This window comes from Amblyomma americanum, chromosome 7, assembly GCF_052857255.1.
Source record: "Amblyomma americanum isolate KBUSLIRL-KWMA chromosome 7, ASM5285725v1, whole genome shotgun sequence".
In the NCBI taxonomy this organism is placed as follows: domain Eukaryota; kingdom Metazoa; phylum Arthropoda; class Arachnida; order Ixodida; family Ixodidae; genus Amblyomma; species Amblyomma americanum.
The window spans coordinates 158,064,654-158,136,742 of record NC_135503.1 but is presented as its reverse complement, the minus strand read 5'-3'; the positions used below and the strand labels follow the sequence as shown (position 1 = coordinate 158,136,742).

The following is a 72,089-nucleotide window of genomic DNA, read 5'->3' as shown; positions in this document are numbered from 1 at the left end:
GCAAATAGCAGAACGCACAATGTACTGGGAGCTCTCCGCAGCCTTCAAAACTAAAGAAAACACTCGCTGAGCCCTGTCGGTCCTACATGAACCAGGATCAGATGTAAGGGAGGCGCGCAAAGATGGTTTTGTAGCCTGCAAGATTAACTAATTTTCGGCCAGCACCATGATCACGGAGGGGGCTCACCAATATGGTGAAAGCAATTGGCAGGTGGTCACTAGATGTGCCACAGTCAATTGGGGACCATGACCCTACACCTACTCCTCTTGCTGCCAAGGACAAATCGAGAACTGAGCGCAAGTGTATGCGGATGAACGTTATGGCCCGAGAATTGCAACACCGCACATCATTTGCTGACATCCATGCCCATAACATATGACCATGTGAATCAGTATAGGAACCCCAGACGACGTGATCTGAGTTGAAGTCCCCAGCAATGATTACCGTGCTAGATTTTGCAAGTAAGCTGTCTACGTGGTCTCTTCTGCATACTCCATTTGGAAAATCGACGTTTGCGACTGTGACAGTAGAGCAGTGTGGGAAAGTGGGATCTATAGCTAGAAGCTCGCAATCAGAATCCATTACTTTTCTAGTTATTAATGCCCGCTGACACAATTTTGATGAAACCGGGGTCACCAACCCGCCGCCACTACCATTTTTGCGGTCCGCACGGAAAACATGAAACCTGTTTAAAAAAATTAACAGGGGAGAGCAGAGTTTCTTGCGAGAGCACAATATCTGGGTTATGAGAAGATAGAAGAATTTTTAAATCAGGAAGAGAAGGTGCAATATAGCGGCAATTCCATTGGATAACCTTTACACCCGCCATGATGCCTATTCGAGAATAGAGGCGGAAACAGCCTCTTGTACCATATCTGACTTGGAAGGCACTCTAGAAGGCCCTTTTTTGTCTTGAGCTGGGGAACGGAGGACTTAGAAGGAGAGGTTGAAGCACGACGCTTCTGCGTAGGACAAGCCATTGCTACATTATTACTGCAAACAGTGCTGCGAGAAAGTCTTTCAAGGACGCTGTCGAGTGGCGGCACGTGAGACGGCACCTTCAGTGATGACATGGCCACGAAACTTTGAGCACAGGCTTTTTTGTGATGTTGATGCTGGTGGGACTACAAGCTGAGGTTGGGAAATAACCTGATTTGCAACAATATCAGACAACGCCTGCGTAAAGCTGCTGAGCATGCGCTCGACCACAACTGAGAGTGCTTTACCGACGGTTGACATTATTGAGGCAGACAATGTGGCCTCGAGGTCTGGAGTAGAGGAGCGCATAAGGTTGGCATATGAATGCTTTTGCGGTTAAGGAGTGCGTAAGCGTCTGCTCATGAGCAGCGATTCTGCTCAATTATTACCAATAAACTTTGCTCCTGTGACCGTCTTTCACAAGCGGCATCATCGGTGATGTGACTGTTATTGCATAGTCAACAGCTTGGTTGCTCAGCGGTGCAGCTGTCAGAAGAGTGACCTTCGCCACGCACCCGGCATCTGGTCGCCGAATCACAGGTTCTACCACTATGCCCAAATCTCTAACAGTTGGTACATCGCAGGGATCGAGGATGCTGCGGGTCCACGCGGTAGACAATTGGCCAAATTTTCAACTCCGAGGGGTATGTGCGACCAGCAAAAGTTGTTACTGACTCCGTTGCCACACAGAGCAGCGGTATACAGAAATAATTCCCGCCCCGGCTTCCTGGACCTCCTTCAAAATTTCTTGAATTGAAGATGACGGGTCCACTCCGCGTACAATGCACTTAGTGCACGCAAGCTGCTCAGGAATGAAGGTTTTAACCGGCAGAGAAGTGAAGGTATCCGGAGAATATCCGACACACGCTCAATGTTTGCCGATTTCATGCCTTCCAAAAGGTCGCACTTTAGAGATGTCGAGATAATGACTGATTAGACTTTTTATTTGATGCTGTATTGTTTTCAGGTTCTTGATTTTGAGAATACTATCTCCAATCGGTACAAGCGCCACGGGTATTGAATAGACACCATTTTTTAGAAATGAATTCAAAGGCAAGCTTTCGACCGGTAGGCTGGCGAACCAGGCTGCCGAGCCTCCTCCCTGGGAGGTGAAAGAGATGCCTACACACAGCGCGCCGATAACCTTACATCACCCGAGTCAGCAGAGCTAACCTGAACCTTGGCAAAAAAAAACCCCACGAACGTGGAACGGCCTCACCAAAAGAAACTCCCGGCACCACCAGGAAACGAAGCAGGCAGTCGGTGACGAAGCAGCAGCAGCCACGAACGAACGGACGGACGCAGTTCCTGGGCACAGCTGGGCACCTTCCTGGGCACCCAAATACCAGTCTCTTGCGCTGTGTTTTGGATATCGTCGTCTTCATTAACTGCATCCGTGCGCAACGGAACCGAACACCGAAGCAGCTCTAAATACCGAAGTGCTAGCACTCCTAGTTGCATTTGCCGCAACCACGCTAAATTATCTGAAATTTGTTTTTTGTGCCGCTGTTTACCTGTGCCATGCGCTCTGTTTTTAACAAAACTGGTGGAATTCCTTAAGCTGGTGGAAGGCATTAAAGAATGTAACTCATCTTTTCAAGAAGCTCTGAGGTCACTTTTGGGAGATTTTTTTCCGCGTGCTGAGCGACCTTTTTTTTTATGACAGGCTGGAGACAAGAGTGCATCCATGTCCTTTCCGGGCCGTTTTCGCAGAGGCGCCGACTTCGTCGTGCTTCACCGTAGGGAGCAGAAACATAGCGCATCCCAGAAGCAACCACGGTCTTCGCTCCACGATTCGAGGAAAAGTAAAAGGAGAGAAAAAAGAAAGGCAGGCAAAGGCACAGCAGGAGACCCCCCCTCCCCCCACTGTCTTTTTCTGATCCTCCCCCTTACCGCCCTGCAACCGGCTGTCCGTGCAGCTCTTGAAAAAGAATTTCTCCCAACCTTTGCGCCTGCTCACATCATCCTTGGTTCTTCACATTACCGCCCCTAGCCCTTCTTCATCCGTTTGGTGCTGCGAACAGTACGTCTTGTTCTCGTAGCCTTTGTGGGAGGAACACTGCCAAAAATTGTGTCCGGAAGGTAGGGTGAAATTCAAGCAAATTTTGGTTAAGACGATTCCCAATTCTTGCTTATTTGTTTCAAAGTCAGCGACAAAAGCAATGGCATATCGCTTTAAGCATGCTGCTCGAGGACGGTGTGTGATTCCTTCGCCAGTGCCGCCGTGTACCGACTGGTTTCCAATGGGCACAAGTTTTACCGAAGCCTGGCGATTGGTTCCTTTGAGTTGAAGTGCCTGGGAAATGGTCTTTCACCTAACCTCTTGTTACTTGTGTTGAAGAAAACACTTCACCTCGTTTCTCTTGGTGCGAGGTTACCATTGCACTATTAAAACTCATCATCAGCAAGAGAAAACAATTCTAAGAAATGGACACCCAAGATTATTCACTCGACGTATCATCCAGAACCGAAAAGAATGCTGCAAATTAAACAGCTCTATGCTTATGCTAAAGACACGCCGGGGCAAAACACGTATGCAGATCGTACGTAAAATGTGTCAGAGAAACCTTGGCCAGTACTCTCAGAAGGGAGGGGTGCGAACTACGCTCAAGCCGGCAACCGTTATCGGACGCCTCCTCTAACCCTTCAAACACAGTCATCCTAAAGAAAAGACCTAAGGCGTGGTATGCAAATTACCCTGCCTCTAGTGCTTGCTGTCGTAGCCTGTGGAAACGAATAGTGGTACTAGCCCAGCAACAAGTTTTATTGAAGCACATTTAAAAGTCGAAGGCGAATGTTAATGGTTCCCTGGAAACGACTCCCTCTTCTTACACCCGCAATCTGCGCAATTCCCCCGGAGCCACACCTCGAAGAAGTAGCAGTTTGCCAATTGCTTCAGAGGCAACAACAACCAAAACTGACGAAAATACTAAAAGGAAACTAAAAATGTTGCTGGCCCGGCGATTGCCATCTAATTTCTCAAGCACCGGAACTGCAACCGGCGGAATTAAAGGCAAAGAGAGAGGATAGTGAGAAGTACCTAGGAGAGCGACAGAAAAAAAAATTTAAAGATGGGGGTGGGTTTGCACACAATATGCAAGAAGAAAATTAATATATCCGTGCCACTCGTACGAAAGTGACTATAGGTACTGTTGCACATATTTGCAACACGGTAAATTCAGTGCATATGCAGGGCCGCACGCACGAAGCGTCCTGTCGGTAATGAATCGCGTGAGCGGCACATTGCACAAGCGGGCTGGGTGGAGCGCCCAGCCGCTGCGCTGGAGAAAGCCAGTAAGCTTTGAAACGTCGTGTTATCCGACAATAACTTTAGTTCATTTCTCAGGAAATTTAAATCATAATCAATAACATTTAACTACGGTTTGCCTCTTGATTGCTGCTCTGGGTAATGGCGTAGTTATCTGCTTGCCGAACAAATGCCCCACTCTTCAGAATAGTTCCCAGCATGCCATTCTATGAAGTCTTCGTTAGCGATTCATAGTTTACGTACACTGTTGACATAATTGCCGAAACTAGCATCGATTACAGCAACGGTAAAGCCCTTATCGACGGCGAACGATCGAATCATGAGAGGCACTTTACCAAATGTACCTGTCAAGCAAAAGTCGCTCCTTATAATTTCTTCTATATAGAAGGCACGCACTTTCTCGTAGCGTTTTATGTAGCAGCTCATGGTGATAGCCTCACTCCGATAGGGACACTTTTGGTAAAGTGCGCATTCGTAGGGCACGGCTCAACCTCCCAAAGCAACCTAACAAAGCAGGAACACTGTAGCAGGGACGTGCGCTTTGCCAACACACCGAGAGAGGGCGCCACACGTTTCGTGCCGATAATGAGGATGCATGATGAATAGGAAAACAGCGCAGAAAAACCTATGCTCCATTCAAATGTAAAATACTTTTATTCCTTTAAAGGTAGGACATTACGCTACCTGAAGCTCCGACAGCTTGTCGATATATTTTAAATTAGGGTTGTGGTGGCGATAAAGTGAAGTCAAGTGGGGTATTTTTCAGGACTCGCCATAGGCTCCATGCTGTCATAGCTCATTGCGCATGGTAAACGCATTATGTAAACTGCATTGATGAAGGTCTACTAAAATAAACTTTAAGAAGCATTTAACATATAGGCTAGAGAGCTAATCTCTAACTTTTATGGGCGACGAGGTATTAATTTTTATTTTTCATCGCCATTAAGCTACGCGCCGCCGCGCCGCCGGCTATCACGAAATGTCGCGAACGGTTTTTCGGGGCGCATGCGCGAGAATTCTGGGGACGCAGCCTGCCTCTGAAGAAAGCGAGAGCACGGAAAAAGTAAAACGAAAACGAGCTCCTGTCCCATGCGTAACGGGAATTAGCGAAGCGCTTGCGCGTATTTTTCCGCAAATATGGCGTCAAAATCGCGCACGTCCTGGCTGGCAAGGTGCAAACAGGACTGGTGAACGTGAAGGACAAGCTCCCTCGTGAAAGGTTTCCAGGCGTTGTGTACGAAATTTACTGCTCATCAATATATACTGGTGAAACAAAGGACTTCAGGAGACGCCTCAGAGAGCACCAGAACGACGTCCGAAACCAAAAAGTAACAACTGACGCCATCTCCAAGCATGTGCAAGAAACCGGCCACGAGATTAACTGGGAGCAAGTAAAGATATTGACAACAGAAAAGAACACATCAGCATGGCAGAATCTTGAGTCTCTTATTATACAGACATCGTCTAACACGCTAAACAGGAACGACACAACTCTACATCATATATATCCTAAATCATTAAAAACGCTACTGGCTGCTCCAAAATAACGGATCCGTGCGCGAATTGTTTCATAGTGAACAAGGAAGCCGTAGAGCTCCCGAAACGTCTTTCCATCGTTATTGACTTTGGCCAGCGACGAGTACTCCTCATCACCATGATTCCTGAGCAGAGGGTATGCCGTCAAACCCTCGGCTAGAACTGGTTATGTGATTATTTAAGAGACATTGGTCTTGTAGACAAACTCTAATTCCTCCGTTCAGCTCTCTCAGTGCGCATTCTCTAAGCAATGGTATAGTTCATCCCATTTAATACACTTCCATCGTTTCATCTTTCCCTCCTCGAATCCCTTCCTAACGCAGAGTAGCAAATCAGAGGATTTAAACGCCGGCTAAATTCTCTGTTTTCAAATTAAACACCTCTCCCTCTATCAGTAGAAACTACATTTACTTTCGTGAGGGTGGGGCTCTTCTCTAGCCTCTTAAGGTAGTAACTTTCACTAGTTTTAGATTTACTACCTCCATTTACTAAGAAGGTAGCGATCTGTGTGACAGGTATCTGGTTAATAGTTCCTTAGTGAATTCTTCGACATTTTTTTTAAGAGTGTACTTGCGCCGCTGTGCACTGCCTCGAGGTATAAGCGCTGTAGGGCGGCTGCGAAACACGGCCACCTGGTTCGGACGCAGAACCTGCCGCGCATTCGAACAGGCGGCAGTGTGGCGCCTTTCACTTGATGCTTCCTAGAGGGGTGGACCACGCTGAAAGCGTTTCGAAGCAGGAGGCGCAGTTTAACGTCCGCACATCCCACCCGAGGAGTTGAACTCTTAAGGTCTGACTACAAGGAAAACTATCGGCCAATCAGGGAAAGGGAGACAGCAAACAATCCCTCAGATATTTGAGCCCTGTCGTGACTATTTTTTTAAATTATTACATTAATCAAAAAGGTATAGCTGAGGATGTTATTATGAAAGTGTAGCAAGCGTTTGATTTAACTTGCAAATCAGCACAGCAAATCCGCAAGAACACAGCCTGCTACGAATCAGTGCGCAGCAGTTCATAACATGGCGTCTCCAGCGTGCAGCAGCTGGCACTAGTGCGCTTTGTGCAGCTTCCTGCGACCTGACTGCCAGGCATCTCAAGTGAAGTCCTGTGAGGCTTGGACAGGCGTACCATCTGTATTTTGTTTTCGTTTATGCGCGATAGAGATTTTATTGTATTTCCTTCCCAGTGATGGGGCCACAAGTCGCGGAGTGAGGTGCCCGGAGGAATGAAGTGGACGCCAGTCGCATTCAGAGATGGGCATGCTCACGAGGGCGAACCCTCATGAGGGCGTCCTAACCCTTAGCTCATGAGGATTTCACTCGGTGAGGTGAGGGTTAGGGAGGAAGGATGCATAGAAATTCGTGAGGACGAGGGTGAGGGAGGAAATACATGGTGAGATGAGGGCGAGTGAGGGAAGAGATAATGAGGTGAGGGTTAGGGAGGGCGAAGTTCTCTATTTGAGGGCGAGCGTGGTGCCCCAAACCGTACTCCAAGCTAATGTTTTCGTCTGTGCCGCTGTTATGAATTCCCGTTTTAAAGCACTGCTTAGGTGGTAGTGGTTTCTTTATTAAAATAATAGTAAAAAGGAAGGAAAAGATTTTTGGTAGCCCCGGAATCTGCCATCGATACTGAAGCACCTGAGCTGGGGCAGCGGAAATAAAGGATAGCAGGGTGAAGATTCCCGGGGAAGACATAGTTTCTGCACTCTGGAGGTGCACGAGGAGAACACGAAACGCGGGTGCGCAGGACACCTTCTCCATCGCCGTGAATTACTACAATGACGAAAAAAGCATTCTTCTAACTCAAAAACCTTTTCTAAATAATTGTGTTAAATATTAGGTGAAATACCCTGTGTAGTGCTCTAAAAAGGGGCCACTGGTCAGGCCGTGCGGGTGGCCGCCAGTATAACGGGAACCACGGTACCGCAGCCAACATTTTCTTTATCAGCTCCGAGTCCGTCCAATGATCTGAGAGTAGAGTAAAACACGCAGAAATTACACCTAGTGAAACGGGGCTTGTGCACAAATAGAACAGAGGAAGGAGTTCACGACGGGCGACACAAAACGGCGAGCAGAACAGCGGGCAGTGCCGACGGCCAGTCCAAACGTTAGGCGATCTCGTGCAGCGCGTCGACGCTTCGTCTTTCATCGGCACTTCGTCTTCATCGGCGCTTTGTCAGTGATCTGCCTATGCGGCATCAGGCGCGGCCGTCACGGTTCGCTACAACTGCCCGGGAACGAAGAGGAGCCACCCTGGAGACCTATGGCGAGGACAAGAGGAGCGGGTCGTAGTAGGTCTCCAGTCGGCTTACGTGAACGGTTTCTCAGCCGGATGGCGCAAGTACGAAGAGGGGTTGAGTAAAGCCCCTTGATAATATCATGCGACATACGATAAGCAGAGCTTCAATTACGTGGGAATGGAAGACGCGGCCTCTGTCGCTTAGGAGCTCGCGCGGCGTGCCGTGGCAAAGAACAAAATGATGCAGCAGGAACATCGCAACTTTGCGGGCAGTAGCAGCAGGAAGGGCGGCTGTCTCGGCATACCGGGTGAGGTGGTCGACGCCGACGATAATCCAATGGTTCCCAGAGACCGTACAGGGAAGCGGGCAGTAAAGCTCAACGCCAACGCGATCGAAAGGACGTGCCGGGCAAGGAATTGAATTCAAGGGGCCGGTCACACGGGAAGCGGATGTCTTCCGCCGCTGGCAGGCGATGCAAGATAGGACGTCTTTCCGAACATAGGCGTACATGCCGCGCCAATAGCAACGCTGAGAAATTCTTTTTAATGCTTTCAGCGCACCAGTATGCGCACACTCGCTTCTTTCTCTCCCTCCTTTATTCCTTCCTTTACGGCATGGTTCGGGTGTCCACTGAGATGGGTGAGACGGTTACTGTGCCATTTCCTTTCCTCAAAAACCAAACAAAACAAGTGAGCCGACGGCGTTCATATAATTGATTTGCGTTGATAACTTTGCAAAGTTCATTTTCACTAAAGGAAAGGCACACAAACGGCTCTGTGGGTCAGCGGAGACCTCAATCTCGCTTTCATGTACATGGCGTTGGTGTCAAAAGCCTGCTTTGCGTTCCGCACACTGGATAGGCAGCGCGCCATCCCTACCACCCTGGGAGGTCGCAAGCAGTTAATAGTTGATCGTGAGAGATTGATATCAAATGAACGCTGCGGCCTTGGTATTGCTGCTGTGCCGCATGTCAACCAAAGCGCTGTCAGCGCTAATGCATTCAGGCCACATTTCTCTCCCAGAACCGCCACATGTATCAAAGCACGAATGAGGCGTCCGCATATCCAGGGAGCCAGTTATGCGCTCTTCCTTTCCTCATTGCCGTCTAGAACATTGTCAACGGCTATGTCGTTGTTGTTTCCCTCACAAAATGGCACATACCACAAGGGGGATTGGCCATAATCAGGCGGTGACTATTTAAATTGCAAATTGCATATGGCAAGCGTGGGATGATCTAACAAAAATTGTGTAACTGTTTCCGTAGCAGAGGAGGTTGCAGGAGGTTAGGGCGGCCTAACAAACTGAAAATTAGGTAAGGAAATCAGTTTAAAAAAGAGACTGAGAGAAAGAGAGTAGGAATTGAAAAAAGTAGTTACCCAAATACTAAAGCTTATGATGGTATGGGCAGTACGAAAGCCTATGATGGTAGACGTTTTGATTCTAGGAGATAATTTTGAACGGCAGAGCAAACATTCTCATTGGTATGGCCAAGCATAGAAGCGCCAGCGGACAGAACAACCGCAGAAGACAGACGCAAATTGAGATTCTGCATTGGGACCTCTAATAGTCACCTCCGGATCGATGAGTAGCGACGACAAAAGAGAAGAAAGTGCTCTATTGTTCCCGGCTCAACAGAATACGGACACAATGGGGAGATCGCCAGACCAGACCTGTAGAGGTAAAAATTTAGTTGGGGCACCCGGCAACGAAGACGCGTGAAGGAAACCAAGTTTGCACGATCGCCATGCTGTGCTTCTCCAAGAAAACAGGAGGTGTTGGAAGTCGTCCAATGAACTAAGCGCTGATGCGCCAAATTCGTTCATTACAGTGTGCATTCGAAATCGTGCCGCCGTGATGTAAGCAGTAGTTGGAAGGGGGTCAACAATCGGTAAAATCAGGGCTGCCTTCGCTAGAACATCAGCTGATTCATTTAATAGAAGACCCCTGTGCCCAGGAACTCAAATAAGTCGAATTGATTTGATATGTTGAGGGATCAGGAATTTTAGTATTCGAAAGAGCTGCGATTCAGTGCACGCAGACAGGGAAGTGCATAAGGATAACGAGTCCGTAACTATTATTACCGCTGATAAAGAGATGGGTACCTTGCGCAGAGCCGGAATCACTGCTAGAAACTCAGCCAGATAATTCGGTGTAAAATCTTGAAGACGGAGAGAAAAAGACCAGTCAAGGGATTGGGAGTAATTGCCTACACCTGCCTTTTCGTCACACACCGAGCCCTCAGTCGCAATGGCAACATGTGTGAAGAAGGTCGACAAGTAATCCTGCAACATACCATTTAACAAGGAGAAAGGCAGTAATTTGCCATTACGTGGGTAAATATTGTCGAAGATGATGGTCAAAGTTGAGGGGATGGACCGCGCCGGAACAATTTCAGGTATTCGCATATTTAGTGGGCCCAGCAAAAATTCACCGAAACAGATTTGGGGAGTTTGAAGCCGAGGCCAACCGGCACCCAAGAACTCCCCTCGCTGCACTAGGAAGATCAAATGGGATGCATGCTGCTCCGAGTCGCAAAATGTTCAAAACGTCTGCACTTTCAACAGGTGAAACCTTGCAGTAAGAGGCGGCACCCGCGCTTCCAGATACACAACATTGTTTGCCACGTATTTAGGGAGACCCAAAAAGAGGCGCAAAGCTTCACTCTCTAAGAGCAGAAGTGAGCGCAAGTGAGAGCAACAGAACGCAGCCAAGTTCCAAGATAGGCCGGATATACATTTTGTAAATCATCAGAAGAGCATTTCGGCGCATACCACAGCGTCAGCTACTCAGCCTTCGCAGAAGACCGACTGCCCGAACCCCATTCGCAGCAACCTGATCTATATGTGACTGCCAAGAGAGAGCGGTGTCATAAGTTACCCCGAGATACTTTAGAGAACATACCTGAGGAATCACGTGATGACGATAAACCAGTGAAATGTTTACCTGTTGAGAAATCGGAAAAAGTAACAAAGCGCACTTATTTGCATTGAGACATAAGTGGATTTCAGATAACCATCGGTCAAGTGAATTTAAATACGACTGTAACACCATATAAACAGAATGTAAATCACTCGCAGCAGCAAAGAAAACTATATCGTCTGCATACACGTATGTAGTCACGTCAGGAGAGGTCAGAATCGAACTGAGTAAGAGATTGAAAAGAACAGGGGAGAGAACTGCACCTTGAGGCACTCCTCTAGATTGACGAAATTGCCTTGTAGAAATCCCGCATTGACAACAATAAAATTCCCTATCAGCCAGGAAAGCTGACACCCATGCCACAAAATAACTTGGCAAGCTCAGAGCCCGTTGTCTATGCATGAGACCCGTGCTCTATACTTTCATATGCTTTCGAGATGTCAAGAGTTACAAGTGCAGCATATTGGCGACGGCGGTGAGCTAGTCTGACACGGCTTTCGAGGTCAGTATGCGCACACCATATGGAGCATCCAGGCTTGAAACCAATCTGATAGGGGTTAAGCAGACTCTTTTCAGTAATGATGGGCATGATTCGTCCATAGAGCACGCGTTCAACCAGCTTCACCGGATTCGATGTCAAAGAAATTGGTCGAATGTTGTCTAAGACCAACCCTCCGCCTTGATTTTTAAGCACCGGGATAACTTTTGAAACATGCCATACATCCGGGATCCATGGGGTCCTAATAGAGTAATTCACCAGCTCCAATAGATAATTGGGGATTCGTCAAACAGAATTTTGATCATCGCCGAGGTGACGCGGTCAGGACCAGGAGCTGCAGGAGGTAACCGATTTATAACTTGGGAGAGCTCATAAAGAGAGACATTAACAAAATCAGCATAGTGATTCCCCAGCTTATGTGGGCGGGAGAGCACAGCCGAAAAACGGTGTTCCAGGCCTCTGCCAATTCCTTCTAATGTCTTGGCAAGCTCTGCAGGTGTCAGCACATTAGAGGGAATGTTGTGAGCTGGTGGCAGCCTGTTTCTTGACCTCAGGAAGCGAAACAAGGCGTGTCATTTGATTTTGATGGATGTTCATAATTCTCCTCATCATATTTTTCCTTCGCCCGAGCGACTGTGCGCTTAATGGTAGCTGCGAGAAATTTATAATCGATCTAATTCCGGGGGCTTTGATTATGAATTAGTTTCTTCCAGGCTGCCTTGCGCCGCCTCTAATCCTTTGAACATTCTGCGTTCCATCAAGGGCTCGGCGAACTCCCCATACTATCGCGCACTATAAATTCTGATTGCCCCCGTACCTGATGTAATGCAGAGCATAATCCTAACAACCTGCTCTCCTGAGACAAATTCGGCAAAGATTGTAGTTTAGAACTTAGTGAACTTTTGAACTTGTTATAATCGACCAAGGTGCAACTGAATCCGCCGATAGAAGTCATCGGACACACAATTTCAAAAGTTACTGGAAAATGGTCACTGTTTGTTGCAGAGTCAACAGGAGTCCAGGAGGAAACGGTGACCCGTGCGGTTGAAAACGTTAAATCTAATGCTGATCTTGATTGCCCAAGGAGCAATGTCGGAAAGCCCGAGTTCTTACCGTGTAGGTTATTCACACAGGCCCGATCCCATAAACGCAAACCGCAGTGGTCTGTTCGAAAACCCCAAGTCAAGTGATGCGAATTGAAATCCCCGACCACGAACACATGTGATCTGCTGACAGAGAGTAAGGAATCCAATGGACGTGTGTCATGAACCCCAGATGGAAAATATGCATTTGCAACTGTAATAGGATGAAAACCAGGAATTGAAAGATCCACGGCCTGAACTTCGCAATGAGCGTCCACACGCTGAAACACCAGTCCTGCCCTGTGACAAAATCTGGATGAAACCAACAGAAGCAAACCGCCCCCGCCCCCCTTGATGGGCGGTCAATTCTAAAAACTCGAAAATTTTCCATATAAAATGAAAACTCTTTAGACAATCAGGTTTCTTGTAGTGCAATTACGTGTGGTGAAAATCGATGTGAAAAACTTACTAAATCAGTGTAGGCTGACTGAATTGAACGACAGTTCCACTGCACCACTCTCAGAGACCCTATTCTGCCGAGAGATCTGCAGCAGCAACTGCTTTTTCCAAAATGCTGTGGTTCCCAGATTTTCATGAATTACTCTTTTTTGTTTTGGAATGAGGGGGGGTTAGACGGTCCAGCAACGGCCAAAGGAGACCGGCTAAGTTTTTGAGCTCGAGCATCGAGCTGCATCAACTCAACACACCCATCAGTTGCTCCGGTCGAGAATTCAAGTGAAGGAGTTGGAGACGTGCGCTCTTTTTGCGGCTTCTTTAAAACAAGAGAAGGCTTCTCCGCACTCTGTGCAGGACCTACAGCAGGATCCACTAATGACATCATCTCAGCATTGGAGTTCAGAATTAGAGAGGACATTTGCGACACCATGACTTACGAGATGCACTCTGTTACTGAAACCACAAAATGATCCATGACCTTTGCCATAGCCTTTTCAACCGCAGTAGCAATTGCAACTGACAGGCTTGAATCCACCACCGCAGTCGTCTGCCGTGCTGCCACACTTGAGTAACCGTACGTCCTCTCCTTAACAATAGCCATGGCATCGCGCCTTGAGCACCGGCGCTTTTCTAGCACCTCCAACACCTTAACCTCCTCAGCCCTCGCAGGACAATTAGAATATGTTGCAGAGTGGCTACCGCTGCATAAGCAACACATCTTATCTTTTGAGCAACTTCCTTCGCGATCATGATTTCCTCCGCACACACTGCACCGTGAGCTGGATTTACAGGCGTTCTCGCTGTGGCCAAACATCCAGCAGTTGCGGCATTGAAGTTGCCTTGAGGTATACTGGTCCACCCTGAAAACCAGGGGCCACACTTTAAGCTCAGATGGACAAGAGGTACCAGCAAAAGTGGCAGTTACCGTTTCCGTTGGAATCTTCGTTCCCTCAACTACCCGGGTGCAACGATGTACAGCAATCACCCCTGTGGGGGAGAGTTTCTCCAGCGTCTCCATAGGACTAAGTCGCGAATCAACACCTCGCACCAGACCTTTAGAGCACGCCAAGTGCGGCGGGATAAATGCGCTTACCGACTGACTTCCAAAAGAGGTGCACTTTAGCAAATTTATGATGCAGGCCTGGTCTGCCGACCTGCACAACACGCCTCCTCTGCCGTACTGCCGGACGTCCCATATTTTTAAAAAGAGAGCCGAAATCGCCTGTAGCGCAGACTGGACCGCATCTGGGATGTTGAGCCTAATGGCGCCTCCATCCAAAGGTACCAGAGCTACGGGAATAGTGCTGACGCCACTCCGAAAGAAGGCGTCAAGGGGGAGTAGGTTAGGGGGGATTTCTGGCCGATCAGGGTGAGTTCCCCTGACCAGGAGAGGACGTCGACATTGGCGGCCCTATCGACCTGCAAGCGCCCTGCAAAAGCGAAAAACAATCAAACAGTCAGAATCTGGTAAGACAGTCACCGCCCAGTGAGACCCCGCCCGCCTAGCTCCACCCAACGCAACCAAGGTAAGACATCTTTCGCTTGGTATATCCTAGATTAGCTGAGCTAATCCACATTATGTTTGTCCGAATCGTAGTGACAGCTCTAAACGCATAAGCCTCATCATCAATGGCCCTTCTCATGCGGGTTCACTGCGACCAGCACCATTTATTCTCAATTAAACATTTAACAACGCGCTCAAATGCTAGCGCCATCTATCCAAAGAAGCGCGACATGCAGATAAACGCTTACACCAATATTCGGTAGAAAGCAATAGCATCGGAAATAAAATGTTTTGTCTTGAATAAGCAATTATTTAAACAGCTTGGAGGTTGGCTTATTATCAAGCTCTCTTCCTATTTAAGAGGCGGCTGTAAACATATATTTTTATCATGTTAGCGATAAAAAATTGAAAGCATGCTGAAAATTGGGCAAACTTTGTTGTACAGAATAAGCAACGTATGTGTTTCCTCTCTGGTGGCCTGAAGGACTGCCGTCTGTTGACGATCAGCACAGAGTATGTGCTCCACTGGCTCGCTTTTATGGGCGCTTCGCAGTCTAGAGACGGCAACCGTATGTGTTCATTTGCCGAAGAATAATGACCGCGAATCAACGCTGGTCTAAATTTTTGGTTGGCGTTCTACACACTGAACACGAATAACACGAGATGGGAGGTTTTTCGGCGTTCGTCCGCTTTAAAACTACGCATCGCCTGACGCGAACACCGGTAGAACGAAACACATGATACCATAAACACTAAAGTAACACCAGCTAGAACTGACGGCGTGCTGACGAGGTCCGCAATCGTTCATCCGCCGTCTCTGAGTGGTTATCATCATTCAGAACCTTCCGAGCGGTGTAGGAAAAAAAAAAACCGCACGGCAAATGAGACGGAGGTAGGTCGAATCGCAACCGCTCTTCAAAATAACGCGCCAGTGCAGCTGTGTACTCATATCTGTTTCGCTTAGTTCCTGAACGAAGCAGGAAGTTTTGGTTTCGGTGGAGATGCAATCGAGAGCAGGCGGCGCGAAGAATCAGCAGACGGCGAGAGAGTCGTGACTCGTGAGTGCGGACGCCGTGACCGAAGTAATAAAACACTTCGATCCCGCGTTCACTGGCAGGTGCAAACACCGTGGGGAGGTGGCTGACACCTACCACATGGCTTGGGCTTGCCAGCGCAACTCAGCTCTCTCCAACCACCCCAACCCTACCAGAGAGGAATGGGAGGCGGCCCTGCTTGGCTGTTCGGACCTTCAGTCCCAAAAGGCTTTGGTCAAGAGGGCTAAGCTGGCGGCTTCGACCAATGGGGTCCCGGAATAAGGACTCCACCCATTGCGGGGCTCTTTAAAGAGCCTCACCTCTTTCATTAAATAAAGGCTTTTCACCACCACCACCACCGAAGCGGCGTAGGCGCTAGGCCTAGCAGTGCCAGCGGGGCCATCTCGAGTTGCGTCGCAGAATGGAGCACGGCGGGCTATCTGGAGCCTCTTTTGGAACGGATATCCTGAGCGGCGACTGTGCGTTTGCCGCTGCTGCTTTTCGATGTGCGACAGAGAAGGGAAAGACGCCTACTTAATCGAGTTCACTGGAGTGGATATCGCAAACGACGGCTGAGCTTGTGCCGCTTGCGCTTCGCTTCGTCTGCTAATGGCGGTTTGGCGCCGTTGGGAGCGGATCCAGACAAGCGCTGGCTTTGCGGCACCCATGACCAGCGAGAGATAAGTTTCTACCTCAATACGGCTGCCCGGGAGGATGTCCTTGAAGCCCTGCGGTTTTACATCCGTTTAGTTGTCAAGTTAAAAGGTTTTTCGTCTTAAATAGCGTCGTACGATGAAGACGTGAGCAGGCTTGTCTAGAGCGCTGGAGAATTGTGCTGCGGAATAGGTGAAAATATTATTAAGGTCCTGCTGCTAGTATATGGGTCGTTTTATATGATTAGGCGCCAGCGCTTGAGCGCCGGCGCATAATTCTATAAAATGTTTAATCATTTTTGTCCGGATGCGCAAGGTGAGTGCCTGTTTTTCTCTGTGAGTAATTAAGTACTAAATTTTAAGCCTTTCGTAGCTTATTTTACTACAGCTGATGTGTACATCACTACTAGGCAAGTCACTAGAGTTGAGCTACCTGTTTGCATCTAAATTCAGTGTTTATACTGCATAAAAATTCTCAGCTTGCTTGAAAATATTGCTGTAAACCTTCATATGAGCAACAAGCAATGTGTATTTGAGGGACTGTTCAATTTTTATATTATATCTTTTTGGGCATCTGATGATTTCCTTTCACTCTACCTTGCCCAACTAGCATCACTGTGTGTCAGTTTTTTTTTGTTACGTTAAGACCACTTAATTTACACGGTATAAGGGCACCTTTACCATTTTGGGGGATACTTGCGCTTGTAAACGTACTGTTGGAACATGTTTCGTCCCAACAGCTAGTATGGCTTTCAAATCTTTGCTAGAGGCTATTTATTTTCTTCAACTTTTGGATAGTTGTGGCGGCCCACTAATTGTAATTGTGGCTCGGATGGGTAAATCATATGTGCAGTCGTGCCTCTTTAATGTGGACACTTTAGTTGCGAAGAATAATTTTCGCAACATGATTCATCCATAATAACAAATCATGAATGAAAAAAATTTGATACAAAGCTTCTGGCTAAAGCCTGCTACGGCACAAAGTGGTGGGCAGTGAAGTGGAAGCTAGGCAAAGTGTTGATAGCTCCAAGTGCATTAGCCTGGTCGCCGTATAAATTTAAAAATAAGTCCTTTATCGACGTGGTTGAACCTTGAATTTCTTTGAATTTATTCATTAAAAAATTGGGTTGAACATGGTTCTTCTATGTAAAATTTCTCGCTTGGGGAAGGGAGACCACCCCCACATGAATTCACCCCTAGGATATTGTAGTGACAATGTGCCTGAGACTGAAATGTGACAGTATTTTTCCTCTTCCAGAAGTGTTAGTAATGTCAGTGACATTTCATTTTTAATTTCGCCAGACCACGTACTTACACCACGCCTCCTCACCTATTAAGGTGCAGTTTTCCTTCATTGGCCAGCACCTTGTAGTGAAAACCTTATCGCTTCTGTGGGGTCTCTGCTGTTTGCAGCCTGCGGGGTGTGCCTTGTGGAAAATATAAGGAAGGCACACTTTATGCTGAGCTTTCTTGAGCGTGATTTGTAATCTTCGCTCAAAATAAGTCATTATTCGGTGCTCTTGAGCTCGTCAGTTCTTAAAAACCAGTTCATCTTTCCTTCGCAGCAGCCTCTTCTATCCTCCAGTAGGGGTTGTACACATCTAGTTGTTTAGTATTGTTTCGAACACTGCTAGTGGAGCACACTGCTATATCTTACCAATGTTGGCATGTTATATGATACAGTTAGCCTGAGTGCAGTAAAATGAAAAATATAAAACAAGAGCCAAATGGTTCAGCTTCTATGCCATGTAATAGGGCCTGTGTAGCGTCCATGGATGTCCTAGCATTCACGGTGGCCAGGGCAAGAGTTTCCGTATCTTCAAGAGATCCGGATTGCTAGCGATACAGAACAAGCCGGAGAAGTGAATTCCTTGGGCTATAAACTTTTGACAAATGCTGTACTTGCATTATGTCGCAGCGTGGAAAGAAAAATGTCAAACAGGAACAGCAACTTGGCATTGGCCCTAGCAGCCATCACCCCACCGTTTTTCTCCTCCTCACCTGGGCTAGTCATAGTCTTTTTCTTTTTGCATGTTGCTTGGACAGCTTCTTGGCAACATTGTCAGCACTGTGTCATTTTTTCTGTTTTCTAATAGATTTCCCATTCTGCCACATGATGCAGTTGCTAGCATTTATACATACCCTGCAGTAAGAAAAAAAGTTTCATAGTGACTACAGATTTGATGGACATTTCAGTTTTTGAACAAAAATGTGCTTAGACACAGGTCTTCAGAAATTCAGTTATTTATTGATTCACCAAATTACCAGTCCTTTAGTCTGATCAGTTGCCATGGGAACTTTCCTGGAATTTTACTTCACTTCATCATAAAGTGAAGGTGATGAATGGTTTTCTCCCGATCAAACACAATGCCTGTACCTTTACTGCTTTGTCCTTTGTTCATGTCTTTTTCCTTGCTTGTGGTGCCGCCATTCAAGATAATAGGAGGCTGACTCGTTCCTTGTGTCTGAGCATTATTCAGTATTTGGTCGTTAGATTGAGATGCAAGTGCGCATGTTTGCATGTGTTTTCAGTGTAATTTTTTATTCTTTCTTCTGTACTCTTTTTTGCATATATATTATGCGTGCTGCACTTTATATTAGCGACAGGCTCCTTGCAATGGGTGGCTATATGTGTTCCTCTGCTCAGAAACATCCTCTGTAGCATAGGCCCCCAAATAATGAGTCTAAAGTTTTGTATTTTGATGTTTTTACGGAAATGTGTATTCAAGTGAATGTATTTTGCACTTTTTCTAAGGTTAAGTTTGTCCTATGTGTTTCTAAGAAGAAACACCAAAGTTGGAGGTTGGATACCTGTGATAATTTAGTGTAGATTTAGTGTGCTGCTTTAAAATGTCTGTTTCATATTTTTTACTTTTGTTTGTAGATGTACATCTTGAAGTTAGCTACAGGGAATGATTCGCTGAGTTTAAGAAAATTGTGTTGTCTCGTACCTAACATTTTTTAGCTAACCTTATCTGAATACACCAGCTAGCCTGAAGTGTAGGCAACAAGTGCTGAAGTCATCTCTGCATGATTTTTCACGATGCGCTGTTATATCGTTTTGATTAATTTTAGGTGCTCATTTCACGTTCGTTCCTATCTCTAATACCTGTCCAAAAATTGTGATCGCAAATGTTGTTTATTGTCCTCTGTTTTAGAGAAATGTAAAATGCAATCTACAGATCTTAGTCACATTTTATTACTTTACTCGGACTCTTCAATTTCTTTTCAATTGAATAAGCTTGACATGTTATACTTGAGCAGCCTTTTAAATGCTGCTGATGTTCATATTTCATTTACGTATGTAGCTCAGTAACTCACATTTGTGATAATGCAGTGTTATTTGTAACAGCGGTCTGTGTAATTCAGTGTTATCAAACATCCAATGGAATGAGAATACTTCGCATGCACAAGTGAAATTATGTTTTGAGGACACAGAGTTTTGAGGACGTGCTGGTAGAAATGTTTTTGTAAAGTGCTTAAAAAAGCTGTCTCGGAGAAGAAAAAATAGCTAACATACACAATTACCTTGCGCTATGTAGGTAAAATACAAGAACTCTGTTTTGTTCGAAAATAAAAGAACTGAGCATAAACTATATATCATGTTTTTGTGTGTTCCTTACTGTGAATCCTTTTGCCCTTATAGTGCGACTTTGAGGACTGATAGACTGGATGAAAATGGTACTCGAAAAATATATTACATGCGTGAGTGAAGCACGCCATTCAAAATTTTCTTTAAAAATCACCACTATGAACTGCAAAAATAAGTTGCAGCAATCACCAGATTATAAGCATACTATATCCAATAGTATTATTGTTAAAAACTCCTTAGGGCAGAGAGATAGCAAACATTATTTGTCCAATGTGGAGCTGCCCGCACGTGTCTTCTTTGTGCCCTGTTCAGCATCTTTAACTTCAGGAATTTGGTTTTCGGACCACAGAGGAGAGGCAGTAAACTTCTCCGAGAAGAATAAAAAATGATGTGTTGCAAGAACGTGGTAAGTAGTCTTGTTTTCGCTTTCTTTACCCGCCATCTCCCCAACTCCGCTTTTCTTGCCCATTGCGAAACACCCCAACAAGATTCGTTCGGCTAGCGCCAGAGCCACGGTTCGTGTATTTTTTACAGAAGTGCCGTATACACAGCGGAGTCAGATCAAAGATGTTTCCTTGCCGCCGACGTGGCTGCGAAGTTGTGTGCATGCATGGCAGCACGATCTTGCCGCACAGGCATCCAGGAGGAGGAGGTGAAGACAGCGGCCCGGTGCACTTTTTTATCCAGTGTTTTTGCCCTGTTTCTTACAGCACTACTGCGTAACGATATGAACGGAACGGTGCTAGTTCGTATATCTCGCCTTTGAGGGGCTCGATTGGGCTTTGCTCTTGATTGCAAAGCGCATTCGAGCCTAATTGGTGTGGTATAACGAAATAGCCCAGTTTCGCCTATATATATACCAGTTCTAGTAGCGTTGTAAGAGAGAGCGAGAGAGCCGTATAAACCTCCTTCACCTCGCGACGTCACGAACAGGCGGTGCGCTGACGTCAGAAGCGACTTTCGCATGGTAGACAGAACAGGTTCGGCCTGCCCGTGTCTACCGAAGCTACCGGCGGCTGCATCAAGCCTGTGCACTGCAGAAGCAGCATGTATTGACCAGCTGCGTCACTGCTGGATCCACGTAGTAGCGTAAAAGAAAATTTAAATTAGCCTCGATAGGTTTCTCGCACATAAATGCCGCATTAGGAAGCTGGCTAAAAGGAATTGGGCCACGGTAGTATAGCGCGAAGTCAGGGAGTCTATCGGCACTGCCACTCAATGCCCTTAATAGCATGCAAGTTACTGCGTTAATTCACCTGAACATCAGGATAGTAGGCTGATAATTGCGCAAGGAAAAAAAAACATATGTAGCTGCAGACGTATTTATCATCTTGAGCCGGAGTGCACTGGTCGCCGGCAGGTTCACTCGCCCCCAAGGAATGCGTTCTTTTGTTAATAACACTGCTTGTTTTAATGGCGCGTTTTATGGCACTTAATATTTACTTGAAACTGTTTCTTGACATGACGAGTAATTATCTAATTCGAGTATAAAGAAGCCTGGTAAGTTGTGTCAATCTTGCGCGGTCGCGTTGGCGTGCTTAGAATAGCGTACCTTAAGTGTGCTAAACGCCACATGCTTTTTCATTGCATCATGCATGTGTCATGTTTCATGAGGTAGTACATGATTGAGAAGCTTGTTTGGAAAGAAGCAGCCGCAAGCTTGCTACTAACAGACACGTGGCGAGATTGAGAGGGGACGCGGCAATGAAAAGTGTTTTCGTTATGTATGCACGCGATATGTAACTAAACTTGGAGCACATATGAAATTACTATGCTAATTTCAGCAATGCCTTTTATTTTTAGCTATACCTTGTGCAGTTCTGGGTAATTATAATTAACAACCTCGTCAAGTCACCCCACGAAATAACTGAGTAGATAGTGCGCAGTGTTTTTGATGCAAGCATGTACACAAAGCCCTGTTGGGTATGATGACGCGATTAGTTCTTTTTCTAGTTGGTCAGTACTTATGCATGCACAGTTACATGAAAACGTTTTTTACAAAAAATAACATAGTACTGCACGTGTAGGAAAAAATCGAGATTTATTACGCTCCTCAACGTCTCAGGAATAGTTTAAGACATTTGGAATCATTTTATTTTCATGCGTTACGGAATTACGAAGGTGAGTGATCTAGTCGCAGAAAATGTAAGAGGTCAGAAAACGAACCTTAAAGTATATTCCCTCGTTTATGGCCTCTTTGCTTTCGCTTTAGAAAAAGAAATACGGCACTAAATTAAAGATATTACCTCACAATTTTCGACGACCACACAGATAAAAAGCGTAATTTCTAAATTTGTACTGAATATTTTGCTATAATTTTTCGTCACGAAAGAAGACTCCAGGGCGAGGAAAGAAAATAAGTCTAGTAATCAGACATTTTCACCAAATCGACCAGCTTAAGAAGGGGACAAGTCGGCCTGGCTGGTGCGTGGTCATACGGCTAAAAACAGCGCTTAAGCGAGACAGAGGAGATCGTGGACACGACGCTGGCCCCGCGTTTCGCACAGCGCGACACGTATGCCAACAGACGATGAGTGCACGTCTGCTCCGAAGAAGCAACGCCAGCACTTCCCCTCACTACTGTCCCGAAGTAAAATCATTCGGGCTAGTTGAGAGTGTCAAAACTTATTTTATTCAATGCATAGCGTATAAATCAACGGCAGGAAGGCTTTCTACATGTTTACTACTAACGATTTATACAATACACACTGGCAAATTATTTCTCTGAATACGCCGCACGTGGCCAACGCGAGCCCGTGTACTTCGAGAAATTACTAAGTTGGAAGCATAAACCATTGCTGTGATTCGCAGAAACTGCAAACGCGCCTACATCCCGCGCAAATCCGCGCTCAACACCTATCCGCGACGCCACTCCCCGACCTTTTGCCTACCACGAGCTCGCTAGCGACTACAGCGCCACCTCGTTTGTTTGCAAAAGTGCAGGAGGTCTATAGAAAAACGGACCGCTGTCATAACCTCCTCCTCCTGGATGCAGGCGTTGTGAAATCTTGTGAAAGCATATGCGCGACGCCGCTGGCACCGCTCAGCGTATCGCCGGGGTTGAAACCTTCCATTGCTAACCGCAAGCGCTCCGTATTTTTCGGTGTGGAAATTACTCGAAATCTAACGGTGTATTTCGAACCTCGATTAGGAAGGAAGCTAGAGGACAAGCCGAAAACACCCATCTGGGTTGATTTGTGTTTAGTGTGTAGTGTACGGACGCTGGTTGGTGGCGCAGGCTCCCGGAGGTGGAGCAGAACGGAGCAGCTGCGGTGAGCAGGCAGAAGGCGCAACCGCTGGAGGGGCGACCAAGCGGCGACGGCAAAGGCGGGCCACGTGGCCGGAGGAACCACACAAAAGCATATAGGACGATTGTTCGATGTGCGCCAAGGGTTGTAGTGTGGCGAAAAGGGGGTTTCTGCACAAATAGAACGGGGGAAAGTGTCCACGGCAGGCGACACAAAACGGCGAGCAGAATGATGGGCAGCGCAAAACACGGCCAGTCCAACCGAAGCAATCTCGTGCAGCGCGGCGGCGTTTCGACTTTCATCGGCGCTTCGTCAGTGATCTGCCTAGGCGGCATCAGGCGCGGCTGTCTTGGTTCGCTACACTAGTAAGGATGCTCTCGCAAGCTCTAGGCCTTCTTTGCAGGAACAAAGTCCAATTTTGAGCTCAGTAACGTCTCACAGAATTGGCTGCAGCGCAAAAAATGCTTTTGCGAAATTCTACTGTCAAATACACTGTTGGTGCGGGATTTTTTTTATTCACGCTGTGGGTAGTTCGGTACATCATATATTCTTTTTATATTATATTTTCCCTGGAATTGCGGTATAGGAAAGCGGTGCCGCAGTGTGGTGGGCATAGGCGTCCACTGTAGTATTACCATGAAAATAAAGCAGCACCTTAATTAACCACCTTGTTCTGTATCATCGCTCGCTACGCCTTGCAATGTATAAAAAAGAAAGAGTTGTATTGCTCTCCAAATAACATCAACATCTCTTCGTTTACTTCTGTCCCTGGGAAGATCGGTGATCGCGTAATCGCGCGCCTGATTTTATGAGCCAAATTTCTGGCGGGCATGGTAGGGAATTGACACTCAGCTTTTGAGTAAGGCGTAGACGTGCAAGCAAAAAAATCACGGACGGTTTCGCTTAGGGTTAACCATGAATTATCGTCCCCTAGCACCTTTAGGACTGTTTCGCATGGTTCATCTTGACTTTCTGGCTGTTCCTTGGCCTGAACATGCTAACTTTGGTTGATATACCAGATGATGTAAGTTTGTGTGTCATTGCATCATTTAAACTTGTACTGCGGTAGAATTGGTCATTCTCTACATTCACAGATACCTGTGAGTCCTGATTCCGCTCCAGGCGCAGAGGTGCAGCTGTTCAGCTACGAGCCACTGCTCTGCAATGGCAGGTGCTGCCATCGGGGGGAGTTTATGAGACCTATATTGTTTCTAAGGAATCTTTCACGACCAATCATTAAATTGATCTGTCACGGTGGGCACTTTGCTCACAATCCGAAGGGGAGCTTGTTATGACGTCACAAAGTCACGTGACCAAGGTGGCCCACGTACTAGAAGCAGGCTTCGGACACACAGACAACCCCTTTTCGATCCATAGGAAGCGCTAGAGCACTAAAATGGCAAAATCGTTCCTTTGAGACTCGGGGTATTTGTGATTACTATTATTCGCCCAAATGCTGCATTTTAGCGAGCCGTTTCATTTTCAAACGGCCTCAGTAATGCTTTATTTTAAGCGACCGCTTAACAGCCTCACTGCAGCCAAATAGAGTTCCTCCCATTTTGAAGTGCACATGTTTGAAGAAATCTGTTTGTAGAGCACTCGGAACGTAGTCTAAGAATCACTGTGAAAATTGTGGAAACAATGCAAACTACCACCATCTCCAGATTTTTCGATTCAAAATTGTGCCTGCTGTCACTGAGAATGAGCTTGTACGCTGAGAAGGAACGCTTGATATCGACAGATGTTATTGGAGCGTAATTGTACTTGGGAACATTCGATGGCTTAACCGACACTGGGATCCTGGAGTGCTCACCAGAAAGGACTCGTGAAACTTCTTTAAGGACAGAAAATCCCTCGTTCTTGTCCTAGACCGATTGTAACCTCGCACGGGCCTTTTCGGCTACTGGTCCTTCAGGACGGGCGGCTATTCTTTGCTGTGCATGAAGAATTAGCGCAATATTCGTAATTAGAGTTTCTGCCGAACATGCAAGTTTCTTGATAGTATTTGCGAGGAACGTGAAGTTGGCGCACAAGTAGGCGAGGTCTTTTTGGAGGCTATCCACAGGGAGGACTGCTTGAGCCTTTCTGACTGCAGCACTCTCGTCACCTGAAAAGCCGTTAATCATGACCTTAATGTCCGAAAAGTAGCCGTTGTAATACTCAACAGCTTCTAGCCATGTTCCCCAAGGTGTGACGATGGGCTCTGGCGGAAGGGGTACGTCCGCAACTTCTCCTGGAACGAGCGCATGCGAGATGGTGCCTTCAGGAACACGGCCTTGGCTGAAGCAATGAGCTCGTTGACGCCACTGAAGTGCTTTCTCAGTTCTTCACAAACACGGTGGAGTGCATGAGCTAGGCATTTGACATGCACCATCTGCGGGTAGAAGGTCTTCAGAAGATGAGCTTCCTTGTGCATGTAAGCTGCGGCGTCTGTGTAGAGCAACAAAACCTTGATGTCAATGACTCCTGCAGGGTACAGGACCTTCAGGGATTCGTTTAGAAAGTATGCTATGGACTCCCCGTCTTTTATGCTATGAACTCCCCGTCCAAAGGCTTCGAACACACAAGGAAAGCCCTTCTCTTCTCGTGTGCTGCAAGCTTCTCAGCTAGAAAGTGAACGACAAAGCGCCCCTTGATGTCTGTTGTTTCGTCTACGGAAATCCAAATGCCGGAGCCGCTAAGCACTCCTCTGATTCTTCTTAACGTTTCTTCATACAAAGGCCGGAGGTAGTTATTTCGCAACGTAGACTCAGACGGCACGTTGTGGTTGCAATATTTCTGTAGGAATTGTGTCAGTACTGGTGCGACATCAATCCGCTAAATTCCAGGGTGGCAAGTTAAAGCGCCTCGGCCGTGGATAAGGTACCAGAATTTAGTCGGGTGCTAACTTGGCGTGGCGTACCTCGGCAATTCTTGCTGGCATACACATGTTATTTTGCCGTGGAGCAAACTAGGTGGACCTGGTTTTAACGAATGTTTAGAGCACATCATAAAAACATTCTCCGTACAACATCGTTTTGAAACATCGTCTTTCAGTATCAACCGAAAAATTGGTCGTTCGATCAAATATGTCTCAATGCTCACTTAACGTAGCACAGAGGGATGGTACATAGAATGGAGACTCGCTACCACAAGGTTTCTAACACATTTCGTCCCAATAACCTCAATGGTACTGAATGTTTAGAACTTTATAAACAAAGCTAGTATGCATAATAAGTAACATTTGAACAAAAGCAGGCACCCAAAGGAGCGCTGTGTGCACTTTTCGAAACAATACAGGTGCCTCCTTCCTTTTCTTAGCGCAAGGGACAATATAAACGAAATACAACAACGGCGAATCCCGGCCATGACGGCTAGACGCCAACCAACGCGGCGCAACGGACGATTTCACAGTTCCGGAATCAAATTAAACGCTCACGGCATGTAAAAAAAAGGTCGCCTCACCTTTCTCCCGAACGGTTCGCAGAGCACGGTCTCTCCGTTTATTCTGTAGCATGGTGAGTAAAGTATCAACACACTCCTGGGTGTCTTTCTTTTCGGCATGGCAGAGAAGGGCGGACCGCTAAAAGACGAGAAGGGAGGGATGGCCGGGTTGTATGGGCTCCCTAGCCGGGTCGAATCGCGTAGAGCCAAATTCTGCCCTGACGATGGACAACCTAAAAAGTAAATTACAGACAAAACAAAAGCCGCGTGCGCATCACATCTTTCTTCTTTTGCTCTTCATTCTCTTTTCCCCTGACGGCTTTCTGCGGTTTCGCATTTGCCAACCGTTCGCGCCATTTCAGCGCGGCGGCGTATGCTGGCTGGCGCGTGCCATTTCAGTGCTACTAGCGGTTGTTTTCCCAGAATTAGTTGAACTAGAAGACTAGATTTAACATCATAAAGTTCCGAACACTTAATGTTGCCGGGTAGCATGAATAAGGGTCTCAAGCTGCACTCAAAAGCGAAACTTGGGGCTAAAGAGTGTTCATATAAGCGCCGATTTTAAAAATGATGATGATGATTATGGATTTTTATGGCGCAAGGGCAGCTATGGCCAAAGAGCGCCATGTCACAAGGTATTTTTTCTTTTTCTCAAGGTGGGGTCACAGACCCATTTCCCAAGCATTTCACCCTAAATAAGCCGAGCACCAGACCAGGGGAAAGCTTGTACCCATTGTATCACCGGTGGGTACCCGGCGGCACTGGGGATCGAACCCCGCACCTCCCGCATACGAGGCGGATGCTCAACCACTTGGCCACCGCTGCGGTCAAAAATAGGAATTTATAGGCATTTATGCACAAACGCCAAAATAGGCATTTATAGGCACTATAAAAACAACATAAAAGCCCTTCTCAACCTTTAATTCATGCTCATATATCAAAGTGAGGCGATAGGAACGGAAGGATCAAAATAGGCATTTGTCTAAAATTCGGTCTCTACTAATAAGATAAAAATGGTGCAGCAAAAAGCAGCTGGCTTCATTAATAATACATTTGGACGTACGCCAGTGACAAAACTCTTAACTGAAGCGGACTTGCCCCCATTAACGCAAAGAAACTGTGCGTCGCGACTACAATTGCTCTTTAAATATGTTAACGGCCACTATAAGACAGCTATCACGAGAATAATTTCTGTTTCGTCAGTTTACGCCACGAGGCAAAGACATAGCCGCACAGTAACGCCATTTACCACACGTAATAACCGTTTTAAGTATTTTTTTGTTTACCACACGTAATAACCGTTTTAAGTATTTTTTTCTTTTGCACGAAGATTAATTGAAAAGAATTTCCTAACCAATGACTACGTTTCAAAATTATCTATGTAGACATTTCTTTCCAATATTGTTTAAAAATTTGTTGTGTATGCTAATTTTCCAAAATTTTCAAGCTGCGTTATTCTACTTTGTTCTTGTGTTCATTGCCTGTGTTATTACGTTGTGTTTACCTATTTGTATGCCACCCAGTGGTGATTGCACTGTAAGGAAAATAAATATAGATAACAATGAAACTTTATAAGTGCAGGGCACATGTATCCATGCAGTGCTTGCCAGAAGTAAAGGCAGATTGATATTTTAGGGCTCAGCTAGTAATTGTCTCGGTCTTGTCTCACGCATTAGCTCAAACAGCGCACACACAAGAGTATAAGCATCTAGCCTCTCGTCCAATAGAGCGTTGAGGGCTTGTCTTGTATGTTTATTACTCAGTAATATCGCCAGAAGTTGCAGACTAGAAAATATAACACGCATTTTAAAATGAGGGTGAGGGTGAGCGAAGGCCGATGATATGAGTGTGAGGGCGACGGGGGGGGGGGGGGGGCAGCAGGTTTCAATATGAGGGTGATGGTGAGGCAGGGCCATGGATTCGAAAGTGAGGGTTAATAATAATAATAATTGGTTTTTTGGGGAAAGGAAATGGCGCAGCATCTGTCTCATATATCGTTTTACACCTGAACCACGCCGTAAGGGAAGGGATAACGGAGGGAGTGAAAGAAGAAGGGAAGAAGGAGGTGCCGTAGTGGAGGGCTCCGGGATAATTTCGACCACCTGGGGATCTTTAACGTGCACTGACATCGCACTGTACACGGGCGCCTCAGCGTTTTTCCTCCATAAAAACGCAGCCGCCGCGATCGGGTTTGAACCCGGGAATTCCGGAGGGAGGAAAAATAAAAGTGAGGGAATTTGCCCACCTCTCGTCGCATTGGCTCCGATCAGCGCAGCCTTCAAAGCGCTAGAAAAGACCCGTGAGGTGGATTATAGTAGGCGTACGCACCTGCCGTGCATTGGCGTATGTCGAAGCTGCTCTGCGCATGGGCTGGACGCGAGGCGCGAGAGCGGCACTTCTGTTCCTGCTCGACACGTATCGGCGGAGGCGCTGACGCGGACGCACCACAAGCGGCGACCTTTTTTGCTCAAAACGGAGGACAGTGGCAGCTCACTGGAACTCTCCTCCCGGCGTGCAATTCCTTCATCCGAGTCGAGAGGGGGAGCGAGCCAGAAGGGTGCTCATGGAGATGCACGGCCTTTTTCGACGCCTGGCATGGGTGACACTAGACACACAGACGAGCACCGAAAGACTGGAAAGCAGGCAAGCTGGTTCCACTTCTTAAGTCCGGCGAGATGCACAGAGCTTTCAACTACACGCCTATTTACCTGACATCAATTACGTGTAAAATATTTGATCACATAATTTTCTCCCAACTCGTTAACTTCTTGGAAGCAAACAATTTTTTTCATTGCAGTCAGCATGGCTTCCGAAAGTCCTTTTCATGCGTAATGCAATTGTTAACATTTTGTAAAAATCTCCAAGTATTTCTGGACTCTGGCTTTACAATGGACTATATTTGGAATTTGCTAAAACATCTGTCGGAGTTAACCACCATTTACTACTATTATATCTCGGCAAGCTAAACATTTATTCTTTGGTTTTAAACTGGATTCGAGAGTTTCTTTCTAACATTACACAATATCTCAGCACTAACGACAGTGACTCTTATGAAGTACCGGTTGGTTCAGGCGTGCTTCAAGGCTCCGGTTTGTTCTGTTGCTTTTCTTAATTTACATTAATGACCTGCCTAACCAAATCGCAAGCTCCATCAGTATATTTGCTGATGGTTGTGTCACATACCGAAAGATTGAAAGTAGTAACTACACTCCAGCATGATCTCAATAACATTGCTGTCTTGGCTAACGGAGCTAAACACTTCTTACTGTAAAACAAGGAGAATCTCCCGTAATCAATCAGATTGCCCCGCTTACTTACTAACACTCCCGTTGACCAGGTTATTTATACAAGTGTCTAGGTTAGCATATCGCTAACAATCTTTCTTGGAGTGGACACATCGAATACATTGCGTCGAAAGCTAACCGCATGCTTGTCTACCTCAATCGTAACTTTTCCTTAGCGCCAGCACCTCTAAAACAACAACTTTACATCACTTTTGTCAGACCTAACCTCGGATACGCATGCTCGATATGGGATCCTGGGCATACCACTGTAATAAAATTCCTTGAAAGTGTAGAAAATGGTTCCGTTCGTTTCATCCTTAACAATTATCGTTGTACTGCAAGCGTCACTAATAAGAAAATTGCTCTTGAGCTTCCATCTCTTTCTTTTCGAAGAAAACTATTTTGTCTTTCTGTTCGTCAAAAAATCTACTCTCATAACCACACACTAAAGTGTCGGTACATTACACCAGCATCTTATATCTCCCCACGTGTTGACCATAGCTTCGAAGTCCGTGTACCTTCGCAACGTGCACTGACCTACTCATATTCCTTCTTACCAAGAACGTGCCGTGAGTGGAACCACCTGCCTTCAAGATTAGCCGCTACCACAGACACCGATCATTTTCGCAAAACACAAACATATTACAAAGCAACGTCATTCCTGTATGAAAGCTGTGTCATTCTTTGGTGCTATTACTGCTGCGTTTTTTCTTGTACTTCTTTTCGTTCTTGTGATGTAATAGTTAGTCGGTTTTGTTTTGTTACTATTGTAATTTCGCCTGTATTTTTGTTTTGTTTTGTTGGCATTATTTTTCCCGATATAATTATGTTCTTTACCTTTGTGATTTTATGATATAATCATGTACCAAAGCCCCTCCTCTCTATATTGTTTCTTGCAAGCCCTGAGGGTGTACACCTCGCAAACCATTGTGGAGTCACCGCTTTACAGGCCGCCACGATGGCGCAGTTATGGTGGTCGGCCGCTGATCCGAAAGACGCATTTTCGATCACGGCCGCGGCGGTCGCATTTCGATGGACGAGAAATGCTAGAGGCCCGTGTACTGCGCGATTTTAGCGCATGTTAAAGAACCCAAGGTGGTCGAAATTATCCGCAACTCTCCACTACGGTTGAGCTGAGTTGTTGTATGCCACAGGAGGAATTAGCCTTGCTTAGTCTGCCGGCAATTGCGCCACCGTAGCGTCACTTATATGTTAATAACGACCTAAAACCTGTCGGATCAGCCCCGCTATGCGCACAGTCACTTATAATAGTACATATTCCAATCTCGCAGTCATCATATATGCACACATTCACTCACAGCAGAACAAAATCCACTCCAGAAGTCACCATATATGCCCATATTCAGACACAGTAGAAGCACAGTCCATTGCAGTGCCACCATCCATGCACACATTCACTCAAAGTATAACGTGGTCCACTCCAGAAGACACCATCTACGCCAACATTCAATCACAGTCGACCATAGTTCGTTCTTGCTGTCACCATTTAGAGGCAAGATCAGTATCCTGCAGAAAAGTTAAAAGAAGGCGTGCAGCCTCCCTTCTGCATGTGTGGTTACCACTCGGGTAGACAATGTCCTGAACTGTATTGTGAAGTGCGGCCATCGTAGCCTGTGTATCTTTGGGACGTTAAGCCCCATAAAACCTAAGCAAGACACCTCACCGCTTTACACAGAGCGTAGAGAGCGTTCGATCAGCATTTCGAAGCGTTTCACGGCTTCGGCCATGCATCCTTCTCGACGACAACGAAGGTGATACAATGCGTGAGGCTCGGCCTGGGGCTTTTCGGGGGCCGTTACAGATACGGCTGTCGCTGTGCAAAAGCTGAAGCGTCTTCAAGAACTCTTCGTTTGTTCTTAAGCGGATGAAATTTATCTCTAGAGTAGTGTGTTTTATGTGTCAATCTTTCTTCCGCCTTGTGCTTTACTGCGTAAGAAATTATCTCGACCTTTTAATGGCGCTAAAACTTAAAGCTAACACGCGCATGCACCCTATGCATAGGCTTCGAAGACCTGCATGCTAGATGAAGGCAGTACCAGCCTCGTCTGCTCCTGTCAGCGCAGACAGCCTCGGCTTGACGCTTTGCCGCTCCCCATACTGGCACCTAAAAGGCTTGGGTTCGAATCCCACCACAGCCATACCGTTCGGCGCGTGTTTCATTTTCTCAACTTTTCTCGTGGTGTGGGAGGACGGACAAAACTTTGGAGAATAAGTGAGGCGAGAATGTAGCAGTTCAGTGCATTCCGGCATCAAAAATTGTATACCCGTATCAGGGTGCATCAAACGAGAACGTCTAATAACAATGCACGTAAAAAATGACCAAAAATGAAGAAACTGGACATATTTTAAAGGAGGGAATTGAACTCCAAATCGATTTTAATTTGAAAACGACAAAGGCAGCAGGCTGGTGCGCGGCACTTCCCACGCTGTATTTAAAACTCTGCATTTAAAACTGCGGCGGCGGGCCTATGGCGCACCGTTCCGCGGCGCTGTCGGTGCTGGAGGTCTCTGCTGCGCGTACGAGGAGGCGCCTGAGCGAGCGCGGCTTCGCCACCGGCGGCACGATCGGCAGGCTCACGTCGCTGGATGCCACGGTGAAGACGGACGAGGGCCGCCTGAAGCTGCTGCTCGCCGTGCACAGCGGCGACGTGGAACCGCTGCTAGCCGCCTGCGCGGAAATGGGATACGTGGTTTGGAGGCTAAACTATCGACCACCCTTCACCTTAAGTCACGAGCACTCATCGTCATATTGATCAGCAGCCTGAATACGCCCACTGCAGGGCAAAGGCCTTTCCCATGTCTCCCCAATAAACCCTGTCCTTTTGCCAGCTGCGCCCACCGTATGCCCGCAAACTTCTTAATCTCATCTGTGCAACCAACTTTCTGCCGCCCCGTGCTACACCTGCCTTCTCTTGCAGTCCACTCCGATACACTAAAGGACCAGCGGTTATCTTGCCTTCGTATTACAAGCCTTGCCCTGCCCATTTCTTTGTCTTGAATTCGACTGGGATGTCATTAACCTGTGTTTGTTCCCTCACCCACTCTGCCCACTTCCGGTTTAGACCTATCATTTTTTTCCATAGCTCGTTGCGTTGTCGTTAACTTGAACTGAACGCTTTTCGTTGGCTTCTAAGTTTCTGCCCCGTAGGTGAGCACCGGAAAGATAAAGCTGTTGTATACTTTTCTTTTGAGGAATATTTGTAAACTGCCATTCATGATCTCAGAGAACCTGCCATATGCGTTCAAACCCATTCTTATTCTTACAGTTATTTCACTGTGGTGATCCGGATCAGCGGACCTGCCCTCAGTAGACATTCCTTTACCACTTCCTGCACCTCGCTAATCATTGTGAACTGAGCTTCCTTTGCTATACTCTTGAATGTTACTTTGGTTTTCTGCATGTTAATTCTTAGACCCACCATTCTTTCTTCTGTCTAACTCAGTGGTCATTCTTTGAAAATCCTCTCCTGAGTGACTCACTAAGGCAATGTCATCAGTGAATCGCAGAATGTTTAGGTTTTATTCATAAACTCTTATCCCTAACTATTCCCAAATCATGCCTATTAAACAGGCGGTGAATATTATTGGCGAGATCGTGTCTCCCTGGCTGACGCCCTTCCGTATTGGAATTTTATTGCTGACTTTACTGAGGATATCGTAGCTGTGCATTTACTATAGAAACCTTCCAGTATTTTCACATAAGGCTCTTCTACACCCTGACTCTGCAATGCCTGCATGACTGCCGAGGTTTCCACTGAGTGAAATGCTTTCTAATTATGAATAAAGAATATATTTAGTATAACGGGAGAAAAGCCGCCACAGTCACTAGAAATGCCACAGGTACGAGACATTTCGAAGTCGTGGGTTCGAATACCACCGGCGGCGTGTGACTTTCTTTTATTCAACGTTGTAGCTGCCCCTGCAGTCCTGGGCGTGCGTTGCCATTAACCTGCAGCATCCACCGCCCCTGGCCTTCCGCACAAGTGGGTTTTGGTGCTTCAACATCGCCTTGTCGCCAGTATCTGCAAGCACTGCCACGTGGCAACCCATGAAGACAAGGCGTGCTTCACATCGTATCAAAGATGAGCTTTATAAGAGCTAATAGTATACAGCCTCGCCTTCAGCTTGCGACGGTGCGCATGGAATGCAGTCCTAGCAGCTCCTGTGCTTTGTGCAGGGGAAGATCAATGTTGCTGCATTAATCAGAACAAACTATACGCGCACTGCTGTCACACACTGCATGAGGTGCTGTTGTGGTGGGCTTGAATTTCTGGTTTTGACATGGCCTGTGCGCACTGGAAGCTTTTCTTAGTATACTGTCGTTTCGTTAGCTGCTAACAATGAGCTGCGAACTGAAATACTCAGCAAAAGCTGTTGACAACTTCAAACGCGAGCTAAGGGCTGGCCTCCAAAATTTCAGACAGTGTGAAGCACCGCGACGACAATGTGATGGCGTCAGTTCATTGAATACCGCGATAAAATAACTTCGGGAAGTTTAAAGGTAACTAAACAAAATGAAGAGCGGCTGAAAACCGAAAGCCTACTGAAAAAAAAGAACTCAAGCAGTGCCAGGGAACAAACATTCTAAAAATAGAAAGTGTGCCTGGGGAGAGTGATGAAGTAGACATAGTAAAAATAATTGTAAATCTGGTCACTCAGCCGACTGCCGACTGTGTTAATGACGTGTGGCTCCGCTTCAGTGCCTTATGTCCAAGGTGAATATTGTTGTGTCTTTTGTACAGCGCACAGTCAGATGAGCTCTTGCAGAAACGCAAGAAGCAGAGAACTGAAACTAAAGACCTTGGCTATGACGGCCAGAACACACCTGAGTATGTAAACGAACACATGACTAGCACGAAACTTCTCGGGGCAGCCACTGCTCAACAAGAAAAGAGCCGGGTGGAAGTTTGTGCTGCGTACTCAAGGCCGGAATCTTGCTAGGAATAACGAAGAAGCAGACATCATCAGGATCAAAAACATGGAAGATATTGCTAACATTGCTAGTGAGATAACCTGAGCCGTATTCTCGTGTACTTCAGAAGCTCCTAGAGTGGAAAAGAAGGAAAAGCGTTGTCTCTGCTGTGACCATCCTATATTCAATGAAGTGTACAAAAAAAAAGATGGACTGCTAGCAACCATGCATCTGAATATTAGGATTGTTAAAAATAGGACCAATTATTAGTGCGTGCCCACTAATCACTGGGCGAAATCGTCCGTTGTCTGTTTCCTAGTTTTTTTCGCAGCTGGCTTAGCGCGAGCGCTGCGACCTGCGGCGCTGCCGCTCGTCGTCATCTTCTACGTGGCACTAAGCCGTGCTTTCGCACCGATCAAAATTCATAGTCGGATACAACTTAAGTCTGCAGGGAAGCTCCGCCCAAATTCAGGACCGCCGCAAAGAATACCTCCACGATAAAAAGGTAGTCCGTTGTTAAAACTTATCTTGTCATGTAAACAAGAAGCTAATCACGAGAAAAAAATTATAAGCTCTAAAATTTTGATAAATGCCTCGTTTAATTAGGTCAAACTTTAAATAGATGATTTCGGTTAGTGTTGTTACTATAGCTAGCAGACAGTACCCCGGTGTTAACTGCTTTTTTTTAGTTGTATCCTACTACACTGAACTTTCTCTATTGGCAATGTCCACGGCCGTGAAGAGGGTACAGCTATTTGGTCTGTGTGCGCCGTGCCAAAGTCTTGGCTTTTTGCGTGCGCTGAGCTTGGGAAGCAACAAAACGGCACTGTCATTCACTGACCTACTCCACTTAGAACATATGCTAAGACACACTGGATCAGACCAGGTCGGGATTAAATGTTTTATTTAAGGCGGATAGGTGTTAATCTAGCGCACGTCGTATCATTTGCTGCGGCGTGAAAGCTTTCACAAGGCTAGACTGATTACGTACAAGCATCGGAGCTACACACACTTGATCTGTTCAGGTATTTGCGCCTGCCTTGTTTTGCTGTAACACACATATCCCGACTTGGTCAGTTTACGACGCGCGGTCGCGGAATCGAACACGTGTGCCATATGTTTGTGGCGCGCAGAGCATGTGCAAAGAATTCCCTCGGCGTCTGTCGGTGCAGAGTGTGGCGCGTGACAATAGGGTTAAGTATAGACAGGAAAACTCACTTCATTCACAGGTGCGCGCAGATGTTTTCAGGACATGGAAACAGCAAAAAAGGTCATCTCTTGGCGGTCTAAACATGTAGCTGTGAAGTGAATGGTGGTTTCTGCCGTTCCGAGCTTGGCCTGCAAAGTACCTGTCTCGGTACAGTCCACACCTGCAGGCAGCATAAAAATTGAGCTTCTCTGCTTCCATATAACATAGAAGAACTTCTATTTGGGCTAGATGGTTCATTTCGATCCACAAAGGAAAATAGTAGCGCCGAATAGCGCATCTGGAAGAGGCGTACCACTTCAGAAAAAGAGGAAAGGGGTGTGTCAGCAATACATCTGTGAACCTTGTTAAAGCTGAGATTTCATGTATTGAACGGTTTTGTTGATCGCACGCGAAATTTCTGTCTGCGCATGCCTAGATTTTCTGTATACTTTCTCGCTTTTCAAGGAATAAAGTCAGATGAAGTTAGCGCTTGTCCTACGTCGTTCTTCTACTTTGTGTGCGTGTTTGGGCGCTACTGTTTTCATTTCTAGCTCTGCTTCCATATTTGGAAAACTTCTGCAGAACATACACTATTCGCGAGAATTGCATTCCGGTTTATTCTCTCACCCGACGCCACCGCATTAGTCTGATGAATCATCCGAAAGGACGAGTTTGATCGCGTAAGGGTTGGCTGAGTTAGAAAGCGGAGTTTCACCAGTGTGATGCCGGCAGCATTTCGCAGCTAAATGGGGTTACTTGCTTAATTTCTCACCTACAGCACATGCAAGCGTCGCCGAAGGCGTTGTAAATATCACCCCCCCCCCCCAAGCTCGTATTAATTATATGACTCTTATAATAGAGTCATATTACTTTTTTGAACCGGCAGGTTTGAAAGTAACAGCGTTCCAAAAAAGCGTCAGTCTTTTATGATACACAGGGCTTTTGTAATTTTAATGCCATTGATTTTGCGAGGTGGACAGTTCCCTGCAGTGCAAACATCTCGTATCAAAACGACTGGCATTATTTCTGAGCTGGCTAAGAAGATGCGTTTTTGTTAGCCGTGGTACTAGAGAATAAATCCCTATGTGTGAAATGTATGCATGCACACCAAACCACAGCTTCACCACCCACTCTAATAATAATGGGAGCTAATAATAAAATTTTTGGTTGTAGATGGCTCGGTCAGCACACTGAGGGACCAACGCATTCGTCTTCATGTCTTCAAGAAAGACGGATGAGCGTATGCCGCTGACCAAGCGAGAAACGCGCTATGCAGCCGTCCGGTCGCCCGCAGTACCCTATTCTTGGTACTTCTGGCTCTCACCGCCGGGTGACGATACGGTCTGTGGACAATTGCGAATGGTTTTTTGTATAAATGTACTTCTATTCTCTAGCGGCAAAACTTGATAGTATAGCGTCTGCCTGCGGTGACTTGGTTGACGAAAGACGACGTGCCTCCCCACATGCAGGGATATAAGAGCGTAACCATTAGCACAGAAAAGGCGGCGATATAATGATTTAATTTAGGAGTGGTTGCCTACATGCAGTTCTTAAGAGACTTTGTTAAGATGTCCAATGTGCTGATAGGTTCATTGCATTGACCGCCGTCCAGCATTGTAGCGTAATCTTAGCATTATTTTTAAAAACGACCTGGAATCAATTGGGCATCTACAGGAATGGGCACCATACTTGACAAAAATATCTTCAACAGCGATACCTGATACCGTCCAAAATTGTATTTTTGATGCCGACGCAAGACAACGAACCAAAATTGATTTCCAACTCAGCACCGGATACTGTACGTGGATACTTCGATGCATCGCTTAAGTCGCCATTATTAATCCTTTCCTGTCCAACTGATAAAATGTTCCATACAAAAATTGGATCTCTAAAAACTGGCATTTTGAGGGTGGGGTTGAAACAGGGGAATAAATAAATACGCTCTCCCCACTTAACCGCGGCCGACAGCGTTCAATACCGCCGTACCCCACCCCAAGATCGCGTACGCTAGCGAACGCACGCCGACCACGGCTGGCCTTGCTCTGAGGGAACAAAGGAACGAATAACACTATGGCTAACTAAAACAAAGAATTTATTTCTACAACAACAATCACGGCAGCCAGCAACGAAATATGCTAAGGAATCGAAGCCGCCCGACTCACCAGGGCCCGGATTACGGAACTCGCTCCGACCGCTCTACAATTGAGAGCGCTCTAAAATGCCCGCTCCTATTGGTCGCAGGCGCCATTTTGAAAAGTTGCGTCACTGGAAGCTGCAATGGCGTAACGGACAAGAAAAAACGCATGACGTTGCACACCTAATTATGCCCGCGGTTTGCGACCGCGAAGAGTCGGTGTAAACAGTTTTAGAGGAAAAATGGCGGCGGCGGTGCCTGCTATTTATTGGTGGCGGAGGCGGCAACGTCGGCGCCAGCAACGACGAAAGACGGTGTACGAGGACGCGTATGACTTGCCGGACGAGCTGTACCGTCGGTTATTTCGACTCGATAAGGAGAAAGTGGAGTGGTTGTGCGGTGAACTTGCCGACGAACTGCGAGGCGTACGGACGAGCGCTTTGTCGGTGCGGCGGCAGGTGCTGTGCGCTCTCCGTTTTTTTGTCTCCGGAAGCTTTCAAGTGTGCGTCGGCAACGAGCAGAACGTCGGCCTCGCACAACCGACGGTGAACAAGTGCGTGCGGCGTGTGGCTGAGGCCATATGCAAAGTCGGCGCACAGAAGGGATGGGTGCTTTTCCCGGCGCACCCCGAGGAAAAGGCGGCAGCGAAAGCGACCTTCCTTCGCCGCGGCACCATCCCCGGCGTCGTCGGCTGCGTCGAGGGCACGCTGATTGCCATAAAAGCGCCGCGGGGAGTCCCAGCAAACAGGGCAGCATTCTGGAGCCGCAAAGGATACTACGCGATGAACATCGCGATTGTGAGTAGACTGGTTTTCTAACCCCATGAGTTCGAAAGCCGTGACCTCGACAATGGAAGTTCACGTCTAAGATTGTCTGCGTATGCTTCTCGCAGACCTGCGACGCTAACATGAAGATCCTTGCGGTCGACCCTCGCTGCCCGGGGTCTTGTCACGATGCCTTCTCTTGGTGGTACTCACGGCTGCGTCGGAAGGTGGAGCACAGGCTGCTGGAGGATGGAGGGTTTCTTCTGGATAAACAGCCTATAAATCATCAAGCCACTTCGACAGCACGTATTAAGCCACAGCAGTGGCTCATACCTAAATGAGGCGGGTTATAAAATGGATGACATGCAACAGTATGATGTATCGTATTTATTTTTGTGTATTTACTGTTACTGCTGGTGCAGGGGCACAAAAAACAATGTTATAAAGTGAATCGTATTTCAAGCGTAAAACACCAAGGCAAAATAGGTGTGCACATCGTTATTGTTGTGTAGGATATCACATTACATCATTAACCTAGAAGGCTGAGCTTACAGACGTGCCCCTTAGCCATGGATCTTCTGCATGCCTATGAATTCTGGTTCAGCATACTGGTTTTGAGCTGCTTGGTATGAATCATTTATTACATAGGCAACAACACACTTCACTGCAAATTTTGGTCGTGCAGGAGACAGCGGATATCCACTGGAGCCGTGGCTGCTCACACCAGTGTCAGGGAATCCTGGTTCAATCACTGCAGAAGGGCAGTACAACGCAGCACATGCCTCAATCCGATGTGTTGTGGAACGCTGCATTGATGTTTTGAAAAGCCGCTTCCGGTCCCTTCAAAGGTACCGGGCACTCCACTACGAGCCAGAGCGGGCGGTGGTCATCATTGCAGCATGTGCTGCGTTGCACAACATTTGTCTTGAAGAAGCCCTGGCAGCAGACGAAGACGACACTACTGATGACCCTGACAACAATGGGCCACCTCTGCTTCCCGGGTACTTGGCGGGGACAGAATCCCGCATGACCTACCTGCGCGGCAGCGCCATGCGAGACCGTATTATTGGCCTCTTTGGCACAACCCGTTCTCAGAGACAAGCACACCTGCAGATGGTGCGGCGACAGCAGCAGCGGCAGCAGCAGCACCACCGGCAGTAGACCCTACACCATCTGGCAGCTGTGGCTACAATGACTCACCGTGCTGGCGTGGCGAGTTGTCGCAGCCACTCTTGCTACGGGCAGTGCCATTGCCCTGTGTTAGTGCGTGAGCTCCTGTGTGATATGATGCCCTTGGCCACTGGTAGCCACATTCCAGCATTTGTAAATTACTTTTTCTTACATGAGCTTGAAAGCCTCCAGTGGCAAGATATGAAGTGAACACACCAACTGCTGCTCCACCGATAGTGGTCACCAGTATGCCTTTCAGTGCATCAGCAAGCTTGCCGCACAGCTACTGCACTTTCTCCTTCTCAAGTCGAAATACACGCCGGAACAGCTCGTCCAACAAGTGAAATGCATCCTTGTACACCGTCTTTCGCCGTTGCTTACGTCGACCTGCCCATTTAGGCAAACAGTTGCTTGCGGTAACTATGTATTTGATGAATGTGCACGAGGGAAAAGTGTGGTGTGGAGACTGCTAGGCACCAGTAAAGCGTTTGTCTTTGCACCACGTTTATTCATTGGTCACAATAATTTTTTTTTTCGCCACAGCTGTTTATACCAGTTTCCAAAATGTAACACACAGCAGGGAAACAAAAGCATGCAGTATCAACAGTGATTTGCATATGCTTTGTCGAGTCCTGCACAGAGATTGCACAAGAACAGTTGTATCTTACACTGTGGCCAAACGGGCGAGTTGGCTGTACATTTTTAAGGCGAACAGTGCGAAAGACATAGCCGGAAAGCAGAGGAAACACAGGATGAGCGCTCGTCTTCTGTTTTCTTTGCTTACCGTCTAAGTCTTACGCGCTGTTTGCCCTTAAAAAAAAAATCTTCATCTTGATTGCCAGCTTGAATGCTAATAATCACAGGTTTGGCATGTTGTGCATACTTGTAGGCCCGATGTACCCCTGGTTTGCACTTTGCTGAAACACATTACATAACTGGTGGAATGCACAGCAAGGCTGCACAAGACATTGCTCTTCGTAGATTTTACTGGACTGAAAAACCATGTTGCGTGTACAAGACACACGAGTATCACAGACAATGATGCCAACATGGCTGCGTTTGAAGTTGTAAAGGGACCCACAAACGAGAGCTATTAACATTGTTGCATCATACCTTTAAAGGCGGAGCTCAAGCGTCCCCCAAATTTTTTTTTGCCTGCATTCAACACTAGCTCAGAAGTGACTTTGGACAAATGCTGGCAAGCCTCATTTTTCCTCGGGTCTATTCAGGATAGATTATGTTACAATGCACACAATGGACACTATAGGAAAAGCAGGAAAAGTAATGCGAAAAAAAACGACTCAGGAGCACATGCAAACAAACTTAACAGGCACAAAATCGAAGTGTTAAAAATCTATCCAGAATCCCCATATAATGATGTCCTTCATAACTACAGTCACTTCAGAACAACTTTGCCCCACATATTGCACTTGCCCAAATATTGCAATGAAAGAAAACAAGCACTACAAATTGCACCTTGTGCACCTGCCACAGCTGCAGGTAAACATTTGAAAGGAATGGAAAATAAGAGTATGGGAGGCTTTCACACCTGGCAGAGCTTTAATTACATAACTGGAAGAAAATAAACAGTGTGAAGCATCCGGGCCTGCAGAGCTTACAAGAAATAAAAAAAAAATGATGCTATGGCACATGGCAGAGATGATCTTGAATAAATACAAAAACAGAAACCTGACAGAGAAGCAAACAATGTAAATAAATATAAACACATAAAACGGAAATCTTAACAAGCGAACTAAAAATAGTTCAATGAGTCTGCACCTGGCAGAGAAGTAGATAATGTTCGTGAATAAATATAAACCTATGAAGCTGTTCTTTCATAAAAATAACAACACGCAAATAATGCAAATAAATATGAACAATTCAATGCGGTGCAGGTGGCTCAAGCTGCTTTTGTAAGATTAGCGTCAGTAGGTTCACGTTCCGGATGAGCAGCTCTTGCTGCCCATTTGATGCCTGCACAGCATCTGTCACCTCCCGTATGGCCTACATGTAAAAATACTTCCAATTACAAATTATTACTGACAACCAATTTTGAGATCTCGCTTAAGCTTTATTTAAAATTTTAGGTGATGAGATATTTTGGACAAAGTATGGTTGTAGATGGCTCGTGTCAGTTTCGTAAACTCAGCTGTCCCTATCACCTCCCACAAGAGGCGTCAGAATAGGAGTAGAGGTGCTCAAAAGAGAGCACTGATATTTATGCTTCAGGGGACGGCTTCGACTCTGCAAAGTGCAGTGTGCGCAGGGAGTACACAGCTCCAGCATGCTCTGCTGAAAAGCAGCGTCCTGGTGGTTCCAGACCTCAGTAAGGGAATCCAAACGATGCGATTCATACAGCGTCTGGCGCAGCACCTCATTGGCCCCATCGTCTCGCCGTCGCTTCTCCAGAAGGCTTGGCGTGGCGCGCGGTGAGGGCTGCAGTGGGGGCTCTAGTGTGTGCTGCTGTGAGGGCTGCGGCTAGGGCACCGGTGTAGCTTTCGGGAAAGAAAATGTGCTCATCACGTGGTGGAATACGCAAAACATTTGGTCAATGTGTTAGAGGACTTGACATAAATATACAGGACAGCAGTCTTGGGCAGCATTGTTGTAGCATATTTCATGTGCACATCTGCTAGACTGCTAAAAGATATCACAGCCTCACTGCAAGAGAAATAAACATTATGCACTGCGTGGCAAAGCCAGAGAGAGATAGTTTTGTGTATACTGTAGAATCACTGCAGTATTTAGGCTACTGCTGCAAATGCTTCCAGAGAGTATAGTGCTATTACTTTCAAGCAGCTGCCAGAAAGGGTAGTATGGAGCTTGAATAATTGCAAGCCAACGCACGGTCTGTGGGGCTCAGTGTGTCTTGTCGACAACTTGCTGAGGCTCCCCGTTCATCTCCTCTCCTGTAACAGGGTAAAAGGTGCGGCTGGTTGGTAGTGGCAAACCATGAAACTAAAAGAGCACTAGCAAAATAAAAGCAATCAATAATGCTCAACCACTTGTCTATGCATTCCTGCACCTCCTCCGAGACTAAAATACACAACAGATGGAATAAACTGTGCTAGCAAGGCGCAAGGCACAGAAATCATGTTTTTAAAGGGCCGACCCCTTGTTGTTGAGAATCGACGCAAGCTGGTTCCACAGCGCGCGCTTTTCAACAGCAGTGTATGAGTTTGTTAGGTCGGCAGAAGCCCGAGCCAAGAGCGGATGGCTCTCCATAAACTCTATTATGATTAGCTCTTGCTCGCTCGACATTCTTCGTGTTGGCGCCATTTTGAGACTATAATTCCCGCTTAGAGAATTGCAGCAGCGAACACACCGTGGAAAACAAACAGGCAATAGTTTCTGTTCCGCTTTTCGAAAGCAGGGAATAACTTTGCTCTGAGTTCGGGCTAATATGTTTTTACAGGAACATATGTGTGTGCTGCGCTGCAGCAACTTATAGCACAGCCAAGAACGACCGAAAACAAGCAAGGTTGTTAGCGTGCGCCCAACCGCCTTGCTTGGTTCTTGCTCCTTCCCAACTGAATCATTTGTGCCAGACGTTTATGAAGCCAAAGAAGTTGATTTTATCCAACAAGCCGTGCTTCGTGGACGTCTTGTATTTGCTAAAGCAAAAGCAACAGAACCCAAATCATATGCTTGGCATGTGGCATCTTTAAACCAATAACACAGGCTTACCTCAAGTTGTCTTCGTCGATTTTCGGGCCCGACGTTTCGTGCAGGTTCCTTTCTGGAGGCCCGTGACCTTCACTGGCTTCGATAATTGTTATCCGCGCGCTTTGGACAACCAAATAGAACCATGATTTCAGACGACGCGTAAAAAAGCAGGAACTAGCCGTGGGAACAGCTGTTTTCTTGAATGCCGCCATGTTCACTGTTTACATCTGCCAGCGCGCCCTCATGGCAACAAAACTTACCCACGAAAGCAGTTATTTGCAAAAGTGAATGTCCTTCTTGTTTGCTTCATGGAAGTGAGAGTGAAATACACTTTTATGAAAGAATAAAACAATGCTTATTTTATTCACTGCGTGTTCTTATAAAAAACTTAGCATACGGCCCCTTGCCGTGCAAATAGGCCTCTTGTCGTGCAAGTAAACTGTTCAGGGGCGGCACCCTACTAGCCATTGGTTGATTCCGCGTTCCGTCACGCGTTGACGTCTTGCCTTGTCGTCATGCTGTCGTCATTTTGACGTAACGCTCTACAACTTTAGAGCGAGTTCCGTAATTCGGGCCCAGCACAGTTACGAGCGAGTGTTCGCCCACGCTGTGGCAAGGGGATACACCGCGGCCAGACGGGACGTGATGCGGGAGAACGTTCCTCCTCACGAGGCCTCGCCCCGCAGGCGGAGAGCGGAGCGCTGCGCCTGAACGTCAGCGCACGTCGAGCTTCCTCAGCCGAATAGGATGTGCTCGATGGCGATCGTGTCGCTCCGTCTCCGGTTGCCCCCATTGTTAACAAGTTAAGGTAACTAACCAGGGAGGGTGCATCGCGGGAAAGCAAACCAAAGGGGCAGTCGTGAGGCAAGGTTCGCATAGTAGGAGGAGGATAACTCATCAAAAAATAAATATTTTGTCGGTTCTTTAGAAGTTTTTTTCGCATGATTACAAGTGGAATCACTGGGATTTAGGCAGTGAGAAATACTTTTTTGTGGTTACTGTGAAGCTTCGCTAGTCTCTGCTGGAGTAGAGGATGCCACGGTAATCTTACCAAGAATACGCGAGAATGGCGTGAACAGAGCTTGCATATGTGTTGTTTCTCATTGTGTGCTTGCCAGTGTGCGGTCCTATGTAAGTGGAATTATTGAGCTGGTTGAAGGAAAGCTCTAGCTCTTCTGAGGCATGTCTTGTAAGAAACCGGACAATCACACTGCAAGTATCGAGATTTTCAGCCTCGAGCTCACATCATCTGCTTACTGCACAAACTAAAATTTCTAATGCGTATATCTCAAAGGTTTAGTCGATGTAGAAGTGTCTGAAGCATTCGTTCGGTGAAGATGCTGCCTTCAGTGGAGATTCCTATTATTGATTCCTATCTTGTTCAAAAGTATCATGCTTAGTCCACAATGCGGATTTTTCTCGGGTGAATTTTCCAGTGGCACAACACGAACTGTTGAGCGAGTTGGTCCGCTTTTCGGAGGTTGAAAGCTGTACGGCCTTCAACCTTGGGTGTAGTTGTGCAACCATTCGGTTCTGCGTCGGGCTGTAGTTTTCTGTTTCGTGACGTGGACGATATTCTAGAGAGGTTCAATTATTTCGTGTAATGCTCTGCCTTTAAGTAGTTGTTATTGCTGATCTATGTGCGATGAATGCCATTTCTTCATCATCGGACGAATCGACGCCTCAACAGGCCTAGCGGGCCGCTCTTGAAACCTCTTCCTTTCAGTATGACAAGTGCTAGCGCTGCACGCACGCTTCTGCTCCAGAAAAAGCGTTTACTGTTACGTAAACCTGCGAAAGAGGCAACGTTTACGCGGCGCAGGCAGCCACAAGAGTCTCAAATATGACCGCGTTGGTTATTCTACAATAGGGCCTCCATGACCCCGTGATTCCGTTTGCAATGATTATTATTCGCAAAATATTCTAGCGCTTGCAAGGGTGTTTAGCCGAAACAATTTATTTTGCAGGAGCAACGTGGGGCTTACTTGTACCCTACCACATGATTAGAGAAAACAAATGATTTTCTTCCTTCCGCACGGTGCAAGGGAGAACGTGGCACTACGCGATGGCGCGAACAAAGTGTACGCAGTTTCTATATCTCTCTCCTACGTACTAGCATACGTCAGTCATGTGAAAGGCCGCTTAAATGTGTAGATTAATTGCTAAATGGCGGAACTGCTGCACGAACAGTAGGACTTTCACGCTCAAATTAAGACTGGTGGCCCCTAAATTTGTTGATTACAATTGGAATTACTAGATCTTAAAGGGTTCATTATGGCACTAATATGATTTGCTAAAATCAGAAATTTCTTCTTGGTTCCTAGAATGTTTTTTTGTAGTTGATATATCGCACTGCCCTAGAAGGAATTTAAACGTTAAATGAATCCGGACACACGGATTTATTTAAGCTTTACTGTCGGCGCATCTCTTTTAGTTAAAACTTATGCATTATAATGAAACCATGGCAACGTTGAAAAGATCATTTCTATAAGCAGCCTAGCGAAATCTTTTCGAATACTAAGGTTATTCATGATAACCGGTCTCTGAGAACTTGACTACATACGAATAAACTTTAAACTGTTTCTTCTGCTCATTGTTACTGCAGTATTTACTGGTTGCCTCTGCTTTCATTTTGCGCTAAGCGGTGCTAGCCTCGTGGGCTTGAGGAAGTCAGACAGCATTACGTTTAGCAGACGTTTGAAGTTTAACATTATTCGTTAAAAGATAGAAGAAGAACAACAAAGAATAACATGGCTAGAAGTTTTTATCAGGGAGAACATGCGGCCATGCTTTAAGCGGAGCAAATGAAAAAATAAGTATGCGTCAGCTGATGCATTTGACGCTGCCGGCGCTGATGACTGAATTGACCCCGGTGTGGAAGAGTGCGCTACCTTTATCATGCTTACAAAGTAAACAACAAATGTTCTCTAAGCTCACGTCTTCCATTTGTTGACAACCACCGCAATTTTCAAAAAAAAACGATGGGGGGGGGGGGGTGCTGTTTCTTCCGTAAAGGTAAGTCTGTCTCCTTGTCCCTTCTGTCACCAAGTGTGCAGGAGCGCACCGTATATATGTCGTCCTCTACCAAACACGGAGCGCAGGAAGGAAGACGACTGACCGGGCCAACGACACTGCCATAGTCTTCCTATAGACTGTTTACAGCGCGCAGTACTTCTGTCTGAGACCAGATGGCGCGACAGGCGTGCTGGGTACGCGGCGCCATTACGGGCTTCGTAAGCCGCTAGTGGTCGCCGGCGGGTACGCCTCTACGCAGCAGTGAAAATATCGCAGAGTGGCTGCCGAATATGTTGTTCCTAAGAAGATGTGGAAAGACAGACGAAATAAGTGCTGTGTTGTGGATTACAAGAATTGCGAAAAATAGTTAAAGGCGCGGGATGCGACCGTTTGCGAGCTTCAAGGAACTGAACTGCACAAGGACGTATACCCTTGTCCGCGTCCGCTCGCCATGCACCCTTTCCGAACGGGTGAACGCAACAAACATCCGCTAGCGCTATAGCCAATATAGGAAGAAAGGTTTTAACCTATAAAAATCTGCGAGGGCAAGTGCAAAACATAACCGCATTAACAAGCTGTTCCGCCACCGAAACAGTGACCTCGTGCTTTCTGTTCTGCGTGCGTGGTGAAACCGCACTGCTCGTAAGTTACGTTGTGCGCCATTAGTAACAGGAGTGCCCGAGAACGAATGAGGAACGGAAAAGAAGGACGACTTACGCTCCTACACACCGCTACTGTAGATTGTGATATGCACAGCCGTGCGAGCGGACAACGCTTCCTGTAAGTCCATGTATTACATAACGTCTTGGTGCTACTGTTGAACCTCGGCCGTAGTAGAGCTGCTTTCGTGGACCATATTCGGAATAAAGCATTAACATTAATGCTGCTGTGCTGGGTTGTTGCCACTTCCTCGCGGTCCATGCGAGACAGTCACTGAAACTGACTCCGCAGGCCCGCGCTCAGGGTGAAGCTGAATACTTACCACCAATGAGACCTCGAGCAATTTCATGTCCGCGAATCGAGCGTGCAGCATTCCATAGCTTTATACGTGAGGCTGACATAATTGTGAAATTCGTGTATTATTAACGCGTTGCCATGCGCGCGTTATAACAATAATATCGCGAAATCTTTTGAAACGATTGCACGCCAGCTCGTGAATACTGCTTGACGCGTACTGCTGCCACGATAGTTAACATTTGTGTGTCTATATTTGTCCCCATTCTGTGTTTCACAAACCAGTAGAAAATATTTAAAGTTTTCTAAGCACCGCTAACATGTAAAGAAATGCGTACGATTTGCATGTTAGTGTTTTCGAGTGTAGTCTGCATGCACGTACGTAGACAATACGACAACGACCTGCGCTGCCGCAGGAGCATTACAGCTAGCCGTTTTAGAAAAAAAAACAATAAAAAAACATTCAACAAAGCGATTTGTGCTGTGCTGGGTTTAGCGTCCCAAAGCGACTCCGGCTATGAGGGACGCCGTAGTGACGGAGTCCGGAAACTTCGACCACCTGGGGCCCTTTAGCGTGCACTGACATCGCACACTACACGGGCCTCTAGAATTTCGCCTGCACCGAAATACAGCCACAACGGGCGGGATCGAACCCGCGTCTTCTGGGTCAGCAGCCGAGAGCCATAACCACTGAGCCACCGCGGCGGCCCATTCAGCAAAGCCTTCAGCGGATATTGTAGTAGTAGTAGTGGTTTATTAAAATAATACAAAAATTAAGGATAAGATCTCTGCTAGCCCCGACATCTGCCATCGATAGTGATGCAAAGGCGACCGTCCGTTGGCTCGGAGAGGGAGAGCTGAGCGGCTCTCCGCGATATGAAGCTCGATCACGTTTTTATGCCTTAAGTGATCAAGTTAGGACTCTCATATGTCCTTCGAAGCTTTGGCCAAACCAGAGTTTATGGTTTATGGGGGTTTAACGTCCCAAAGCGACTCGGGCTATGAGGGACGCCGTAGTGAAGGACTTCGGAAATTCCTTAACGTGCACTGACATCGCACAGTACACGGGCCTCTAGAATTTCGCCTCCATTGAAATTCGACCGCTGCGGCCAGGATCGAATCCGCGTCTTTCGGGTCAGCAGCCGAGCGCCATAACAGCTGAGCCACCGCGGCGGGCGCCAAACCATCGTGTCGTCTTCCCACTGCTTTACAGCCGTATCAACTGAAACACTACCTGTCGGAACCGAACCATCGGGTGCAGCAGCCGTCGCGAAGAAGCGCGCGCCAAGCGATGGCGTGTAATGGCGGCGTGATCACGTGATCAAAGGGGGCAGTTGCCATGATACGGCGCTGTAAAGCGTCTACAGTGCTTCCCTTTTCAGTGCCCTACCGCCGGAGCGAGCGCTGCCGGCCCCTGAAGTATGACTCACAGCAGCCTCAGAATGTGTTGCACACTTCTTTTTTTGAGTACCCAGTATTGCTCAAACACACGAGGTGTTAAGAATGCATTAAGAATGCTGCCAGACGCCTTGCCCAAAACGCGCGGGACTCAAGTTGCAGTCGTAGTTCGTCGGCACATCGTTCTCGACAAAACCGATGCCACTAACGCCAGCATAGCTTCCGCGCCGAACGAACGGGCAGCAAGCCGCAAGCTTCGTGGTGAACGCGCCTGGGATGTGCGCTGCGTTGTTCGCCGCTCACCGCGCGATTCCTGTGTCCCCGCACGGCCCCACTGTGCCCGAACGAGACGAGCGGGAGTCGCTAGTGTTCCTGTACATGCTCCCGCTGGGAGCAGAGTTGCGCGTCTGTTTTCGCTCTCCGAACGCCATTCGCCGAGAGGCGGTCACATGAATTTCGTGACGTCAGGCGTTCAACTTTCCGCGGGGAAGCTCACTTCACAGGCGCAGTGCCGAACGACCCCTCGTCAGCTTGACGCCTCACTTGAGCGCATTACATCAGCTACACTACTGTCGGCTACATTTCACACATTTCCAGTTCACACCTGAGGCGTCAGGTTTTGGGTTCTGCTGTGGCAGTGAGCCACGCCGTTGCCAGCTATGACTGCGTGCAGTGCACCAAACTGCAGCAACCGCACTGGAAACGGCAAAGCGTTTTACGAACTGCCATTTGGAAGTTCGGCGGCTGAAGTGCGTCGGCGATTGAAGTGGCTTTTGAGAATGGGCCGCGTTAAGCGCGACGAAATATAATTTAATCAGAGAGATGAAAAGATGCTCTTTAATAAAAATTAGGTAAGCTAATATTATCAACGAAAAAACTACTTTCAAGGTCCTTTAAAGGTTCGTCATTTCACTGCATTTAGTAACGGGGTACATTTTGTAAAATGTTTTTGGCAAGCAATTGAGCTTGAAATTTCTTCGTAAGGTCAGACTCGCCTGTTCAACGCATTGGTGTTGCTTTAGCCTGCTTGCCTGTAACAAGCTGCAGAGGGATTTTATGGGGTTCTAGGGAGATGCGTTTTCATAATTTCCGTGCATAACTCGCACAGAACACGTGGCGGTGCTAGTTGTGAAAAAAATAATTCACCGCAATACTCTTTTCTTTTTCTTCAGACGCGCACAGAGGAAGACAGTGCGGGACAGACGCTGTCTCATCCGGACCGCGACTGCTTGTTCATCTGAAATTACTTGTTACCGAAACAAAAAACCTGTAGGTCGTTTCTAGTATTTTTCGTCAATTTCTAGACTCATGGTAGCAATTGGCTGTTATCCCTTGGCGACTTTTTTCATCCTGTATGCACACCCTCGGCAAATCACAGTTTAGTTTTTGGCGTTACGTTTAAAAATTGCGATCGAGTGCAATTTTTACGTAAATAAAAAACAAGCCCGTGCGCTCTACACAGCGAGCCCATGAACGCAGCCCCTGTGAGCACGAGCGGTGGCTTTCCCGCACAGAACATGATGGGGGACCTTCGCGCAACTCTGTTCCCTGCGGAAGCATATACAGGAACACCAGGAGTCGCTACCGTCGCGCGCAATCTGTCGGGGCAGTGGGGTACATTGCGAGCAAGAGGAGGAGGGAGTGGTTTTAGTGGGCACCGCCTGATGGCGCTACGTGTGCGCTTCGGGGATTTTTCGCTCGCGGCCAACGCCGACGACGCCGGCTTTTCTGCGACACGGGACCCTTAAAGGGACAGTGAGGAGAACTCTATCAATTTTTTTTGCTAGCAAAATCTCATAGTTTGGCATTTAATGGCTTTGTTGCCGCTTGTCCGGGAGCGAAAGATGTATTTATTTCAATGAAATTTGGATTCAGAGTTGAAAAAGATTTTCCCGCATTCTTATGACGTCGCGGCATCTTTTTATGACATCACAGGATGGAGTGACGTGAAAAGTGACGTAAATAATAATAATAATAATAATAATTGGTTTTTGGCGAAAGGAAATAGCGCAGTATCTGTCTCATATATCTTTGGACACCTGAACCGCGCCGTAAGGGAAGAGATAAAGGAGGGAGTGAAAGAAAGGAAGAATAGGTGCCGTAGTGGAGGGCTCCGGAATAATTTCGACCACCTGGGGATCTTTAACGTGCACTGACATCGCACAGCACACGGGCGCCTTAGCGTTTTTCCTCCATAAAAACGCAGCCGCCGCGGTCGGGTTCGAACCCGGAAACACCGGATCAGTAGTCGAGCGTCCTAACCACTGAGGCACCGCGGCGGGGTCGTGACGTAAATGCAGACTGTGATTTCTGGCAGCCAGCGGTGTGGTCTAACAGCAGCCGAAATGAAAGCTACCGCCGCCGCACGTTGAAGTTTTTTTTTAATGCAGTCAAGCAAACCTCCTTTTTTACGAATGTTTTCTGGTGGGCTAGTTGGTGCAAATACATCTTTTTCAATAACTGCGTGAAAATGACAAACTGAAGAGATTGCAGCTTACACTGGGCTATGTGTTTGTCTTTTCTTGACTCTTCATTCTTGTATTTTCGCGCAGCTATTCAAAATAGTCCACAACACCAACAGGCTAGTCTCGCTGAAAAAGATTTCGAATTTTGGAAGGCGCGGCGTAAAAGAACAACTCTTAGGCAGCCTCGTCCGCCAGCCGCCAAAAACAGTCGAGGAATTCATGAAAGAAGCCTGCACGATTGAGAAGACCCTCGAAGCCCGAGCTCGGCAGTAAAATCGCCCTTCCTTTGCTTGTGCAATACGATCGGACACGACGGTCACCACCAGCGACAGCTTGCGGGAAGTTATCCGCAAAATCGTCCGAGGCGAGTTACGCCGATTACTGCCATCCTCCCGACAGCCACAAGCAGAGAATCTGATGGATGTGGTACGGGAAGAAGTGCAACAGGCACTTGGCACCCCGACGGCCACAGAACCCCAGGCCATGACCTACGCCGCTGCAGTAAGGATTGCTCAGCCCCAACGACAACCCCTACGCCCTCCCCGAGATAAGCCACTTGTTCCACAACGCCGCCTCCCAGCCCCCGCCCACCCATCCTATGACCAAAGCTCAAGCCCCAAGAAATGCGACGCCTGGAAGACTTCCGACAACCGCCCGTTGTGCTTCCATTGCGGTGAGGCCGGCCATAAGTCTTCGTCACTGCCCGTACCGACGTATCGGTCTTCGAGGATTTTCCGCTAACGCCCCACGACCACGCCTCGGCCAACGTCCGCAGGAAATCGACGAGTACCTGCGTCGAGAAGAGTACACGCCGAACCGCTTTTCGCGCACACCATCGCCGTCAACCTCGCGCTTTGCGTCGCCACGCCGCAGCTACGCAGCCGCGGTACGAGGAAGGCCTCCGAGCCCCGTATGGAAAACTAAAGGCAGCAACCTCTGGAGGTGAGGTTGCCCACGAGCGAAACGCCGAAGATCCTCCACCGACCACGCCCCATGAAGACGCTGCACTCGCGACGCCGCATGAAGAACTGACACTCGCTGCACCGACGCCGCACACAATGAGAACCCCGACCACGACGCAAGCTGCCTTGAAAACGACGCCGCCACCCAGAAGAGCTTCGACCACACGCCCCACCCGCGACTCGCATACGCGACGAAGCCGTCACCCGACGTCGAGAGCGACATGCAATGCAAGAGCCAGGACATCTGACTTAGAAGTGACTGTTGACGGCCGGAAAGTTACCGCTCTAGTCGACACAGGAGCCGATTACTCGGTGATGAATGGAACATTCGCTGCGCAGCTAAGGAAAGTCACGGCCGCTTGGGATGGACCACAAATTCGCACCGAAGGGGGCCACCTCATTACGCCATCAGGACGATGCACAGCGCGAGTGACTGTCAAGGACATACCTATCCATCGACCTTTGTTGCGCTACCGCAATGCTCCCGCGAAGTGATCTTGGGTATGGATTTCCTTAATAAGCATCAGGCGATCATCGACCTGCAATCCAAGCTGATCACGCTTTCGACGGACGAAGCCATCGCTTCGATGAAAACTCGGGAAAATCACTTTGCCCTGAGTTCTTGAGGAAGAAGTGAGCGTCCCACCGCGATCAAGCGTTATCGTGACCGTAGGCGCCACGAAAGCCATTAACGCTGAAGCCATCATCGAGGGCAACATGCAGTTGCTCCTAGACCGAGGAATCAGCATCGCAAGAGGCATCGCACATTTGCGCAATGGCGAGGCCGAAGTACTACTGACAAACTTCAGCGAAGAATACCGACATATTAACAGAGGAAGGACGATTGCTTTCTTCGACGAAATATCCGACGTACGAGACACCTTTCCCTCTCCGACCCCTCCGCAGAAGATTCGCTTGACCAAGAGAAATTGCCCACTTTCGACATCAACCCAGCCCTTCACCGGAACAGACAATAATAATAATTGTTTTTTGGGGAAAGGAAATGGCGCAGTATCTGTCTCACATATCGTTGGACACCTGAACCGCGCCGTAAGGGAAGGGATAAGGGAGGGAGTGAAAGAGTAAAGGAAGAATAAGGTGCCGTAGTAGAGGGCTTCGGAATAATTTCGACCACCTGGGGATCTTTAACGTGCACTGACATCGCACAGGACACGGGCGCCTTAGCGTTTTTCGTCCATAAAAACGCAGCCGCCGTGGTCGGGTTCGAACCCGGGAACTGCGGATCAGTAGTCGAGCGCCCTAACCACTGAGCCACCGCGGCGGGGGAACAGACAAGACCAGATCCACAATCTGCTTCAAAGCTACAGTGAGCGTTTTCCGACATCGCCGAAGGTGCGACAGACGCCAATTGCCAAGCATCGCATTATAACGGTCCAACACGTCCGACCACTCCGTCAAAGCCGCTACCGTGTGTCACCGCGAGAACGACAAGCCATCCGGGACCCAGTCGAAGAAATGCTTCGCGACGACGTCAACCGGCCTCCAAGCAGCCCGTGGGCGGCACCGGTTGTTCTAGTGAGAAAGAAAGACGGCGCGCTTCGCTTCTGCGTGGATTACTACCGCTTGAACAACATAACAAAGAAGGACGTCTACCCCCTCCCCCGTATCGACGACACACTGTACCGCCTCTGTAACGCCAAATATTTCTCATCGATGGACCTCAAGAGCGGGTACTGGCAAATTGAGGTCGACGAAAAAGATCGCGAGAAGACAGCATTCATCACTCCAGATGGGCTGTGTGAGTTCAAGGTGATGCCATTTGGTCTCTGTTCCTCACAAGCGACGTTTCAGCGAGTAATGGACACAGTGCTGGCAGGCCTGAAGTGGCAAATTTGTCTGGTATATTTAGATGATGTCGTTGTCTTCGCCTCGAACTTTGAAGAGCACCTCAAAAAATTTCGAACAGTACTAGACGCCATCAAGTCGTCTGGCCTAACCTTGAAGGCAGAGAAGTGCCACTTTGCCTACGAAGAGCTACTGTTACTAGGCCACATCGTTAGCACGGAGGGAGTACGCCCGGAACCACGGAAAACAGCTGCTATTGAACAGTTTCCACCGCCGGCCGATAACAAAGCAGTGCGCAGATTTCTCGGACTGTGCGCATATTACCGGCGATTTGTGAAAAATGTTTCGCGCATTGCCGAGCCCCTGACCCAACTGACGAAAACAGACGTGCCGTTTAAATGGGAAGCGCCGCAAGCAGAAGCCTTCAAGGAACTTCAGCGTCATTTACAGTCCCCATCGATCCTCGCGCATTTTGATGAAAACGCCGACACTGAAGTTAATACCGACGCAAGCAGCGTGGGCCTAGGTGCCGTTTTCGTTAAAAAACGTGACGGTCTGGAGAAGGTCATCGCATACGCTAGCCGTTCCCTTTCCAAGGCCGAGGCTAACTATTCGACAACTGAGAAGGAGTGCATTGCCATCATCTGGGCCAAGTCAAAATTCCACCCCTACCTGTACGGACGACCATTCAAGGTGGTCAGCGATCACCACGCGCTGTGCTGGCTCGCCGATTTGAAGAACCCCTCTGGCCGACTCGTTCGATGGAGTCTGCGTCTCCAGCAGTTTGACGTCACCGCCTTTTACAAATCCGGACGCAAACACTCTGACGACGATTGCCTCTCACGAGCCTTTGTAGATACACCGCCGCCGGACGACGATGGCGACGCCTTCCTGGGCCCCATCAGCCCCAGCTCGTTTGTCCAGCAGCAACGCTCGGACCCCGACCTAAAACGCCTCATCGAGTGCCTGGAATGAAAGGCTTCTTCACCCCCCGCTTCATTCAAGCGAGGACTGTCTTCCTTCTGTATGCAGAATGAGGTCCTCGTGAAGAACTTTGCAGAGAGCAAAACAGCCTACCTCCTTGTTGTACCTGCTTGTCTCCGCGACGAAGTTCTACAGGCTTCACACGACAAGCCGACAGCTGGACCTCTCGGGTTTACTCGCACCCTCCGCCGCATTCAAGACAAGTATTACTGGCCCCGACTGTCTGCCGATGTCGCACACTATGTGAAATCCTGTCGAGATTGTCAGCGACGAAAGACACCTCCCACACGACCAGCAGGATTTCTGAACCCCATTGAACCTCTCTCAAGGCCCTTTCAGCAGATCGGCATGGACTTGCTTGGCCCTTTTCCAACATCAACATCTGGATATAAGTGGATCATCATAGCGACCGACTACCTGACCCGCTACGCCGAGGCGAAAGCCCTACCGAACGGAATAGCAGCAGAAGTCGCCAAATTTTTCGTGGAATGCACTCTTCTTCGACACGGCGCCCCCGATGTGATCATCACGGACAAAGGAACAGCATTCAAGGCGGAACTAACGCAAGCCATCCTGCGTGACAGCCGAACCAGCCACCGGAGGACGATTGCATACCATCCGCAGACCGGCGGACTGACCGAGCGCCTGAACTAAACCATCGCCGATATGCTCGCCATGTATGTCGATGCCCAACACAATACCTGGGATGTCATCCTGAATTACGTCGTCTTCGCCTACAACACCGCAGTGCAGGAGACCACCCAGATGACGCCTTTTAGTCTCGTCCATGGCAGGGAGGCCACGACCAGGCTAGACGCCATGCTGCCCAACGTTACAGAAGAAGAGAATGTCGACGTTGCCGCCTACCTTCAATGCGCAGAAGCAGCTCGAAGGCTTGCCCGATTACGGTTCAAAGATCAGCAGCGGTGCGACGCCAGACGCTACAACCTACGAAGACGCAACGCGGAATACAATCCAGGAGATCAAGTCTGGGTGTGGACGCCCATTCGCCGCCGTGGATTGAGTGAAAAGCTATTGCGCCGCTATTTCGGCCCGTACAAGGTTCTTCGTCGGCTAGGTGAACTGGATTATGAAGTCATCCTTGACGCAATAACTGCATCCCAGCAACGCCGCGTACGACCAGAATTTTTCCATGTAGTCCGTCTGATGCCTTATTATGCGCGCTAAACGCCGCTGCATTTCCATGCTCTATTTTCGCAAAATCCGTTTTTTCTCTTACTAGTCGCAATATTTGTTTTAATGCATCGGGTCGATGCTTCTTTGAGAGGGGAGTAATGCCGCGAATATTTGCAGTGTTTGTTCGTTTTTCAAATCTGCCGCCACACCACTTTATCGCTTTGTTTGCGACGCAAGACGCGACTAGATTTATCGATTGATCGCAGCCAGGCAGAGCTGATTCTGCGTTGTTCCGGAATGGTATTGTAACTGTGCACGCGGTATCTTTAAAGTTCGCTATCAGCTTTAAATTGTGCACAGCCGACAGCGGCGGGCATTCTGTTCGACGACCGCCGAGCACGCTTGTCGCCTCGCCGCCGCCGAGTGATTCAGTCCATTTTGGGCGCAAGTCAGCCCAATAAACAGTTTTCTTTTAGAAGTCCCTTTGTCCGTCTTCATCGCTGCTTCGACTGCCGTCACTACTACGTGACAATATCACCGCTGTATGCCGACCTTTTATCAGTGATCTCAAAGATGCGCTTTATAAAGAATCAGTCACCATTGCTTGATTGGAAACAAATACTGCTTCCTCTGCAGCTCCGTTTATACTCCTTACTATGAAAAATAGTTCCACGATAGAAAAACCTTAAGTGCTCTTGCATCTCAGGCACACTACCTATTAAGGATTGCAAACATGCTCTTTCAGTAGTTATAATGGCAGGCTCCTGTTTAAATGCGCCAAATATGTGTGCACCCCCTACATGATGGGCCTTCTCTATCTTCTTGCAAGTAATAAATTCTTCACCCAGCATTTTGCACTGGGTAGGAATTTGGGTAGAGAAAGCAACAGCTGCTATTCTGCAATTTTGTGGTTAAGTGTATTTGATTTAAAGAACTATTTGGAAGGGCGAACTTACTTCGGTCGAGTGTACTGCTGGTCCATTGCTGTTTGCCGAGGCCCGCATCACCGAACTCTTCAGCTTCAGTTCATTGGAATATAATTTTTACACAAGTGCGAACAAGGCGTGCAATAAAAGGAGGTCCCAAAAGCACGACTGTTTATAGCGCCTCCTGTTAAGAGTGCGTTAAGTAGCGTCAATAACGCAAATAAAAATTTGAAAGCAGTTAAGAAAATGTTTAAATTTAAAAGCAATTAACGCAGCACGTGGTAGCGAATGCGGGAAACGCTTTCCGCCAACCGAACCGCAACTCATGGTACCGGCCAGAACAGCAGGACAGAAGCATCTCGGAGAGCCCCACGCGAAGAGAAGGCGACCAGGGTGGAACGCGGCACCGAGGTGAAAGGTGGCCACGCAGTGTCTGTGTCCATAAAAGCCTTTTTGTGATTCCTGGATTGGGGGGCGGGCAAGTTATGCAGCATGATCCGCAAAGGCAAATTCAAAAGGGCCGAGCATCGGAGGCAGGCAGCAGCGGGTTCAGAGGTAACGCTGGCTTGCAGCCGTAGAATAAATGAAAAGGTGAATAGCCGGCGGTGTCGTCGTGGGAGGAGTTAAAGCCGAAGGCGGCATGGGACAGCGATACTCCAATCGCGATCGTCCGCAGATTCTTACACTGAGAGCATACTAGTGAGAGTCCTGTTGAGGTGCTTGGTACGTAAGACCTTATTTTTTTCCGTATAATAGGCGGCTGTTAATTTGTGTTTGGTGGAGCAAGAACGGAGAGCGTCACCAACAATTCAGTACGGCAAAAAACAGCGGCTGCGGTCGGATACAAATTGACGCGAGGCATTACGTCGTCACATGAAGTTGTGAAGGAGAAACATTGCGACGTCAGTAGCCCTGCTGCCGGGGAGCATCCTTATGTCACGTAGAGGGTAGCGTAGTCCGTGGCGACTGCAATCCATCTATTTGCGGGGCTGGACTCGGCCGCACCGCACCGAGGAGTGTAAGGAAGTTTTTGAACAGGGGACTTGATTGCTTAGGGAGATATAGGAGACTTGAGGGGCAATGTTAATAACACGACGGGCGCTGTTGTTCCCCTCATGCGCATTAGCAGCCCGCTATTTTACTATCTTCCTAACCGACAGATGCCCCCTGTCTAAAACTCACTATAATCCCACGCGGTAAAGTGATTGGGTGGAGCATCTATGGGTTGGAGAAAGGCCGCGGAGAGAGTGGCAGGTCTTTTTTTTACTCTGCAACTGGTCACAGACAGCAACATAGCGGTGTGTACGATGCACACATTGGCACAGGCGGGACCAGAAGAACCGGCGAGAGACGCCCAGATGACCAGCAGTCGGAATATATTAATTTCGCGCAAGTGCTTAGGCAATGCGAGCAGGAGTTGGGGGTCGTCAGGGTTGATGCGCTGCTATAAGGCATCAATATGAAGGAAGCAGCAGCACACCGAAGAGTCAGATCGGGTGTTTGGGAGGAGTCTAGCTTCTCATCCCGGCATTGCCCTTGTCCAGCTTTAATTAAGAAAGGCAGAAATTGAGACAAAACCGGATTCGGTGTCGCTGTGTGCTAGGAGTTTCGAGAGGTCAACCCGGTAACGTGCACTGCGGTCTGTTTTTCTGCGTAAACGATCGAGTGCAGACCACCTTGCAATCGTACCCTTGCAGGCGCAGCGCTCAACGACCAGTGCAGCCCATGCAGTATGTTTTAACAAAAGACTGCAACAAAGGGTATACGGTGACCAGTTACGACCGTAAAAGGGAGGTCGTATAAACATAGGCGAAATTTCCCACCGGTCCGTACCAGTTCTAATTTCTCACGCTTACTGACGAAATAATCACAGTCCGTTGTGGCTGTACCGGGGCTGTACCAACCGGACGCGAGAGCACTGGAAGCGAAATTCGGAGGTCTTCGGTTCAGATCTCACAAGCGGCATGGTTCTTTTTCTTGTGCTTTATGATCAATTTTCTTTCAATGAGCGATTAATCAGTATTATTATGTCATTGATCAACACTACACACAAAAAAACGAAATATTCCTTCATGTACCTTCGTTTCAGTGGCTGTGCGCTTCCTTCGTATGCACGTCAAACGAGCCCCTAATTTTCCTTCCCTTGTCTGCTAAATGACTTGAACTGTTTACCAGAAAATTTTGTCACCAGTCCTACTTGGTTACTTTAAATTCTCCTGCAATGCTGCTGTTTGCCAAAAGCTTGTATTGTTAATGAAAAAAAACACGTTTTCTTGTAGCCAAGGTTTCTTAATAATTTTGGGCTCCCTCTACCTTTGCATCGTTTTGATGTGTTTTCTCATGCATTGCTACGCTCCTGAGTTAAATACGTGAAACTGCACTCACTGAACTGCTAGAACGAATGTGATTTCGGAATTTCGTATATCCAATGAAAAAATCATATTTAAGTACACCTTACTAGCATTGCTCCCCATTTTTGAACAGTACTCTTCCCAGCAATTATCCTCGACTGGTTGCTGCAGGTATAGTGAATAAATACACTGCAACGAAGAAAAGCAAGACATGCCAACGTGTCCTTTGTGCCCTAGTTTCTGTATAGGTCGTTGAAAATGGCCTACGCATGAGCTCAGCACCTGGCTCTACTGTGGTGGTCGTGAGATGGGAAGGCGCTCGGTGAAGGTGGGATCCTCGTAGCTGTTTACAAGCTATTCCTAAAGGAACAAGGGTAATTCGCTGCGTGTAATCTCGCTAGCGAAGCTTGTCGAAGCAAAGTAGGTCGACAAAAGATTTTAGCACTGCGCGTCAAACCTGTTCCAGCGCCACTGCACCGCCGAACTCCTGCCTCGTCACCTCCATCACCAGCTGCAAAGTAATGGAAAAGATTGGTAGCAGCGAAAAAAAAAGCCATGCCACTGTGGGCGACAGCGCGCGTTGGTTGAATGTTGGAAAGCTGCGAGAATTTACGCGGGTTGTCTGTAACCGTATTCGGATAGTCGCCTTAGATAAAGTAAACATTTCTATGGCGACAAGGTATGCCTAATCTGCAGCATATGATTTTCCTCATGCGAAGTCATTTCTACTCAGAACAGGTGGGTATTTTTATCTTCAAACTTTCCAAATGCCTCGGTGGACCGTGGATTATGGCGGTTAGCGCCACAGATGCACTAGGGAATTTTTTTATTCTAACCGAAGTCCAAGAAAGTCCAAATCTAACCGATTCTCGAGCGGTACACAACATTTTCCTTCAAACTATACCATGTGTTCACCATCACCGCAACACGATTTTATTCCGGTATCAAACTGCCCCCACTCCAGTGCGGTCAATGTAGTCTAGATGAACTATATATGCACTCATATCTCCTGGAAAACATACCACTAAGACCATTTCATCAGCTAAAGAGACCACAGGGCCTTATCTTGCAGTGTTTCCCAGAATGTCGGCCTGTGTCAGCCTATGTGAGGAGGCAAGTAAAATATGCATCGCCTATTTGGCACCCACACTGAACTAACCTAACGCACCTCAACTACTGCACAATCGCATCGCTATACACTAGAATTCAACTCAAGAACGACGTCTCGAATGCCTCTGGAAAGAAGCCCTTCGGCCAATGCGTCGACTGGCTGGCATGACTTAAATATTGATCCCATTGTACTTGTTATAAAAGGAACCCCATGATGGCGTCATCTACAGCAGCGACGCATCGAATCCGTTTCTTTTGAAGCTGTGAGCAACGCGCCAAGCGCATTTGACATCTCATACAAATGCATAGTCATGCAAATGTGCATTTGCCAAGCGCATTTGCATGAATATGCGCCAACTAGATCAACTACTCTAACGCATTTGCCCGAGGCTGCTGCCTTCCTTCTCGCCCTGGAATAAACATTGAGGAGACGACGACTCGCTTTACGACACGACTCTGTAATGCGCTGTATTCTTCGTAGCAGCACCGATGCATACTAGACTGAAATAAAACCTCACTTCATTGCGCTCTCCAGGCACAAAAACATGGCGTCAGAAGGGCAAAAGTATACCGTCAGCGCTTCAAGCAGAGCTTCACCCTCTACGGCCAACACAGCCGCCCAACCGTCCACTCCAGGACTTCTTGCCGTTGGAGGCTCCACGCTTCTGGGTGTTTATGACACTTTGTACTCTGCGGAACCGACAGAAGCAAGACCACACCCAGAATTGGCCTACAGGCATGCAATCATTCTTTACGACGCGCACTTCCTGCCAAAGCACAGAAAACTGTAGTCGCGATATGTCTCCCGCTCACGAATGCACCTCCCGAAGAGTAGTTCGATAATTTCCTCACGGACTTGTCACGATAATCGCGTGACTGCCGGTCCGGAAACGAACGGGATCAATTCATCCGCCACAAGACCGTGTGTGCAATTCAAGACAAGGGAGTGCGAACGGACATTCTAAAGGAGAACTCTAGTTTGGGCTAGTTTGTCCAGGATTCACAAAGAAAACGGCGCGAAATACGGGGACGAAAGAGAAAAAAAAACGGCAGGACCAGCGTCAACGTAAAACTGAATTTTATTCCGCGTAAAACCTGCCTTTTTGTAAGCCAGCATGCCGTAAAAACCGTGCAATCACGCATTCGCAAAGTCACGAAGCCAAGTCACGAAGCCAACACATGCCGTACAATAGATTTATTTATTTATTTATTTATTTATTCACGTTGCCTCACAGGCTCCAAGCACTGAAAGAGATCTAATACATGAACCACCTAACACATTTTAGCATGACCATTCGGAACAAAAACTAAAAAAGAACTGAACAAAAATATTTTAACAAACAGCTCTACACAAGTATGACAATCAAACGATCATGGACACGCAAACCCTTAACAACCGAAAACTAAACAACGGCATGAGGGGTGATGCAAGATGGCCAACAAGAAACGTGGAAAAAAGGCCAGAATGAATATTTAATACCTAATCCGCGTCAAAGGTAAAAAAAGACGAAAGGCGTGATGAGTGCAAAAACCTTTAACAACCAGGACCGGTCAACCAGCAACCATATGAACGATATCGGATGACCAACAGGAAACATGGAAAAAAGTTTAAAAAGTGGAAAAGTGAAAAAGAGGCTCGGACCAATGTCTGTGTCAAAGGCATAAAATGCGAACAGGAATCCGCGCAAACAGCGGCGCATAGTCAGAAAGGGGAGCGTTACCTTGAGCACTTCATTTCATAAGATTTAAGGCACGGAGTGTTCCATACTGCTCGACTGTCTTTTGTTGGGTTACAGCTTTTCTTTTCATTTTGATTTATTTGTTTGATTAGCGGAAATTTAGCTATTGTGCAAATATCACTGACGTGCTTCATGTATATGTTTTTCCTGTGAGAGCGCAGATGCTGTGTTGCTCTGCGTTTGTATTTTTGTATTTTCTTAGCTTACCCATCTGGGCCTCAGGCACCTTTCAAGCTACCTTCGTATCTTTTCGTCCGAGGCCCATTTGCTGTATTTGACTGGAAAAAATAAACATTAAACTTCAATTTCAAAAAAAATCAAAAGCAAGTACTGCGGAGGAAGCCATGAACGCCTGCCCAGCTTGGAAGGAAGTTTACATGAAGCGCAAAAAGCAGATCCACGTAGCAGCAGTGTGCAAAAGCAGCAGTGATAGCCACGAAGCGACTTTGGTAGTCAACAGCGCAACTCAGTCTACACGATTAGAAAGGTCAGTGGAAACAAAGTTAACTATCTGGTAGACAGTAGAGCTCAACGACACTGCGGATGTGAAACGAATGCAGAGTTTACCTGAAAGGTAGAGCCCAACTTGCTGTTATAGCCATAAATGGAAAGGAATATGTCCTTTTTGGTGATGAGCTAACATCTAATCGGAAGAACAATGGCAGGAAAAATCGGTCTCGTAACAATCGACTACAATCGGGTAGCTGGAGTTCAGGCTACAGAAGACTTCAAACAGCGCAATCCCAGAAGCCATGAAAACCTGAAAACCTGCCGGCCAGAGTAAAACAACAGTTGGAAAATATGAAGAGGCATCATAAATACTGTTGCCGAGCCAAAGCATTGGCAGAGCCGATCGGTTTTGGCAGCGAAGAAATTGGGGGATATGAGATTATGCATCTACCCGCAAGCGCTATATGAAGCACTATAAAGAGAACGTTGCACACTTCCCATTCTCAATGACGTCCCACCAGAGCTTGCGAAGGCCAAAATCTTTTCAGATAGGACCTATGAGAGGTATACTGGTAATGCTGCCTTAATGAAAAATACTTCCTTAATACCACGTTTCAAACGCCCAGAGGTCGATGCTGATGCATCCGCGTACCGTTTGGACAAGCGGTCAGCAGCGAAATCTTCCAGAAAAGACTGCAAGTGATACTTGAAGCCGTTTGGAATTCTGTGCATGGCAGACCATATACTTCTTTATGAAATAGGTGAAACTGAAAATGACCCCTGTTGAAGATCCCGATAAAAAGCTCGAAAACCTTCTCAAGAGATGTATAATGGCGATATAAAAGAAGTGGGCGCAAAACTTGGACAAGGACCAAGATGAAACGCAAATGACGACTAACAAACGCTTTGTGTTTCTTCACTGTCCCTGTCCAAGTTTTGCGCCTACTTCTTTTATATCATGCAAAGCCAACTTGCCCGACAACACGCTCTTCTGAACCATAAAGGCGATAGTGCGTCTAAGCAAGAATAAGACGCAACTACGTACAACCACAAAGGTTTTCGTGGAAGTACTTACAAAGGATGGACTGAAAGTACATCCAGATAAGAGAAAGGCAATTCAAGAAATGCCTCAACCAAATTATGTCGGAGACGTGTAGCAATTTTGTGAAATGGGTCAACCCCTCCACATTCATGCAGAGAATTTCACGGGAGCTGGAACCAATGAGCAAGGTTACACTCGATCCATGGTGTTGGGGAGAACAGCAAGAGTAAGCGTTTCAAAGAGCAAAAATATGATGTGACAAACGGTACCCCACTAACGTATTTCGATACGCGGAAGCCAGTAAATACAATGTCGTGCCAGCGGTCACGGGACTTGGAGAAGCTTTTCCTTCCGGACGAAAGAAGATGTCGCCACCGTCTCGAAGACGTTGAAGTAATGAGCGTTGGCTGTTTGGTTTACTAGAATTGACATGAATGAGATTTAATTGAGGTACACCAATCGAAACACGAATTTGACATTTTGGATTTATAAGTGACGTCACCAATCAATCACCAATTCGATATGTTAATGACGCCACCAGTCAAGCACCAGTTGGATTTGCTATAATCGATTTACTAGGGGGCCGCCGTCTTGAATTCCTTGAAATTTCACGCCGTCTTGAAATTTCACGCGCCGAAGGGAGGGTGGTCGCAGACCCCAAGAAATCGAGAAACGCGACGAGTAAGAGCTAACGCTTTTAACACCTTACTACTCATAAGCCAGCAGAGTACTAATGCTAACAGAAATTCGTTACGCACATATCAAAAAGGAATGCTAGCGATGCTCTTTACATTACACAAATTTCATCAGTATACCTTCGGAACAACACCAATCATCAGTGACTACATATCGCTACAGTCGATCAAGAAAAAGAATAATTTAAGTGGTAAGACGGCTGTAAAAGATAATACCCCAAACGCCAAGGTATTGCCAGAGATAAAAGTTTTCTGCACTGGATTTTAGAAAAAGCGGCATTTCATCTCGACCTCGGACTATAGAAGACGACAAAGTGGGGCATCAGAGCGGCACAGAGCGCTCGCGCCTAGGCTCACCGCCATTAAATCATTCTGTGACCATCTGTCATCTCGTCTCATACATCGCTTGCCGTCACGTAACAGTATTGTATGAAGGTATTAAAAGCTTAAAACCTTCTTCCTCTGGTAACAACATCAGGTGACTGGGTAGCCAGGTGAAGCTACGATACACGTTTTTCGATGAACTCGCGTCCCCCAAATTTTTGCCCCCGATAGTACATCACCATTGAACACAAACCATGGAGAGAACTTATTCTAGTCGACACAATGTGAACGGCATTCCTTCCCAGTCACAGCGTTGAAAGTGAACTTGAAAGCATCAACGTTGTGAAATACCCGCCAGTGTGCAAGGAAAGTTTGAAAAAAAAAAATCCGCGATGCTACGTAGAAAGATGCCACCCTGCCAGAGCTGAAAGCAGTTATCTGTCAAGCTGGCCACAAGAAAATCACCGAGTGCATGCACCGAGACATGAGCGTCTATACCGATCCACAGATGACCTTATCTACAAGGGATATTTCACTGCTCGTTCCCATGCATCCGCGTCTTGCACCTGCGTGCTGAGGGAAGCTTTACTCTGCGCACTTGGGAATCGAAGGCTGTCTTCGATACGGCCGCGAGTATGCTTTCCGGTCGGGTATCAGTGCACAACTAAAGACTACAGTAACTGAATAACTTCAGCGTGATTGCAGCAGAAGGGTCATGACGAGGACACAGAAAGGAAAGAGCAACCACCGTGAAGTATGAACGAACAAGCTCAGTTGTTTGAATACCCTTTTAACAAGATACCATTGAAACATCAGCTTGTGTGTTCACAGGGGGGCGCTGCGAGCGGTCGAGCCGATCGGATAAGCTCCGCATGGGCTCCGTCGAAAATCTCTACCACCCGCGTTGACTTTCGCCCACGACTCAAAATCTCGTCGGATTCGTCAATCGGAACGTTCAGCGACCAAGAGGATACCATACTCTCGGAGGTGGGTTCACTTGCTCGGGTTTTATTGGACTTTGAGGCTCCGACCACGCCGGACCGCTCAGCCTAGCGTTAGGGCTAGTAGGCTCGGCGGCCTTCGGGCCCAAAATAATCGCTGTAGGGCCCCTGGTGGGCTGGTCCGAAGCAGCGGAAATGGACGCGGAAGTCGGGGGAACCTCCGCGGAAGAAGACTACGAGCCAGAAGGCTGGTATAAGGTCAAGAAAGGAGGAAAAGCTGTACCAATGCAACGCGAGGAGCGGCAACCGGAAGTCAGTGGCGCCGCCACGCAGGAGAGGCCGAACCATTTCAAACGCGCCGCGGGAAAGAAGTTGGCGGAAAAATCAGTTGGAAAACAGCACGTGCGCATCCCCGATGGCGCCACGCGGATAATTCTGCGACCGCAAGGGGGCCTCGCTCCCCTTACAAGGCTCGGAGCCGCCAGGCTGCTGTACTATGTGTGCAAGGAGACTGGGATCTCCTACAGAGACGCTCGGAGGGACATCCTGTCGCCCAACGAAGCCCAGCAGACCATTTTAATCGCTACTGAATACAAGAAAAGGGCAGAAAAATACCAGGAAATAACTTCCATCACCACGGAAGAAGGAAGCAAGACGGAAATCAAGGCACATATGACAATCCCGGAGAGCAGGGGAAAAGGAGTGATTCACAACGTCCACCTCAGCGTCTCCGACGCCGAACTGGTAGCAGAACTCGAGTTTAACGCAAGTCTGCGGAATAAACCCGAAAGTCATCGCGGTCAGAAGACTTAGCCCCCAGTCGACTACGATCCTCCTCGTCTTCCAAGAGGAGCGGGTCCCAAGGACTATAAAGCTCTGCGGCTTCTACGAGAGATGATTCCTGTACAGGAAACGCTACGAAGTCTGCTATCGATGCGGGGACCTGGGACACCGGATGGACGTGTGCCCTAACCCCACCTCGATAAAGAGATGCAGAAACTGCGGTGAAAAAGACCCTCAGAAGGATCACAGCTGCAAGGCGACTCGATGCGCCCTGTGTGGCAAGGCGCACCCCCTTGGCGACAAGACGTGCAAGGCCATGTTTCGTACACCGTACCTGGTAAAGAAGAATTTCTGGGAAAGGAAGCTTGCGGAGGAAATGCTAGCAAAAGAAGAAGATTTTAAATTAGTGCCAATTCTCAAGACACCATCCCAGGAGAGGAAGGCCAGGAGCAGGAGCAGATCCCCAAACCACTTCCCACCTCTGTCCCCCTCCCCTTCTCGTTCGACTTACAGGTCCAGATCACGGTCCGCGTCCAGGGAAAAGAATATAGTGGGCCAGTCCAGTTCCACCCCGCCAGACAAGAACAAGAGAACGCCCGGAGACCCGTGGGGCCTCAAGAAGGACTCGGACGGAGAACAAAAGGTGAGCTTCGATAGGAGAGACTCCCAGCCTAACCAGTACATACAAAAGATAGAGAAAGAAAACCACGAGCTCAGAGAAGCAGTAAAACTACTTAATGATGTCATTATGACACTCAAACAGGAAGAACAAACACAAACAGGAAGTGCGCACCCCCAAAAACACCGCCGCCACACTGCTCAAAGAGACACCGCTGTCACAAACTGCCCAACCTACAATAACACCGCTAACAGAAGGGGCAGGGAGCCGCAACGAGGCACAGACCCCGCCTAGCAAGCGTAAGTGCGCGGAAAAAATGGATGACATCTTCGTTACGAAGGTACAATTTGAAGCCGCCATGACAGGAATCAACAACAAGCTAGAAAGTATCGTGGCTGTAATGAGACAGGCCATGGAAGCAATGTATGCACAAATGCAGTGCACGGCAAGCGAAATCAAGGGACTCCAAGAAAAAAGCTCGGGTGTGGAGCGGCAGTACGTCTGGAAGGCCCATAATGGCTAGTCACGTAAACAAAAATCTCCCACCACGTTTCAGGATAAGCACTCGCGCCCCCACAGCCATTCTACAATGGAACTGCAGGAGTTACAGGCAAAGGAGAGCGCTGCTAGAAAACTACATTTCTTTACTTGGCGAGGTTCCTTTAGCCATCGCACTTCAAGAAAGAAATATGGAATGGCCAAAACAGAGGCACTTCAAGTCCTATGGAAGCAACAGAGGGGATGACACCAGGGTAGTTACACTGATTCGAAAGGACATCACGGCCATATGGCACGACACATCCTTCCAAGACATAGAATCGGTACTGGTGGAAATCTTCACTGGTAACAAACACGCCCCCAGCATCTTTATGCTTAACGTATACAGCCCACCAAAGAACTACAGGGACCGCTTCAAGCCGCTCTTTAATAGAGCGATTCAAGCCGCTGGCACGTGCCCACTAATAATTATGGGAGATTTTAACGCCAAGCATAAAGACTGGGGATACGACAAACTAGACGCTAAGGGTAGAAGGCTGTGGGAGGATGCACACGACCTCAATCTCACTCTCCACACAGACCCCAATTCCCCAACCAGGGGCGGCAACAGTGTCACTTAGGACACATCGCCGGACCTCACGTTCACAAGAAACTTAAAAGAGTTTATGTGGGGGAATACCGGATCTAACCTGGGCAGCGATCATTACGTACTCAGTCACACCCTCTCCCTCGCCAAAACACTCGGATCGAACAGGAAATGGTCACAGCGAATCACTGATCGGGATAAATTCAGGAACGAAGGAACCCAGTCACAACCAGAAGACGCGATCCAAGAGATCGAGAAATGGACCAAAGAAATACGAACCGAGTCAAGAATAATACGCGAACGATCGAGGACGAAGATGCCCCTGCCCCGATGGACTCGCGCCTACTACATATGTGGGAAGCCAAGAAGAGCATGGAAAAGAGACTGAAAGGACAGAGATGGAACAGGAACCTTAGGAGGCGACTACACAGACACAACAAGGAAATGGAGAAGCAGGCTTTCAAAATATGCGAACAGAATTGGCTCCAGAGATGTGACGACATGGAGAAACAGATGAGCCTCCCCAAAACGTGGAACATACTTAGGCACTTGCTGTGCCCGGAGCAGACTAAAACGCAGGCAAAAGTAACTCAGCGAAAGATCAAACACATCTTCGAAGGCTCCGAAGAAGAGTTTTTCGAGGAACTCAGAAGGACACACATTGGCGACAGTGTGGACCAGGACCTCCCACCCTACATTGGAGCTAGCGATCCGGAACTGGACAGGCCTATAACGGAGGCGGAGGTGAGAGCGGAAATTCTCAGCCTAAAACGCAACACGGCTCCAGGACCAGATGGTATAACCAATAGGATTCTCAGAAATCTAGACGACAGTTCGATCACTAAACTCACGGACTACATGCAACTAGTCTGGGAACAAGGAAAACTCCCGTTGCCATGGAGAAGAGCGGATGTCATATTCATCCCCAAGCCTGGTAAACCGTACAAGCTCGAAACCCTGAGACCCATATCTCTCACCTCCTGCGTTGGAAAGCTCATGGAGAAGGTGATACATACGAGGCTTTATAACTACATGGAGTCCAAAGGGCTCTGGCCGCACGAAATGGTCGACCTCAGCACGCAAGACGTAATGCTGCGACTGAGGCATGACATCGTCGATCAGTGGCACTCAGGTGACACGAAGGCTATTCTGGGGCTTGACCTCCGGAAAGCCTTCGACAACGTTCACCACGCGGCCATTCTTGAAAACCTCGGAGACATGGACGTTGGAGCTAAAACCTTCGCCTATGTCAGCAGCTTCCTCTCGGAGAGAAGGGTCACCCTGACATTCTTGGAAGCAGAATCATTGAGTATAAAGATAGCTGGGAAGGGCACACCTCAAGGATCCGTCTTGTCCCCCCTGCTCTTCAATATTGCGATGATGAAACTCCCGCAAAGACTTGGCACCATCCCAAACATCAATTTCAGCCTCTACGCCGACGACATTAATATCTGGACCAACCGAGGATCAGACGGGGAAATTCAAGAGAGTCTCCAACTAGCGGCGGCCGCTGTGGTCGATTACGCGGCGAAAATCGGCCTCAGTTGCTCTCCCCAAAAATCTGAGCTATTGATTTACACCAAGAGCAGACAGAAACCCGACATCGAAGTTACAGTGGAAGGCCTAAGGATCCCAGCAGTCAGCCAGATCAGGGTCCTCGGACTCATCATCCAGGCCGACGGGAGGAACACGACCATGATAAACAAACTGCAAGGATCCGTAGCGCAAGTAACAGGGCTCATCAGAAGAATCTCTCTCAAAAACAGAGGTCTGAAGGAAGGGAACTTAACCAGAATAATGCAGGCTTTCATCACCAGCAGAATCTGCTATGTCATCCCCTACCTGCACCTAAATGCGAAGGAAAAAGAAAAGATCGAAGCATCCGTAATAAGAAGGAGTATCAAGAACGCACTCAGTCTCCCTCAATCAACCTCGACTACAAGATTACTGGCCATTTGAATGCACAACACAGTAGACGAGTTGGCGGAAGCCACACGAACCACACAGATAGAGCGGCTCAGTCTGTCTGACACCGGGCGACAAATACTGAGATGGGTGGGGCTTCAACACGACAGGGGCACCACCCCGAAAGTTAGTCTCGACAACGGGTACAGAGACAACCTCTACATCCCACCGATGCCAAAAAACATGAGCCCAATTCACCACAAGGAAAGAAGGGAAAGCAGAGCCAAGGCCATAGCTAGAGAAATGGACTCGAAACCATCGGAAACAGTGGCATCGACGGACGCAGCCACCGAAAAATCTGGGGCCGCGGTCGCCGCGGTGTTAGATGGGGCAGGCATCCCGCTAATTACAGCATCGATCAAAACAAGAAATGCTGACATCGCAGAGGAAGTGGCTATTGCACTCGCGTGTGTCGGGACGCAAGCCAACACCATAATTAGTGACAGCAAGACGGCCATCTGGAACCTCACCAAAGGAAGGGTGGCGGCAGAAACGAAGAAAATTCTTTTATCCAGGGAGATTTCCCGTAAGGTCAGAATTATTTGGACTCCTGGCCACGAATCGGCACCGAGGAATGAAGCCGCACACGCGCTCGCTCGAGACGTCTACTACCGGGCGAGCGCAGAGCGGCTCGACGACCCAGTACACGAGGAGCGGCTGACCCCCTTCAGAGACATTTGCGACTACTACAAACTGGGTAGAAGATCCTACGCCACACCGCACACACAACTGGACAACGAACAAGCCAGGTGTCTGAGAAGACTCCAGGCGGGCAACTATCCGAACCCACACTGGCTATACCTCCTTAACATAGACGCAAGAGAACACGACAGATGTAAACAATGCGACCAGAGAGGGACACTAAACCACATAATCTGGCAATGCCCCTACTTACCTGGGGCTGCCGTAAGCATTCCTAATGAGGAAGCTTGGGAGTCTATCCTTCGAAGCTCAAAACTCGAAGACCAACTCGAAGCCATCCGCCTGGCGACCGAGGCCTCGAAGAACCAAGAGGTTCACCACACAGGCCTCTAATCGCGGAGCCCCCTACTCCCTTCCGGGTCTACGTACCTGAGCTAGGAAGGTAGGCGTGTTTCCTATATCGGTGGGAAAAATAAAGTTTTTCTGACTTGTGTGTTCACATTTTTTGTGTTTATGAGCATCAGAAGACAAGGAACGAGGACACAGCTATGTGTGTCCTCTTCGTATGTATGCCAAGAGCGCGCGCGTGCCCGACAGCGAAATACTATCATCACTCAACCGGAACCGAGTTAGCCGTAAGAAAAATTCGGATGCGATATCTTCGAGCTCAAAATAAAGAATTTCTATGTGGCGCTGAATTACTTCAGCAACTTTTAGGAAGTGGACGAACTAAAGTGAACTGTCACAGAAATCGACGCACATTTCGAAAGCCGACACGGTGCGGACGGAATCTGTCCCACGCGCACCGTAGGCGATTCGAGAACCTTCACGAAAATTTCACTCATTGTCGAAGGAGAGCGCTTAGCCTTCGGAGTGCTGTGTGACGCTCTCTCCACTTCGCTCGCGCGGGGCGGCGTGGGTCGAAGTGAAGCAACTCGAATTACTTGGAAAGCTCTTTCCCAGTCCGGCCAGTGGCACTGCATGGTTCGGCGGGAGGGTGAGTGAGATGTTGTACAGTCAGTACTCTGCGTATATCCGCGCCTGCCTTGGCGCGAAGTTACGAACAGACCTAGCACCCTATATAGGAAGGACGTTTAGCGCTGCCAAGCAGCCCTTCCCGTT

General features: G+C 47.7%; 2 long non-coding RNA genes across 2 annotated transcripts; both read right to left on the bottom strand.

Annotated features, from left to right (window-relative positions):
- Positions 1–32,146: 32,146 nt before the first annotated feature.
- On the bottom strand, positions 32,147–60,080 carry LOC144097544 (uncharacterized). The gene is made up of 2 exons (XR_013307049.1): positions 60,031–60,080; positions 32,147–32,408 (listed from the first exon to the last, which is right to left on the bottom strand). It is a non-coding gene; the product is annotated as an uncharacterized LOC144097544 (long non-coding RNA).
- On the bottom strand, positions 42,317–43,729 carry LOC144097543 (uncharacterized). The gene is made up of 3 exons (XR_013307048.1): positions 43,597–43,729; positions 42,757–42,815; positions 42,317–42,404 (listed from the first exon to the last, which is right to left on the bottom strand). It is a non-coding gene; the product is annotated as an uncharacterized LOC144097543 (long non-coding RNA).
- Positions 60,081–72,089: the final 12,009 nt, after the last annotated feature.